Source organism: Arvicola amphibius, chromosome 1, assembly GCF_903992535.2.
Source record: "Arvicola amphibius chromosome 1, mArvAmp1.2, whole genome shotgun sequence".
Classification (NCBI taxonomy): Eukaryota; Metazoa; Chordata; class Mammalia; order Rodentia; family Cricetidae; genus Arvicola; species Arvicola amphibius.
In genome coordinates, this window is record NC_052047.1 from 47,980,376 (window position 1) to 48,041,323 (window position 60,948).

The 60,948-nt window shown below is 44.0% G+C and overlaps 1 protein-coding gene across 2 annotated transcripts; it reads right to left on the reverse strand.

Moving 5' to 3' along the window:
- Positions 1–29,586: 29,586 nt before the first annotated feature.
- On the reverse strand, positions 29,587–60,141 carry Anapc4 (anaphase promoting complex subunit 4). Of its 2 annotated transcripts, none has more exons than XM_038342020.1 (28): positions 59,835–60,141; positions 58,460–58,565; positions 56,413–56,545; positions 54,228–54,302; positions 54,086–54,112; positions 53,949–53,993; positions 53,313–53,397; positions 52,616–52,720; positions 51,274–51,357; positions 50,163–50,249; positions 48,421–48,485; positions 47,891–47,933; positions 47,697–47,773; positions 45,707–45,807; positions 45,572–45,623; positions 40,857–40,912; positions 40,608–40,654; positions 40,019–40,075; positions 39,490–39,546; positions 36,873–36,966; positions 34,932–35,029; positions 34,260–34,321; positions 34,141–34,179; positions 33,946–34,047; positions 32,595–32,669; positions 31,615–31,803; positions 30,318–30,441; positions 29,587–29,927 (listed from the first exon to the last, which is right to left on the reverse strand). In XM_038342020.1, exons 1-28 carry the CDS (start codon positions 59,961–59,963, stop codon positions 29,703–29,705), a joined length of 2,439 nt encoding a protein of 812 aa, XP_038197948.1. In that variant the 5' UTR covers positions 59,964–60,141; the 3' UTR covers positions 29,587–29,702. The 2 variants fall into 2 exon arrangements, with proteins under 2 accessions (XP_038197948.1, XP_038197957.1); XM_038342029.1 differs by having other exon boundaries at positions 31,615–31,788; positions 59,835–60,140.
- Positions 60,142–60,948: the final 807 nt, after the last annotated feature.

Below are 60,948 nucleotides of genomic sequence, written 5' to 3' on the forward strand. Positions count from 1 at the left end.
AAGCTGGGAGTGAAGTTCTTCCATGGGTCACATCGCACGCCTCAGTTCTGCTGGGAGTTAATCTGCTCTATAGTTGCCACTGGGCATCACCCGTCAGCTCTGGAAGGAGACAAAAAGATTTACCATCACTGTTTGTGCCCAAATGAGGGAGGGAAAGTGGAGAAGGGATAGGAAGGTTTCTAAGAACCTGAGCACCCACCCACCCACCCACCCACCACCTGCTTCCTCCACAGGTAGGCTTAGCAGCTAAACAGAACTTCCCACCTTCCCTGTGACCACAGACTGACTGACATTTCCCTCGAGAGTCCAGGCTATCAGTACAGCCTTTCTGCAGGGCCTAAGATGCTTTTCCCAGGAAACCCTCTCTCACCTGGTGACCCAGCAGGCTGGCTTGACCTGGCCCTGTATTCAGATCCCAGAGTCCCAAATGGCTCCTGCCACGCCCATTCCCTGCATTTGTGCATTAGCTCCAACCAAGTGAGAACTCCATTTTAGTCACGTATCATAGAGAAAAGAAGACATCGGGTCAAGTCACAAAAGATGCCTTGTCTGGGTCACAGCAGACAGAGCTGAAATGCCATGGCCAACTGAAAGTCAAGGTGTCAGGCAGAAGTAAGCTTGGTGAACAGCCCTTCCCTGAAGCCTCTGTACTCATACGACCTCTGTTTTTACAGTTGGTGGCTAGGCTTATACTTTACACTCTGAAACCCGGGGGGACTTTTCTGGACAAACCAAACTGAGAAAACAGATCAAGAGTAAATGCAGCTACTGTTTTTGGAGATTTCAGGAAGAAAGAAAGACTAGGCACAGCCCAGATGTCCTTAGTGATGTCTACCGCCTAAAAGCTCCACTCATCTGTATTTTTGTGCCTTGTTTCTAAAGATAAACAAACAGTCAATGAACTCCAGGCATTTAAGGACAGAGAACAAACAAATCTCACAAGGAAGTTCAACAGGAAGTAGGAAGAAAGCAGGAAGCAGAAGAAAACCTTGCACGTGCACACACAGCATCTCAGACACAAGAAAGAATAGAGGTTGCCCCTGACGCAAGACAGGACAGCTGCAAAAGGAGCACTCGGCGTGCAAAGGAAAGCTCTTACAAGCACGCTCAGTCATGGGAATGAACAACAGCACAGCAGCAAAGAGAGCATAAAGAAAACAAGGAGGAGAAAAGTGATGATATGAGAAAACAATTGCCAGGGGCTGGAGAGATGGCTCAGCGGTTAGGAGCACTGGCTGCTCCTCCAGAGGTCCTGAGTTCAATTCCCAGCAACCACATGGTAGCTCACAACCATCTTCAACATGATCTGGTGCCCTCTACTGGCCTGCAGGTATACATGCAGAGCACCCATACATGAAAACACATAAAGAGCTGGCAGGGTGGTACACACCTTTAATCCCAGCACACAGGAGGCGGAGGCAGGTGGATCTCTGTGAGTCCAAGGCCAGCCTGGTTTACAGAGTAAGTTCCAGGAGAGCCAGGGCTGTTGCACAGAGAAACCTTGTCTTGAAAAACAAAAACAAAAAATACAAAAACTAAACAAACAAAAACAAACAAAAAAAAGATTCCCAAACCGAAGAACCTTTTTCAGATTTTAAAAGTTCTCCAAATACATGACAAGCAGAACAAACCAAAAAAAAAAAAAAAAAAAAAAAAAAAAAAAAAAAAAAAAAAACAACTACAACAAAAACAAACTCACATACACTCTCACGGTCATGAAATGTCAAAACATTAGGGTTATGTGTAAAGCAAAAGTTCAGGGTAAGGGCTGGATGAGAAGGGCCAGGATGCCAGCATAGGCTCTGTAACAGGTACTTGGAGGGCAGCGTGTTGTTTGGTAAGCTAATAGGAACCACTATTAACCATTTGTCCTCGGTTTCTTTTGGACCTGACCTGTCACAAAGCACCCAGACTGAGAATGGGAACAGCATCAGTGCCCACAGAACACTGGAAACTTGACCACAGTGAGGCGCCATCTTCAACATTCTCACGGGAAGTTGGTTTTAACCTGGAAACTTTTATCTAGTCTGATAACCCAAAAAGTGGGAAGGAAGATGAAAGGCAATTTTTAAAATTACAGGCAGTGTAAGTCACCCAACATGGATGCTGGGAACCAAAGTCAGTCTTCTCAAAGAGCAGCAAACATTCTGACCCACTGAGCTACCCCTCCCCCGTCCAGCCCACAGAAGGCAATTTTAGATATTCGAGATGATTATCCATCCCTGTCCCCACTCCCCACTGACAGAGGGCCAGAAACTTGCCTGCTCATCCAAGCGATGTCCTGATTGCTTCCTGCCATGTATTCCTCACTGAGTCAGATCACCTCCAAACGGGAGGAAAATTGGTCCTTGGAAGACAAAAAGAATCATGAACTCTCTATGTAGAAAGCACAGTTACATAGAACATACAACCAAATACATAGTACATATCTATGTCAGGACAATTATATGAAAAAGAGGTCAGAAAGAGTTCCTTAGGGGACAATAATGAACCACTATTGAAACGTTGGCTTAGGTAGTGGAAGACATTGGTGGAGGACTGAGGGGAGAGAGTATTGCAAGAGGAAGCTTCCAGAGCTGAGGAGATAGCTCAGTTGGCAGGAAGCCCTGGGTTTGATCCCCCACACAGCCTGAGCTGAGCATGGTAGTACATGGTCACTTCCTGACAGCATCTTTGTCCAAGGTAAGACAGCAATCATTCCTTGTCCACTGTTTCAGTTACTCACCATTGATTGCAGTTCAAAATATTAAATGAAAAAGTACATAAGTAAATAATTATGCATTTTAATTTGATTTTATTTCTTTTTAAGATTCATTTATTTATTATGTATAGAGTTCTGTCTGCATGTGTGCCAACATGCCAGAAGAGAACATCAAATCTACTACAGATGGTTGTGAGACACCATGTGCTCGCTGGGAATTGAACTCAGGACCTCTGGAAGAGAGCAGCCAGTGCTCTTAACCTCTAAGCTATCTCTCGAGCTCTGGTTTGATTTCTTAAGACAGAGTCTTGCTATGTAGGCAAGGCTGGCCCAAAACTCACTACATAAACCAGGATGGCCTTGAACTCTTGTCTCTCCTTCTACTTCAGCCTCTCCCATACAGCTGCATGCTTCTGTGCCCAGCTATAGTAGTAAGTTTTCAACTAAGCTGAATTCTGAGCACCAGATGAAATCTCTTAATGTCCTACTTAGGGTGTAAATTATCCTTTGCTTCAAAGTATCCACTCGGTACCCACTGCCCTTTTGCTGGTCTTACTAGCCATCTCAGTTGTCAGACTGATGGGCATAGCGCCACTGTGATCGTAGCAAAGCAACGCTGGTCTTCTAACATTGATCTCCGAGTACTAGCGTAAGACGTAGGTGGTTGGAATATGCTGACAAGAAGCTGCGAATATTTTACATGAGAAGATGAAGGTACAAGATAATTTGAGATAAATTACTCTCATATAACTCTTATTTTAATACATTTTTATATTGTCTTATTTCATTTATAATTGCTGTCATGAATCACTCGTCTAATTTATAAATTGTGTTTTTAAATCGTAAGTATGGACATTTAAGAAAAAACATCTATAGAATTTGGTATTGTGTATTTGAGCATCCACTGTAAGCCTAATAAAGTCCCCATAGATAAGGGGGACCACAGCATGGTTCCCTAAGGTACCTGAGGATAAGGTAGATCACTGCCTATCTCCCGAAGGTTCCCATGGGAACGGGGACTAATGTGCATCTCCCTACCTTGGGTCCAGCATCCAGAGCATATGTCTGAGCCCCACTCTGGGCTCCAGGAAGACCATCTCTCCACTGGCTCCTTCTGGACAGAGCAGCACCCGTGCTTGCCAGCTTCATCTGGCTTGTAGTCCTTCCATCGCTGTTGGGACAATTCCCTTCGTATTCCATAGGAAAGGAGAAGAAATAATATGCCCTGTGCTTCACAAGCGATGAACTTTATAGTACCTTGAAAAGTGTTTTTAATTAAACTAATATATTTTTAAACTTGTAGAAAGCATGATAGTTTATTATATATTAAACTGAAATAAAAATAGTTGGCCCTACACAACGGAGGCAGGAGGGAATGAAGACAATAAACAAACCACACGTCTGACTCTGGAATCAGCTGCATCTTTCTTCCTCACACCCTGGAGTTCAGAGTGGTTTCAGCCTATGGCATAGTAGACGCTAGGTTTAGGGATGGGTGACACGGGTGGACCAGAGGTCTAGGACTTGGCAAAACAGGACAGGACCATAGCACCCCGCCTGGGAGCCCTTGAGTCTCTTGAAATGACCTGGAGCTTCTTCATGCAGTAAATCTAGAACCATCGTAAACTTGGCTGTCTGCCATTCATACATCCTTCTCAGCTTCTGTCTGTGTGAGGGCTCCAGGCTGCTTCAGAAACTGGAGGTGAGGTATTTAAGGTTAGGATGCCGTAGGGAGCTTCTCTCCCCGTCTTTGTCCATACAAAACCCCCTGGGAAACCTTGTGCTTCCTTGACACACGGGGCATCTTAGGAAGGGGACGGATGCTCTTTTCAGAATGTGTTCTCACTCGACAGGGAGCGACAGGTCACAGCTTGGTCCCATGCTCTCTCTTGGCCTCTCTTAGCCCAGCTAATTACAGGTCATCATCAAGGAAAATTAAGCAGCAAAATAGTAAGGATGACTATGTGCTATATTGACCTCCTCCCTGCTGACCAGACAGTGCTGTTTCTGTTTAAAGGAAAAGGAACAAAGAAAACAAACAAAAGCCAGCCAGACAGATGGGGGTGGAGGGGTGAAACTCAGAGTTTGTCCTATACATGGCCTACAAACTACATGCAGCCCAGGACAGCCATGAGTAAGATCTAACACAAAATCAGAGAGCTACTTAAAACATCGCAAGTTGTGCTCCTTGGTTTTAACATGTGACCCGAGACAATTTGCCTTGCTCTAGTGTGGCTCAGAGAACCCAAGCTTGGATGGCCTTCGTCTGCAGTAGGAGCTCCCACACTTGGCCGCCATGGCCTTGCTTTCCTTTCCATTTGCATCCACTCATGTGTCTGGTTCCCAGTTTGGTACAGACTGGGATGGGAGCGAAAGCAGCACAGCTTTTTGTGGCTGTTCTTGTTTCTTTATCGTTTTTTTTTTTTTTTTTTTTTTTTTTTTTTTTTTTGTGAAATGAGAAGAAGAGGGAAGTGTGAGACCCGAAGGAAGGGCACATTCAAACCGGGGAGTTCGCTCAGGGAGCCTGGGGGGGACTTTTTCTTCTCACGTCTTTTCCTCTTTCCACACTTTGTTTTTAAGCAAAACTCCGTAAATATAAAACAAAATGCTGCAATGGTTTTCTTGTTTGAAATAAGTGGAAAAGAGCCAGTCATGGTGGCTCAAACCTTTAATCCCAGCACTTGGGAGGCAGAAGCAGGCAGATCTCTGTGCATTTGAGGTCAGCCTAGTCTACATAGTGACATACATAGTCCAGGGCAGCCAGGGATACATGGAGACCCTGACTCAAAAAAAATTTATATATATATATATATATATATATATGAAATTAAGTTACCTAGACTATAAAGTCATTTTATCTCTGAATGAGTAACTTTGGCTGATTTTTCTGTTGTTGGTGGTGGTGGTGTTTTCTTTTATCCATCTCTGTGTTTGACGTGTCCACCATGAGAGGCTATTGCTCACGTAAGCAGGAAAATAAAGGCTCTTTGCTTCCCACCACCCACCCAGTCATGCCTGGCATATCTCAGGAGAATTCCCGAAGTCCAGCTGGAGCCAAGAGCCTAGAACTGTGTGAGTGAGCTTGGTGTTTTCTCAATTGCCTCTCCTTTTTATTGTCTGAGGAAGAGGAAGCAATAAAACAATCTTAAAATGAATTTGCATTTGTTCTCAGTTAGGTCCTAAATTACATTGGAGAAAACTTTTTATGTGTATGTATTTCAGTTTAATTTTAAAAGTGTGTGAGAGTGTGTGCGCATTCAGACACCTGTGAAAGTGGAAAGAAGGCTTTCGTGAGATTCCCTGGAGCTAGAGTTACAGGTAGCTGTGAGCCACCAAACGTGGGCACTGAGAACTGAACTCAGAACCTCTGCAAGAGCAGCCAGCGCTCTTAACTGCTGAGCCACCTCTCCAGGCCTGAGATAACCCTCTTCAGTGAGTTTTTCTATTCAAAGAGTTGTTCTCTTTAGTTTAAACCAACAAATGTGTTTTTTCCAGTAGACTGTAGCATCTTCAAAAGTGGTGCTTTTCTTAGTGATTTCGGTCCCTCGTCCTATCTATTAGTGCGCTGTGATTGCTGATAGGAGCTTCGTCATCCATTCTCCAAACCTATACTGGGGACCCACTGAGTGCCACCAGTTCACTCAGCTCCTGGGGCTTGAAGACCAGAGCATGGGCTCTGAGAAAAGACCCCCATTCCTCCTGTCTTTGAGGATAAACTGATCGGATGGGGTTGGTAGAGGACTTGCACAGAGCAGTGTGTGGTGACAGACACCTGCAGTCCCCGCACTAGAGAGGCAGAGACAGGAAGACTTGCCATGTTGCTGCAACGAAATATTTGATAAAAACAGTTTAAGAATGGAAGGGATTTTCCCCTAACAGTTCCAGGCATCAGTCCATCCTGGCAGGAAGATATGGTGGCAGGAACAGGAGGTGGTGATCATGTGAATTCACACCCAGACAACAGAGAGTGACTGATGAGCCTCAACTCCTCCTCAGCTCCTCCTCAGCTCCTCCTCAGCTTGCCCTCCCATTTCCAGTCAGTCCAGGCCTGATCCTGTGGAAAGGGACACCCATGTGCCTTCCTACTTCATAAAGTATCTTCTCACTAGACCATCCCTTACGGGCATGCTCAGAGGCGAATCTAGTCTAGAAACCCCCTCACACGCACACCAAGAGGCTATCTCCTGAATAAGTCTAGATCTTGTCAAGTCGAAAATATTAACTATCTCAAATCATTCCTGGTGATGGCCAGCCTGGGCTACATGAGACCCTGTCAAAAAAGAAGGAGGAGGAGGAGAAGGAGGAGAAAGAAGAGGAGGAGGAGGAGGAGGAGAAAGAGGAGGAGGAGGAAGAAGAAAGAAAGGAAGAAAGAAAGAAAGGAAGGAAGGAAGGAAGAAAGAAAGAAAGAAAGGAAGAAAGGAAGAAAGAAAGAAAGAAAGAAAGAAAAGGCCTGATTGAACAGATTCTAATCTGAGCCTACCCACTACCCTCACCATACTGCAGGGTGGGCCCTAACCTTCAATGACAACCATCAGGATAAGAGAGGAAACCTAGCGTCCTTTTTATTATTTTAGATTTTTTTAAAATTTGTTTTTATCTGGAGAGATGATTCTCTGTTTAGAGCACTCATTGACCTTCTAGAGGACCTGAGATTGAGCCCCAGCACCTACAGGATGGCTCATAAATGTCTGTAACCCCAGCCCCGGGGATCCAACGTCCTCTTCTGGCTCTCACAGGCATTGCATGTATATGGTGCACAGTCATACATGCAGGCTATTTAAAACAAAATAAAAATTCAAAAATAAAGAGAAGATAAAATTGTTAAGTTATTTTAATATATCTGTGTGCAGGTGCCAGAAGAGGGTGTCATATACCCTAGAGTTAGAACCACAAGTGAGTCTGAGCTGCCAGATGTAGGTGTGTGCCGGGAACCAAACTCGGGTCCTCTGGAAAAGCAGCAAGGACTATTAACCACAGAGACAACACTTCAGCACCAGAAATTGGGCGTTCTTGTAGAAAAGGCTCTCTGTGTGTCCTTGCTTGCTTTGAGGAATCAGTTAAGATCTTCGATGATGCGCATGGTAATTGCCTTGTGGGAAAGCCGCCAGGTAGCTTGCTCAGACACCCTAACCATGATTCTTAGAGGGACTCACCTGCAGGCTTACCCACTCGTCCTTTTTGACAATTAGCTGTTTACCATGGGCCAGAACGGGCCTGGCTTGGGGGCCCACCCACGAAAAGCTGTGGTCAGTGGGAAGAGTAAAATGAAAGCAAACACGCAATCTGGAAATCCCACGGGCAGGCGCAGACGTTGGACTCTAATAGAGGGGTGCAAAGCCCTCAGGGGCTGGCACGGAGGGCAACAGTAAACAGCCACGGAGAAGTGTGAGTAAGTGTCTAGGAAGGAAGAAGGGAAGAAAAAGCCCACAGAGGCAGCTAGGAGCAGGTATGCAAAGCAGGAGGGAGGGGCCCGAGAGCCACTGGAGAGGAAAGGATGCTTTGGCAGTGAGTGGAGGTGAGGTACCTCACGGGAGTCCAGAACGGGCTCTCCCAAGCCTGGTACACAGCACTGTATCCGCAGGTGCTGAAATCACTAAAGAACTTGAGGTAAGGGAGTGAGTCGGCCAAGCTGGGGAGACTGCCTCAGAGGAAGAACCTTGAGTCAGAATGGCCAAAACACGGAAATGAAGCCAGGTGTGTGGGCATGTGTTTGCAATCCCAGCACTCAGGAAGCTGAAGCAGGAGGATTGCTACAAGTTCGAGGTCACCCTGAGTTGCATAGTGAGCTCCAGGGCAGACAGTCTACAAAGTGAAACCCAGTCTCAAAAAACAAAACAAAACAAAACAAAAACAGGCCATAGATTGGTGGTAGAGCCCTTGCTTGGTTTTCCTGAGAAGCTAGTTGTCATGTCCAGCATGGCAAAAAAGACAGAAAGACTGGAATGAAAGCCAGACCCGATGGTTCAAGTGAAATAAAGAAAAGGCTTAAAAATCCCTGCATATCACATTTATAAAGTAGAGGCCACGGAGAAGGAAGAAGCTCTTGGGAAGGGGAAAGGCTACCACAGGGGGACAGAGACAGAAGGAAAGAGGGCCTGAAACACCAGCCAGTGTCAGGCAATGGTGATGGAGAAGAGGGGACAGATGAGAGAGAAAGAATGAAGGGGCAGAAAGGACAGGATTCGGTGGCTCATTGTACATGGGAGCAGCTATGGCCTGGACTGAGAAGTGGCCCTGAACCTGACCCCGTGAGCTCGGAAAGATGCGTCTCTAGGTAGTGACAGAAACAAAGGGGCGAGTTTCGCAGAGAGTTACAGCACAGGGAGGGAAAGAGAGGCAGAGTTTAGCTGGAGGCTACTGGAAACCCAGCTGGGGGAGGGAAGTCTTGGGTCTAAAGTGGGAGAGATCTACCCATTCTGTATGCTGATGGGAATAAGCCAAGGGAAGGGGGCACCTAGAGGTGCAGGAGGAAGAGGTGAAGGCTGAGCAGGGGCAAGCAGGGTAAAAAGACTAGAGCTACCTGGAGGAGCGTCACAAGGGAGCATGGTCACAAGGGCAAGAGTGTGTCTCCTGTTGGCAGCTGTCTCCTCCGTGACATAAGCTGCATCGTGGTCAGAGTGAGGATTGGGAAGTGAATGCTGGGGGCTTAAGGATGGCGGAGAAGCAGGGACAGCTCGCTGTCCAGCAGGTGAGGCGATGGGGCCCAGAGCAGAGAAGAAAATGGTGAGCCGGGCACTTGAAGTGTCCATGAGCGCAGACTGGAGTGACCAGGAGGTCAGCAAGCCACAGTGACAAAGACAGGGCAAAGTGGGGCATCGAGGAGGTGGAAAGACTCGCGACGGGGCTGAAAATTCCAGCACACGCCTGGGGAATACCCTCATTCCGAGCTGGCAGCGAGGTGCAGAGAAGCCAGCCTCTTCCTGTCAAAAACTTCAGGGAAAGTAGGGACCTGGTTTCCACTTGAGGGAGGAGGTCAGGAATGAGGGAGGGCATCAGTGACGTGGGGTTCCCCGGGAAGTGTCAGGAAGAAACTCAGCAGTCATGAGAAAGTTACTAGAAACTTCCATCCTGATTCATGGAGAGTATGCTCTCCTTCCCAGCCTTGCATCCAAAGCCAACAGACTTGCTGAGTGGATCGTCTGACTGCAGGAGCGAGCGATGCAATCACTGAAGGGGTGGAGCTGGCTTTTCCTGTGTCATAGAGTGCTATTTCGCTTTCTCAACCTAACCATGATTAATTAAGACCTTATCCCCAAGTAAACCACAACACCCATTTATGGCTTTGGTGTTTGTGTGAGTGCATGGTTGCATGTATGTGTGTGTTCTGAGGATCCCTGGGGGTGGCTTGGGTGTCGGGCTTGGCAGCAAGAGCCTTTGCCCACCAAACCACCTCACTGGCCCTTATGACCTCTGCTCTCTCCCTCCTCAGGAACATCAAGACATGGCTTCTGCATTCTTCTGAAAGGCAGAATGCCACCAAGGAGAAGGCTCCTCGCCTCCACCTCCATGCACACAGAGCAACAACACTCTCTGCACAGAAACATCTCAGCCAGACACATGCCAGAGAGTCTCTCCCTCAGGCTGGGACCTTCTAGCCCAGGTGACCAGAGAGCTGCCAGAACTGAGGATGAGCCGCACCAACTAGTGCCACTTACCCAGTTCTGTCCTGCATCAGGAAGGGACATGGCTCCATCTACTTCTTAGGTTTTCAATGCCCAGTGCCTCCCTCTGCCACACCTTACAGCTGAGGGTTTTCATTGTCAAATATTTGCAGCCTTTCTCTGGCCAGGCCCTGCCAAAGAAAACCCAGAAACACCCCCAAGAGAAAGACACCTGCAGGAAAAGCACCAAGTTCCTGGTTTTATCAGCAAAGCCCTGGTGTCTGTTTAACCGTTGCGTGGTGAGCTGGTGAGCTTGTGAGAGAGCAAAGGGAGGGTGTTCGCCCGGGTGGCGATCTCCTGGGGACTTTGGAGGGAAGAACTAGTATTGTGGGCATCTGATGATGGTAGCCTGCATCCAGTGCTTAAACAAGGCTCTGCTCTCACTGCTCGGCATGTTCTGCAGGACAAAGAGCCTCTCAGAGGAGCCAGGACAAGAAAGAAAGAGACCTGTCCTCACTACTGGGACACCAAGGCTCTGGAGTGAACGGCTTTGGTCCAGAAACTTCTCTACTACTGTACGATTTTGAGGAGTGTCCTAACCTGCCTGAGGGTCAGTGTTCCAGCCTCTAAAATGGGACAGCACTCACCATTCGGGGTATTTGTAGGGAGTCCATGGTTAATAGGAGCTGAGTGGGAGGCCACATGAGGGAGGCACTCGGTTCATCTCGGCCGCCATCTTCCTGCATAGTCTGCAGTGGCCTTGGGACCACTTAGCACAGTCCTGTGGGTAGTTCCGTCAGCAGGTTCATGTGCGCGAGACAGAACACCTGGCCGGGCAACTCAACAGAGGAATCCTATTTGGGGTCATGGCTGCAGACTCTCAGCTCTGGAAGGGGAAGGCACAGTCGTCTGTCTGTGGCAGGGGCAGTCTGAGGAAATTCGTGGTAGCAGAAAAGATGAAGGAGGCTCCTCCTAGTGGGCCTGGTATCAGGGGTGGGGAGGCAGGGGTGCCACATTATGATGGCTTCTTCTCTTCTCTCCCCTTTTTATTCTGTCTGGGCATCCAAACAATAGGATCATGCCACTACCTTCAGTTGGCTCCTTTAAGACACCTACAGAAATGCACCCTTGGTCTCCTGGGCAATTCTAAATCCAGACAAGTTGACAATGAAAACTGACCAACAGTGACCTCCTGGTTTGTTTATTTGGTTAGGGTGTGTCAACTCGGCCAATACTCTAGGGAAACTCTCACAAGCATGCGGCACACAACGCCTATCTGTGTGCCATGTGCTACCATACAGTTCGTGAACCAGGCAAGGGGCTGGAGATTGAAACACACAAAGACACAGGTCATCCTTGATGCCAAAATGCCCCCTTTATTGTGTACCAGAACCGCTTATATAGAGATCCTTAACTGATAGCCACGCCCCAGCCAAACCCACCAGAAACCACTCTCCTGCCATCAGAAACGTCTGAGGGTCTTGTGCTCAGAGCAGCTGCAAGCATTACAAGAAATTCAGGATCTGGGGGGTTCGCAGCTCCCAACACAAGGGATGGGCACAGAAAATGTTAACTGAAACATTATTTGTAGTGTCACAAACTTGCAATCCCTACATTCCCACTGGCAGAAGTCTGGACCAGGAACTTGTATAAGCTCACTGGAGGAACCTACCAATGCAGGTCGCAGGGACTGTGCTTGCTCCCTGTATCACCATGAGTAAAGCTCCCAAAGCAAACACTGACTCACATACATACACACACACACACACACACACACACACACACGTGCACACACATGCACACACGATAAGCTTCAGAAGGCTAGATAGTTGGAGTGACATAAAAGTTGACGAGTGTGCATTCTATAATGTAATCAGTGCTGTATTCATCTATGGCTTTAAAACACACATACATCTTATACATGCTACAGAGACAATACACACTTTCACAGTGTGAAAACATGCCTGGGAGCAGCTAACAATCACGTTCAGAGAGAAAGATAAAAGGAAAGGACTTGGAGCGGTTACCAAAGGAACTTCAACATGCCTGCAATCGTCTTTTTTTTTTACACATGTGTATAAGCATTTGCATGAACACACACTTTCCATGGCACGTGCTTGTAGAAATCAGGTGACAACTTTTGGGAGCTGGTTCTTTCCTTCTAGCACGTGGGCCCTGGGTTTGAACTCGGGTCGTCAGGCTGGGTTACAAGCACCTTCACTCTCTGAGCCATCACTGGCCTTTGTTACATCAGAAGATACAGCCCCGGTTCAAACCCAGTATCACCATGGAGCAGGCGTGCAGTAGCTCACAAGGGTGCTTACTCTACTCTTTCGTTAGCTGGAACCACACATAAAATTTTAAGGTCTCTGGTATTTCATGAACTTCGTCCTGGAGACCCTCGGGTTTAATGTTTTCAATCACAGTTTACTTAACCATCCTAGCTCGCTTGTCCTAATGGCCATAGACTTTCATTCCTCCAGCCCTGCTCTGCCAGCTCGGTGAGAGAGACACCCTAGGTGATGAGTTCACTAGCCTGGCGCCCTGCAGTGCCCACCCATGGCTACTCTGAGCGTCCCGCAGTGCCTACCTGTGGTTACTCTGAGCGTCCCGCAGTGCCCACCCATAGCTACTCTGAGTGCCCTGCTGTGCCCACCCGGGGCTATTCTGAGTTCTTCCTTCCTGCTGATCATCAAGAGCCCTTGACAGTCTCCTCCTGACTCCCTGGAAAGGGTTCAAGAGGTTTCAAGGACCAGGGCTAACACTGTTTTTCTCACCAGGTGACTGTTCTCAATGACAGGTACCAGGAAGCCTGAGGACACTTATGCAGAATCAAAGCTTCCCTGGGGGCTGTCACCAAGCCTCAGCCAGAGAGCCTGGGAAAATGCCCACTCCTACTTCCAGTCAGGACCACCTGCCCCAAACTACCTTTGCCACAACAAAAGCTACCCCTGGAGTTTTGGGGTGTCAGGAGGCCACAAATAGTGGCCCTGAAGGGATTGTCCAAATTATACTTTAAAAAACAATAAAAAACACTCCATCAGTTTAGCCTGGGGATCTCAAGAAAAACCCAAACTAGCTCTTGTTTTTCTCCATCAGAGCCTCCCCCTAGGCAGCTCACACCTGCCTCCTCAGTCTCTTCTGAAAGTGAGAGCCATGGACCAGTCTGTACGGGATACAGGGAAGACTGACCAGGAAGACGGAGAATGGACAGGTGGTCTGCCTGGTCTCCCTGCCCATCAGCATTGAATGCTCTTCCCCATCCACAAGGACACCACCAGCTGGGCTCCACACTGCCCACCAACCGGGACTGTTCCACAGGGAGCCAGGCAAGAAAGCCCTGGTCTCCCAGATCTTACACCGGCAGGCACAGGTAACTTCCACACGAACAGGTTACCCCGTCGCCTCTCTTAAAGAGAGTCTGTGTCAGACAAGCAAAGCAAGAGTGTGGGAGAGAGGTGGCCTGCGACAGAGGAGGCTGGGAGAGGTCATGGGGCTGTTTGGCCCCTACACACAGGAAGAGAGGTGGGCCTGGAGGCGTGTGAGGGAGACATGGTCTGTAAGGACATATGAAGAGGTGAGGGGCGATACAGACAGCAAGGGACAAACCGTGTCCTGGCACTGGGAGACAATGCCATAGCAACCTTTTCACAGAAGGAGAAACAGAAGAGCTGACGGGGCTCACTGCAATCGCACAGCTTAGTATGTGGTACCGGAAGCCAGGTCTGACGGCAGGAGCGTGATCTCACAGGTACCCTAATCCTTACTTTAATAACTCACAGTGTGCAGGTGACCATCCCTGGAATGCCTGGGGGACCTGGGATAGATGTCTCAATCAGGCATATTAATATTTCTGCACTGAAACCTACCGCCCTTCAGGAAGTCACTGCTGCACTGTGGATCATCTAAATCCAGGGTCTGCAGAGATGGCTCAGTGGTTAAGAGCATTTGCTACTCTCGCAAAGGACCCAGGCTCACATTTTAACATCACATTTAAATGGCAACTGCCAGTTAACTCTCAGAGTTCAGAGACTTCTATAGTCCCTCTAAAGGCTTTGAGGACACATGGCATAGAGATTCTGGAAGCAGAGGGTCTTAAAGGAAGCAACACACACACACACACACACACACACACACACCCCATACACAGATTTGCATCCTGGCACTATTCAGCCTACGCCAAGAACAGCTTAGGGGCTGGACCACACTGGTACACCCTTCCAGCTATGGGGAGTGTGAGCTGCAGTGCCCTGGGGCAAGGAAACAATAGGACTTGAGAGTCAGGATCCATGGCCCAGTTAGAAAACACACAAGGGAGGCCACTGGCTAGGTAGACAGCCTGTGGAATGGGGCTGGGGAGATAGTTCAGTCGAGAAAGAGTCTGCTGCGTAAGCATGAAGTCTTGACTTTATAGCCTGGTACCCGCTGAGGAGGCAGAGACGAGACAGGCAGGTCTGTAGCTCGTTACCCAGACAGCATGGCAGGACTAGGGAACCTCAGAGGACAAGGTGGACAGCTCCTAAGGGACAGCACCTGAGGCTGACCTTTGACCTCCACATGCACACACACACACATGCATATGTACCTGCACATACACATGCAACCAAAGCACTCACACATAGAAAATAAATAAGAAAATCTAAAAAAAAAAAAAAAGCGTTTTGTTGTTGTTTGATTTTTTGTTTGTTTTTTAAAGAGTTTTACTGCGAGGCTGTGTCCTCAGCCTCCCCAAGAGGTCACAGTGCGAGCACTGTGTGGCCGGGGGTTTGGGATCCTCAGTCAAGAAAACAACAAGAACTTGTTCTGGCACAGGACGGGATGGGAGCTCAAATCCAAAGCCTCCTCGCACAGAGAGACGCCTTGAGCAGAAGGCTGTGTGAAATGAAGAAGACAGGGAGCCTGGCGAAGGCATCAAAGGAAGCTGCCCCGAAGGGTTGCAGCAGGAAGGAGGAGGGAGCCTTGGTCGTGGGAGGGAGAGTGTCCCTGGAAGAGAACAGAGCCGGGGGGCAGAGCTGCAGCGGGCAGAGCTGCAGCGGGGACTGTGCTGGCCATGGTTGGAGCTGAATACAGAAAGAGCAGAAAGGGGCTTTATGGGCAGAGGGAGGTGGAAAGGCAGCAGATCACTTCAGGGAGGAAAGGCCTTTTGAGGACTCTGCCATTTATTACAGATGAAAAGAGGAATCGTTAGGGGCCTAAGCCGAGATGCTCTCAGGATTTGCAATGTGTTATGGGTTTGGAATGATTGTTGGGGTTCCCTATTAGGTTTGGGAATGAGGCTGAGCTATATGTTTCATTATTATTGTTGTTGTTGTTGTTGTTGTTGTTGTTGCGTTGTGAATGCTGGCATGCTATGGCATGCATTTCAGATCAGAAGGTAGCTATGAGCAATAGATTCTCATCTTCAACCATGGATTCCAGAGATCGAAACTCAGGCATCAGGCTTGTGGGGCAAATTCTCCTTGCTTCTAAGTGAGGAGCCACACTGTGACCCCAGGACTGTAGGGAGGTGGTCTGAGAGGCTCCTTCACTAGCATTTCCAAGTTGACATTAATCTCAGCATAGTGAATTTGTTGACTGCTCAGCCTTGGAGTTTTTGGTTTATTATTTGTGTATTGAGCTCCTCATAAAGGCCAAAACAAACAGACTCTTCCTGCAGCGGGCCCTCCCTGTGGCCTGGGTCTTCCCTCCTGAAGACACAGAGGTGGCAGCAGCAGTTGCTTTACTGCGGGTGAGTCGGTCCATGCTGGTCTCAGAACTGGGATCTCAGGGAGCTTCACTCTCAGGGAAAAGGACTTGGTCAGCAGACACAGGCTTCAAAATGTGGGGAATTCTCCTTGAAAACTGTGACTTATCTATTTATCCATTTACCTACCTAGCTAGTAGTGCTGGGGATTTAAGCAGGACCCATCCATGTTAGGCACTTTCATTTTAAAGACTTTTCCTTACTAATGACAGATGGCAAATGAAATAACAAAACTAACAAGTAGTTGACAAAAATCAAGACAAAGGATGATGGTGATGTTAAAAGAGGATTTTTGTTTAAGTAATAGAAGTGAAAAGAAGAAAGGAGAAGTCACGTCAGGCCTGCAAGTGTTCAGTCACATCCGCATCCACAAGCATCCTGAGGGACAGGCTGCACAGGCCAGAGTCCGCTACGCAGCTGAACTTATGTCGCCCTCTAGTGGCCAGATCCATTTCTGCACCCGCCCCTTGGTTAGGCACAAGGGCTCCGTTTGCCACAGGCCTCCCAGGAATTGCTGCTTTGACTTTTTCTCCCCCTTTTCCCTTGGCCTCTAATCCTCAGCCTACACCTTAGCAAGATCTTCTCCGTTAGATTTTGATGACCAGCTGTATCAAATCTAAATTTTAACATAGTCACGTGTTCAATAATCTCGAGTTTGCAGTTTGGTTCTGTGCCAGTTACCTGAGCCTATCGTTGGAAGGCAGCTCTACCCGAGTCGGGCATAATGGATCTCAGAGAGGTAAAGTGACTGATCCAAGACACAACAGTTGAATGTTTTCCTGGACTTAGACTTTGATACCCTTACTCCGAGTCACACTCCTTTCCATTGGCATGGCTGCCGCCGCTGAAGGAAGGGCATGGTTGGTGACTCTGAAATACAGACAGGTGTAAGAGAGGGGTCAAACTTTGCCGTCGTCCCAAATGTCCCACGAGTGAGTTGAGCTTGAGTGGCAGGCAGTTAAGTGGAGAAGGTCGTGCGGCCTCCATCTAGCTGGATGACTTGGTGAGGGCTGAGTCACACGGGGTCCGGGGTCCGCAGCGCCCTAGCGAGTGCTTTACAGAAAACTGTCAACGGAGGCTGTGCCACCACTGGAGGCTGGAGAGAAGGCGCCTTGCTAGAAACCAGGCTCGGACCCAGCCCCTAAGGAGTCTTTTACATTCTCCAACACACTAGAGAGGCCAACAGCCTCTGGCAGACAAAATGACAGAGGAATTTCTTAGTTATGAACAGCCCAGTGACCCCAGAGCTGATCTTTGAGAACTACATTTTTAATATCGTGGTGGCCCCTAAAGTTCCTGTCTTTGGTTTTAGAAACACTGCCAGAGGAAGTATAAATTTATACAACCACTTTAAAAAACTATTGATGTCTGTCTCGTGACCCACCCCTAGGTAGGTACCCAAGAGAAATGGTCAAAGATATTAACCAAAATACATCTACTAAGAATGCCATGGCTGTTTTATTCCTCACAGCCCCAATCTGGAATCAACCCAATGCCCAACAGTAAGGTGGAAGATAAAGTTGAGAGTAAGCATTTCAGAGAATAGAGCAAAAGCAATGAGATAGACAAACAAACAAACAAATGAACAAATAACTAGGTTGTCCCTGGCTAGTTTTGGTTTTTTGCCAACTTGACCCAAGTTAAGAGTTACTTGGGAGGAACTTCAGCTGAGTCTCCCTCGGCCTGGCTGTGGGCAGATCCATAGGGTAATCTTAGTCAATGCTCTGTTGCTGTGAGGAAACGCCATGACCACAGCAGCTCTTATAAAAGAAAACATTTAACTGGGACTGTTTGCATTCAGAGGTTTAGTCCATGGTTGTCATGGCGGGAAGCATGGCAGAACACAGGCAGACATGGTGCTAGGAGGTGGCTGAAAGCTCTGCAACCAGACCGGCAGGCAGCAGGAAGAAAGTGAGACACTGGGCTTGGCTTGAGCATTTGAAATTCCAAAGCCCACCCCTAGTGACACTCTTCCTCCAGCAAGGCCACACCTACTCCAGCAAGGCCAATTCCTGTGGAGTAGCAACACTCCCTAATGAACAAGCCTTCAAAAATATGAGCCTATGGGGGCCATTCCTATTCAAACCACCACACCATCTCATTAAACAAAACAAAAGCAGAAGTAACCGAGAGGCTGAAAAAAATTAAAGATTTTTAAAACAAAGAATTAATTCTTCAAAGGGATCAAATTGGCACACCTTTAGCCAGTCTAAAAGAAAAAAAATCATCTAAATCAGATATGAGGAAGCAAGATGACAATGGGCTTTAGAGAAACACAAAGGAGCATTTAAGGTTTTTTTGAATTGCAGTCAATAAATTTGATAACCTAGAAGAGATGGACAAATCCCTGGACACATATTTCACACCAAGATTCTGACATTAACCTTGTTTGCCAATTTGACTGGATCTAGAACCAACTCAGAGACAAGTTCCTGGGTTCACTTGGCAGGGGTTTCCATGATCAGATTATTTTCAGTGGGAAGACAACCTCAAATTTGGGTGGTACCTTTGGGCGGCAGGCTGGATAACAGGAATCCTAAGGGGAAAGCTTTGCTTTGTGCTCCAGCACCTTCACAACTGACACGGGACAGTGCCACTCCAAGCCCATGGGACATTACCGCTCTCAGCCCACCGCACAGTGCCACTACTAGCCCACGGACAGTGCCACTACCAGCCCACAGACAGTGCCACTACCAGCCCACGGACAGTGCCACTACCAGCCCACAGCACAGTGCCACTCTCAGCCCATGGGACAGTGCCACTACCAGCCCACGGACAGTGCCACTCACAGCCTATGGGATAGTGCCACTACCAGCCCATGGACAGTGCCACTCACAGCCCACGAGACAGTGTTGCTCCATGCAAAGTGAGTTTTTTTCTACTCAGTTAAACCTTTAGGAAAAGATTCACTCATGGGGTATCCATTTCTAAAGAGGCACAGACAGCATTCCATTTCTGACTCCCAAGACAGTCTTTCCCCACAAGTCTCTTTGTACATTGAATGGATAAATTCAAATGATAATTGACCTGTGATGTTTTATTTGGTGGAGAAATTCATTATATAAAACAGTTTAGGGCTGGTGAAATGGGTCAGCAGGTACTTGCCTTGAAAACATAAGGGCCAGAGTGTGGATCCCCTGCACCTACATTAACGCCAGGATAGCAGGCTGCCCATCTGGGGTCCTAGTGCCCAGGGAGTGGATGCAGGGGATCTGTGGAGCAAACCAGTTAGCTGGACTAGCCAAATCAAGGAGCTCTAGGTTCCAGAGAGAGGCTCTTCCTCAACATCTGAGGTAGAAAGCACTCACAGATATGGAAGCCCACCCATGCACCACCCATACACGTACAAACCAAACCAAAACCCAATTATTTCCCAGGTACTGCATTATCATACTTTGAAGTTTCCATCTAATGGGTCAAAAAAATAAAATATGAGCCTGTCTGGTCTGCATTTCACCAAGTCACACAGTTTAAGTTCCTGCTGCAAACACCAAGTCTGCCTTCGGCTTCACTTACTTATTCATTATATAGCATGCCCTTTCCTCTCCCTAAGGTCCCTGCCTTCCCTGGGGACTTGATACGCTCGAGTCTGGTGTGGGAGGTCCTTCTGTTTATGTGTTGCTTCTATTGGTTAGTGAATAAAGAACTACTTTGAGCCTATGGCAGGGAAGAACAGAACTAGGCAGGGAAAGGTAAACTGAATGCTGGGGGAAAGAAGGGCGGAGTCAGGGAGATGCCATGGCGCCGCCACCAGAGTCAGACATGCCTAAACTTTGCCGGTAAGCCATTGTCATGTGATGATACACAGATCAGTAGAAATGGGCTAAATTAATATGTAAGAGTTAATCAGTAAGAAACTAATGGGCCAAGCAGTGATTTAAATAATATAGTTTCTGTGTGATTATTTGGGGGCAGAGCAGCTGGGAACTAACAAGCAGCCTCCCACTACACAAGTATGCACACCAGCCAAATGCAAAATTTTCTTGGCAAACAGGAAATGGACTGGAGAGAAGACATGGTCCATTGCCCTTCTTTTGAGATCATGAGCTAGTTGCCTGTCTAGGGACGGAGCCTGTCTCTGTGAGACCTGACAGAACAGAATAGATCTCCACAGGGGACAAAGGTGATCCAGGGGACAGGCACAGTGGTGTCATGGAAGGAATTTACATTCAACTGAAGTCAAAAGTGGGACTTCTGTTCCCAGCTCTGCAAATTCTATTTCCAGTCTGCAGGGAACTAAAGCAAAAGTCCTTCATGGGCTGCTTTCCAGCAGGGCTGAGGGTAGAAGCACTGTGCATTGCAGACAATCAAGATCGGCCTTAGCTGCTACTGGTCCCATCACAGCTGTGTTCAGGGAGGATGGTGGCCAGGGTCCTGCAGTTAGCACAGGCTGTAGAGCACAGTGAAGGGAGGAACCCTGAGCCTGGGGACAACAGGTGCCTGCCAAAGCCAGCTGGATCAGCAGACTCTACAGCTGGACTGCCTGGCTGAGCATCCTGCCCCAGGGCCACAGAGTGCCCAAGGGCAAGTTACTCAGTGTCCCTGCATCTCGTTTCTTCATCTGTGAATGAGGCTAACAATAGCACTCATCTTGTGAGATGCAGGCAGGCGACTAGGATTGAATGAGTTATCACCGCTATCCATGAAAGGGCTCTTACTAAAGGTTCGGTTCGAGACAGCAATACTTGTCAGCTGAGGCCAGGACTATCTTCTTGGTTTGCTCTCTGTCCCTACTAGCTGTGCAGCTCGGGGCCAGTCAATCCAAACCTCTCTGAACTCCACCACGTTGTCGCTGAACTGTGAACAGTATCCCTTTGCTGTGGAGAAGACACGAGAACATGAGCTAGTTCTGCAGGACACCTGGAAGGCTTTCCCATGCTCCTCCTCTTCTATAACAGACTCCTACAGAGAACCTTAGTAAACCAACTCAACACAAGGAGCAGGAAGGTGACAGGTGCAGGTGGGGATCCTTAGCAGCACCATGTGCCTGAGGGCTGGATTGGCCCCAAGAGCCCAGGACTTTTGGTGCAATTTGGCAGATGCAGCGGTTCCCAGGTTTGGCAGGATTGGGGCACTTTCTGAGTCTTCTAAGCAGTCAGTTGAAGCCTGCATGATCTCCTAGGGCTCAGAAACCAGAACTGAACAGAAAAGCTAGTGCTGCCTATACTGGGCGCTTTCTCTGGAGATGGCCATTTGGTCCACAGTGACAGAGCTGGCGCAGCGGAGGGTCTCTCATTCTGCCATCTTGAGTCCCCAACCTCTAAGAAAAATGTCTAAAATGACTTTCAAACCTGTCCTCTCCACTGTGGCTGTGAGATCTTTTGCTCTGGAGGGGGTAGACTATGGGCCATCTATCTTTCCTCCTTCCAAGGAGGAAATTTGATTCTGCCCAAATTTCCTCTGGGGAAGCTGATGAGTTTCTTTAGCTTAATTACAGAGATGATAAGGGTGTGGGTGACCATCAAAACAGCCACTGGAAAATGTTGCCCAGCATTGACGACTTCCCCATAGCCGCAGACAGGGAACCCTCCTCACCTCTTCCTAGCCTGCATTCTCTAGCCCCTCCTCAAAACCACATATATGCTATTACAGCAGACATTTGTACAACTTGTAGAGGCATGGCTGGATTCTCAGGTGAAGGTCTCATGACCCTCACCACTGCCTTCTATGCAGGAACGTCAACAAGCTGGGATTCCTTTGCAAAGACACACAGCTCACCTTTCAGAATGTGGCAGCTGTTTGGCTCTAAGGACAGTGCTATACAGCAGCCTCCTAACGAGACCACAGTTTGTATTTCATAGAGAAACTGCACTTACCACTCCAGAACCACCTGCCAGCCCCATCCTGAGTCCTTCCTGCCAAGAAGAGACCTCATGGTTTGCCATGAGGCTGAACTCACTGTTTTTTAATCCTTCCTAGAAACAAGGATTTCCCGTTCTCAAGAGTGGCCACTCTCTACATTTGGAGAGTCTCTTCTACTGATGGACAAACATGCATTAACATCATCCATCTTTTAAGAAAAAAGCTCCCTAAGGCCACAGTCATGTCTGGCCACCATTGTGCTTCTCTGCCTACCCATGGTCCCACTCCCTAATCTCGCATCTATCCATAGCCCAACACTCCTGCAGACGTGTTATCCATGTCTCCACTTATGTGCAATGTTCCCAAGGTAAAGGTTCACTTGCTGGGGGAGCTCCTTCAGCCAATCGCCTTTAAGATACCCACCCACTTGGGCGTGGTCTCTTATATTATAAATACAGCTGTAAACCGCGTTCCTCTCTCACTTTCAGCTCTCACTTCTGGCTGCTAGATTTGTTCCTGTCCCCATTTGTGCAGAGGACTGTGATCTGTGAGTCTACCCCTATATAAATTATCCTTTATTATATGAGAGAGAGAGGGGGGAGAGAGAGAGAGAGAGAGAGAGAGAGAGAGAGAGAGAGAGAAGTTGGGTGTGGTGGCACACATCTTTAATCCCAGCACTTGGGAGGCAGAGGCAGGCAGATCTCTGAGTTCAAGGACAGCCTGGTCTACTACAGAGTAAGTTCCAGGACAGCCAAAGATACACAGAGAAACCCTGTTCTCAAAAACTCAAGAATCAAAAATAAAAAAGAAATAAATTTAAAATAAAGCCACATAAAGATGGAAACTACACAGAGAATCTGGATAGTGTATGTTACTGTGTTGTCTTTGAATTGTTTGATGGCTGAGGAAGGAACAACAGGTGCTAAAAGGCATTTAATTATAAATGCTCCTGGATTAACCCAACATACATATTTTGAAAATGCCTTGACTTCAAAATTTAACTCAAAAGATATGTTACTTTGGAGAAAAGGTTTTGCTTTTGTTCCCACAGGAAATGAGGGGCTGTAGATTCATTCTGAGCTAAGAAAAAAATCAGGTTTTATCAAGGAAGACCCCCTGAAGAACCTCTGATAAGAGCGATGGTCCAGATGATCCAACATTTCAGAGGACCTCTGTTGGAGTTTCCTCTGAGTTCTACATCCAGAACAGTTTCAAGGCTGTGGGCTGAGATGATCAAGCCTCACAGAATACTCCAGTCAGGACTTGATCATAATTCTAAATTTTCTTTAGGTCCCCATAAGATTATCAGTGCCCCCAATCAGCAGAAAGTAGCCTAGAAAACCACATCCACCCAAAAAATGGATTACAAATGTTTGCCTTTGTTTAGAGTGTTGGTTACAGTTGTTATGAATAAAGGTCAGGAAAAAAGCTAAACAAAGGAGTTTTGATTCAGAGTTCTTGTTTTGAAAAAAACAGGGAGGGGAGTGCTGTGGGACAATACTCTTGTACACTGTCACTTGTATTGTGTTAATAAAATGCTGATTGGCCAGTAGCCAGGCAGGAAGTATAGGCAAGGTGACCAGGTAGGAAGTAGAGGCTGAGCAATGAGAACAGAATTCTGGGAAGAGGAAAGATACAGTGTGCAGTTGTCACCTAGACACAGAAGACGCAAATGTGAATGCATTGCTGATAAAAGGTACAAGAATTATGGGTTAATGTAGGTTGTAAGAGTTAATAAGTAGCCTGAGCTAATAGGCCAACCAGTTTATAATTAATGTCGACCTCTGTGTATTTCTTTGGGACTGAATGGCTGCAGGCCTGGGCGGGACAGAAATATCAGGCAACAGGCACTGATCTTTCCTTTCTCCACATCCCAGCAGCATTTAGCATGCCTGACTCCCCTAGCCTGACAGAATCTATCAAGCAGTCACTTGGGTCCCATCCCAGCTCTGATGGCACCTTCAATTCTTGCAGAGGAGAAAATGATCCTGCATGGTATAGGGCCACAGAGCAGCAGTCTCAGCCCTTGGCTACCCATAGACGTGTGGAGGTGCTGACCTTAACCCCATTAGAAGAGGCTGCTGCAGATACACACCTGACCCCTCGCCCCCTTCCTGTCACAAGAAAAGCAAGCAGAGAAAGGGAGGAGGCACCTGAGTTGTTACAAGTTTTACAGACTCCATGAAATGTGTGCAGGGAGGACTATGGTTTATAGCCACTTCCCATTCATCTCCTTTCACTCCCAAGTACCCAGCTTTACCATCTAAACTGTGGAAAGAAATACAACTTAATGTAACAGTAATGTTTATTCACTAGCAGGAGTCAGGAATGCAGAAATGAAGAAAAATTGTCCCTAAAGTTTTTAGTCTTGGACAATAGGTGAACCTTGTAAATTTGATGGCAAACAATAGGCCCGCTTCCTTGTTTTAGCGTTGAAAACATAACAAGCCAGTAAACACTCGTCTCATCTCAAGTCTTGTCATGGGGCAGATTTATCATCCATACGACAATAAGTACACATTACACTTTGCGTCTTGAGGCACCAAGTTCAGTCTGACTGCACACACCAGAGGAAAGGTGACATTTATGAACTGTAATGGCTTATTACCAGCAAGACCATACATATCCAACTCGGCATCCACTGCTCAGCGGACATAATCTTATTAGGACTGAAATGGGGCCCTAAGGGGTTCATTTCTACATGCTGCAATGCATAAAGAGAGTTGAGGTACAATTATGCCTCCGTCATTTAAACAGATTTATAGATGTGTGAGCATCTTGCATGTGTAATTAACTTCCAGTTAGGATCATTTAAGAACAAAAAATAACTTCCAAAGTCTATAAGTGAACCGTTTATGCTCCTATAACTACAAAATTTAATTTCTAAAAAACAACTTTCAAAGAAAGTAGTTCTCAACCTTAAAAGACAGACTTTACCATGGATGCAGCCCTGGGCTCTACCCTCATATGCTCAGTGCATGGAATCAGAGGAGAAACCCTGAATTTGCAGCTGTATTCACGAACTGGGGCAATTCTGATGTGAGAAGTACGTGCTTGGGAAATCTTGGTCTAGAAAGAAATTTTAAACTGCAATGTAAACATCTATGATATCCCTACCGTATTAGCAATGCATCTCCTAGAATTAACTACTTGACAAACTTCTAGACAGGTGTTAGAGTCTGATGTGAAGCATCCTTCCTGACAACATGGGTGTTTCAGCCCTTAGTCCCCAGCTAATGATGCTGTTGAGTGAGGTTGTGGAACCCTTACGGCAGGAAAATGTCAAGAGGTGGGCCACTGGAGATGGGTCTCTAGGGCTTTTAGTCTGGCTCACTGAGGGTCAACTGTCTGCACACTGCTTGCCACTGTCATCAGGAATGGGTCCCGTTACCACGCCTCCCCTACCATGACATGAACTATTTTACGAACTGTGAGTCAAAATAAACCTGTCCTTCAGCAAGGTGTTTCTTTTGGGTATGATGTCACAAGGACCAGGAAGCAACCAATACTGGGTATGGTGATATGTGCCATATTGTTTTAAATGGGTATTTTATGTGTATGAGTGTTTTGCCTGTATGTATTTATGTGCACCACATGCAAGCCTAGTGCCTGCAGAAGCCAGAAGAGGGCATCAGATCTTCTGAAACTGAGCCTGGACCCTCTGCAAGAACAGCCAGTGCTCTTAACTGCTGAGCTATCTCTGGTCCTGATGCTGGTGTATACATACATTGGTGAGGCTATAGCTGGAACACAGTGAACTTTAAGGTCTGACTGGCTATACAGTGAGACCTTATCTCAAAAAAACCAAAAAGACAGTCCTGTACTACTTATGTCTGTGTTTAATATTCTTTGCTATCACAGTGTAAGATTTTCATGACCTTGGAAGTGTAGTTGTATTAGGTCTTGATTCTCTACTAGAACTAAAAAAAAAAATGACAGGGCAGACAGTCAGGAGGTTTGTTGTCAATGCTATAGTTGTCTATCATAACTTCGACATATGCCATCAACACTGACTAGCTCCTAGTGAAATCAAAAAATCTAATTTCAGTTACAGCCACCATTTAGCAATATGTTGACTAGCTGAATGTCCCCCAAGGTACAAAACTATTAACTCACTTATTAACTACTTATATGTTGCCATAAGCCCAAGGTGATACTGCTTGGCTTCCCTTTGTATTTAGACCCAACTATTTTGATTTTAAAAGACGGGGTGCTTTAGCATTTGATGAGTGTAAGATTCCCATTGTGGAAAAACCAAACAAACCAAGAATGTAATGGGAAGGAAACAAAAACTGCAAAGTCAGAGAATTAGAAAGGATTTGCCACAGTTAATATTAAGTCTGGTATAAAGTAACCAAATAGCTAAATATTGGGAGGAGAGACAAGGGTATTATGCTATTTAAATTTCTAAAGCTTCCACATGATTCGCCCTGGAAAGGGGCAGCACAGAACACCTTAGATGAGAAGTGTTAATCTAGCCAGGCATGGGGGTACACACCTTTAATCCCAGCACTCTGGAAGCAGAAGCAAACCGGTCTCTGCATTTGAGACCTTCCAGGACTATATAGAGACCCTGTCTCAAAAAGAAAAGAAACGAAATTTAAAGTGTTAATCTGAGCTGGGCATGGGGTACTCTACTTATTCTCAGCATCTAGCATCTGGTAGGCCAACCTGGTTTACATACCGAGTTCAAGGACAGCCAGAGCTATGTAGATTCTGTTTTACCACCGCCACCCCTAATGTCAATCTTGTCAGATATCACACATGTACTACCAGCAACATTCCATGAGCCCCTCATTTCCTCCTCCAAAGCCCCACTGACAGGGAGCTTTCCCTAATGTTCCTTCAACACAGCCAGGAACGGCAGTACTGTACTGCCAGGCCCTACCCTACCTCTCACACTACTTTCATTCATTAAGTGCTATATGTAAATTCAGCATTGTAGCTCTATATACTAAAGAAGCATCTGTCTGAAGTGATTAAGTTATTATAGACATTAAAAGCCAAAATACTTGGACTGGTGATGTAGCCCAGTGGTCAAGTATTTGCTCCAGTTCTGATCTTCAGTACCAATAAAAATTTAAAAAGCAAATTAATGGTAAAAACAATCAAAGTATACATAGTGAAAGACCAGGATAAATCCAGACCCCCTAGCAGGAAGAGTAGAGTCAAAAATCTAGGTTAGCCGGTTCAGTGACTTTGTTCCAGGAACTGGCTGACCACAAAGTTAGATTATAATCTTGAGAAATGGGGAGTTACCCCCCCCCCCGTGATTATCGCTGGTATTTTCAGAATCTTCCAATGACATCCTCCCTACCCCCTTTGGGTTGTGGTTTCTTCCCTTAAATACCCCTTCTCCCAGCTACTTGGGATCAAACTCCTCTACCCCTGCGTGGGATATGAGTTATGGCCCCAGCGTGCTGGTTCCTGTCAATAAACCTCGTGTGATTACAGCAAGGACAGTTCTTTGTGCGTACTTGGGGGGTTGTGTTATCCCGAGACTTGAGTGAGAGTCTCCCAACTCTGGGGGTCTTCCAATAGATACAATATAATACAATAATATAATTCAATACAATATAATTCAATAATACAAGTACTGTACATCTCATTAAAGTTTGGTTATCAGTTTAAAATTTTTATTTGGATACACTAGGAATCCAGTTAATATTTGTTATACATAGGAAAAGCATTAACCACAAACTATTTTCCCCAAATTAGGAAGTCAGCTTCAAAGGGTACCTGGTATACTCACAGACATGCACTGATCCTAGCTCTAGTCAAGTCTGGGAATTTCAACTTCAACTTAATGGAATCACAGGAAGTCACCGTGCATGTCCCAAAAAGCCTTTATGAACCTAACATTGAAGTCACCTGGAAAGATTCCTGGCTAATAAGGGACCAACTGCTTATTCATTCTAAAAATAATCTGCTTATCTGCCCCCTTGATCCTTCCAAGTTAGGTAAATGTATGCAATGCAGTCATTCCAAAATGCCTCGCATACCTGCAGCCTGCTGTGTCTCCACACTGTCTGACAGGTACCTTCACTGCTAATAAAATCTACTGTAAAACATTTGACACCATACTAGAAACCCTGGCCAACTCTCAGGACATTTATGTAGAGGCCGGCCAGTTTCAAGACTATCTTGTGTGCCACAGCAGGGCATCTCCTGAAACCAGAACGCCCTGAGCTGCGCAGAAGAGGGGCTTTCACTCAGTTTTCCTTCCAAAGCCCACAGATCAGGTGCATGAAGGCACCCAGGCAGACATAACAAATAAAGATTGTAACTGTCTCTACTTTGTGATTCCAGAACTGGACAAAACCTAACCCCATAAAAGAGTAAGTGTTCTGATGAACTCAGACGAGGAGGTTGATGACAACAGAGACAAACAACAAATAGTTAATCTTGTTAATAGTTAAACTTGTAAGTGGGAGACAGAACACAGGAAAAAAGGGGTTGACACCCATCCCTTCTGTGAGGATTAAGGCAGAGGGAAGGAACTTCACTGTCATACTGACTGAGAAGGGACTGTTTGGGGAACGACCTCTGTTCTAATTTCTCTCAAGGTTAGACTGAAGGACTTGGCTTCTTTCGGATGACACTGACTTCAGCACAGGTTAACTCCTTTGTTCAGGGGGCATCCAATACAGAAGCCTGAAAACAAAGAGCTGCTGTTCTATTTAGTACTCTACACTCAATGGTGAGCCATCTACCTATTAAACCACATAGCAACCCTACAGTTACCCACTCACTCAGTTATTAATATGCCTTCTTGTCTACAGATATTTAAAGCTTTCAAAAGCAGCCCTTTGTTTATCAGTGACCTATATACTACCATTCACATATGCACGAAATCTCTCTATTGGTGGCATGAGCATTGGGAAGTTCACACTGCCCGCATCTTTTCCAAAGCCAGGTTATGTGTAGTTGGTCTGCACAGCTCAAGTTCCAGTGGCCAACAGTTAGCTTGTGTGTCCCTAGCCGGCTCTACACAGAGAGAAGGACCCGTCTAAACACCAAAGCATACATAAACAGGAACAGAGCCAAGAAAGATAATCACATGGCCATGAAGCAGAGTGCTGTTATTTAAATCATAAGACAGGATATATCTTCTGGCTTAGCATTAGAGTAAATCAACATAATCTACTTTAAATTTTTCCAAGTATCCTAGAAACCTAAATAGCAAGGGAAAATAAAGATTAGGCCTGATTTGAAAATATAAAATGTAGGTGCAGAAGAGGTGACTCAGCAATTAAAAGTGCCCTCTACTCTTCCAGAGGACCTGGGTTCAGTTCTTAGCAGCCATGCTGGGAGGCTTACAACTGCCCTTAATTCCAGCTCCAGGGGATCCAACACCTCTGGCTTCTGAGGACTCCCACACACACGTCTGTATAACCACACACACACACACACACACACAAGCAAAAATAATAAAAAGAAATGTTTAAATAACATACACGAAATGCACCAAAATATAGGGATAAATGGCTATTTACATTTAGTTCAGCCTCCCGCCTCAGCCTAAGTGCTGAGGTTACAGGAATATGTGCCCTGACTATTCGAATGTAAGGCTCCCTCACACAGGAATAATCAGGCTACCTTTTGACAGAAATGACTTGCCTTTTCTTCATTTCAAATCAGTGTTTTCTTTAAACACTATTTCTGCACAGTATGAAAGAGAAATCTCAGCAAGAAAGAAATATACTACAGTGACTCACCTCCAAAAGGATAAAACAGTATGAAAAAATAAAATTTGCCATTTATTTTTGTTACACAGATAATTCAATGTGACCCACACCATCTTAGTCCACCCCCTATGTTTTTTTGCCACAGTAACACATGCTGTTAAACTGGGTCATGAGTTCAGCTCAGGGTCGAGTTTCTCCACTTTGATGACTATGTCTGGGTCTAGGGCAGCAGCATCCTGGTGCTCCTCTGTGTCCGACTCCGACAGCACTTCCTCCTTGATCTTCACGGGCTTCCCCCCGGCCTCATCGTCTTCGTCTGAAGAATCGTCGAGCTCCCACTCGTCATCAATGTCCATCTCAAACACCCGCACATGTCGGAGGTTTGAGCTTAACTAATGCAAACAAGGCCAGATAAACACTGCTTAAATGAACAGCTTGACAAATACATTATGTGTAGGAATTAAAATCAGAAACTTAAATCAAAGGACAGCTTTATGCGAGTTATATTCCTAATCATTTTCTATAATGTCACTCAACTCAGCTTTCACCTTATGTAAAACAGCCTCTACATAAAACAATTCATAAGATTAGCAAAATCCAGAGATTTTTACCTATTTAGAAAGCTTTCTTAGAACAAGAAATGAACAGTCAAGGCTACTACATGTGTATAGTTAATAGAAACTATGACTCATAAAATGACAGAGAAAGGGCCTTGTATACCATTCATCTAATGAAGGATCCGCAGAGACAAGGTCAGACCCCAAGTTGCCTGGAGTACTCACCACACAGGATACTTTCCGGAGGCCATTCCCAGCAACATACTGTGCTTTCATGCTTTCCAGCAGCCTCCAGTGCTTCTCCAAGTGCAGGGTGCGTGTGGGGATAATGCTGCCCTGCTCATCCAGCCTACAGAAAACAACAAGTCAAAGGGACTGTCAGGGGAAGCTCTTCCACCCCCATCCTCAATGGAATTCTAGCAGCCACCACAAAACAGTCGTGATAAGGTAGGCTGTAAAAACACTGCAATGCCAAACATACAGAATAGCACGCCAGTTAAGGTTTGATTTTCTTTCAGAGAGAGAAAATAAATGCACTTCAAAATTTGAGAGAATCTAGTTACTTAACAGTCAGACTCAACTAAACTCACCTCTTAGAACAGATCATATACTCTTAAAATGAATAACAAAGTCCTAATTCTGGAAAACACTAAGTATAAATCTAAACAGTTTCACTACAAATTATGGCTAACAGTGCCCTTGGAAATGGAACAAAGCCACCCCATTCTCAGGAATTCCTCTTCATTAACTGTTAAACCAAAAGAACAGGAAAGTTAGTAAAGTTTGTGCACACACACATGCGCGCACACATGCACAAAACATGAGCTGAGCTTAGCATGCAGGTCTATAATCCCAGCAAGTTGGAAATCCGAGACAAGAGGATCACAAGTTACTGAGAAACAGAGTGAGTTCAAGACCAGCCTGGGCTACATAGTGAGTTCCAGGCTAGCCAAAAGTACACATTGAGACTTTTGTCAGCTCTCAAAAAGTTTTTTAAAAAAAGGTTGGAATATGGAATATAGTAGCGTGGTAGAGAACTTTCTTGGCATATGGAAAACCTAGGGCTCAATTTCCAGTACAACAACACAGAAAATCACAGACAAAAAATATAAGGTAGTATTTCCATTCAGCTGCCTCAATAGTTATCCCTACCAACTAAAAATCTATTATTTGGCATGCCTAAAGAAGAAGAATCTTGTGTGTGTGTGTGTGTGTGTGTGTGTGTGTAATTGCTAAGCATGGTAGTGCACACCTTTAAACCTCGAGTTTATGAGTTCAAGACCAGCCTGGTCTACATATCAAGACTTTGTCTCAAAACAAAATGAAAAACCTAAGCAAACAATAAAAACACAAAACACCAGTTAGTTGCTAGCTAGAAGGGTGACAGACACCATTAGTTCTAGCACTGGGAGGTCAGCTAAGGTAAGGCTGTCTGGAAGAAGGCAAGGGAGGAGTGGGGCAGCACAAGAGAAAAGTTTCTTGTCCTATGAGGCTGACGCTCTCCTACGAGTCAGTTAGTTACCTTGTTGAATAAGTCCCAGTGAACTGATACTCTTCAGAATCTTCACTGTTATACACTAAGGACAACGGCAACTGAACCAAGATCCTGTCTCTTCCTTCGCGTCCCATGGAGTCTTTAAGGATGAGCGTTACAGTGTCGTCATCATAAAACTGGGCGTCTAGACAACTGTAAGTGCTAGGAGAGAACGCTCTGTTAAAGCAAAATGATCACAGCTGCTAAGAAAACGTTGCATGGGTCACTTCTTGCTCACACTGAGGTCAAAAACTTAAGACATTGACATTCTCTATAAGACAATTACATTATCCCATTCGTTTCTATTAAAAATTTCAAAATTACCTTCTGTACTATTTTTCCCAATATAACTAAGTCTTAAAAATAGTTAATCATGAGAAAAAAAAAATCTGTTAAGTTAGCTCACAGTTACACCTGACATCAATGGCCAGGCCTTATGTCTACCAAGATTTTGTGAGTGGCACTCATGTTATATTCTGAATGTAAAAATAAGACTTCACACTTGAAAAACAGACCTATCTCCAAAGAATCACTAAAAATTCTGGGAAAGGAAAATCGAGTAAAAAGACCAGCCAGTGGTCAGAGTGGTCTTCCCCCACAAAGCATCAGGGCTGGCTTGGTTGTTACTGTGCTTCTGAACCCCGAGAAAACTCAAGAGATGGACATTCATTCTGTTGTGCTTTAGTCTCACTGAACATCTGCTTCCTGAACCACATCACTTCTTGGCTTAGAAGAACTGCAGGGAAGCACAGCACAAAGAGCACACAAATTCCTGTGGGGTTGTAAGTTCTCATCAGGTCTAAGTAAATTAGCCTTATGCATATATTATAAGGAGCCCTACTCCTCTGCAGGAGAACACTTGCCCTTACCACTGCTGAGTCTGACGCCCTCCTACCCAATAACTAGAGTACACAGAAACCCCCACCCCAGGACCTGTGCTTGTCATCTAAACCAGTGTCAAAACTTACCTTCTTCTGACTTTTTCAGTTGTGGAATATGTGAAGCTCCCAAAGTTAATACCAATTAGTCCATTACTTACAGATCTTGAGGAAAGAAAGGGAATAAAGAAGAATTTATGGAATAAACTGGATAGTCAGCAACCTAAACACTTGAAAGAATGCAGTTGGCAGACGGAAAATTCTACACTTTTGCTACAGAATGCTGCTATTGAGCTAAACATCCTGGGACAAATCACCTTGGTTTAACAATCTTATAGTCACCAAAGTATTTAAGACATTAGTTGGGCAAGTTGGCACATACCTTTAATCCCAGCACTGGGGAAGCAGAGGCAGGTGGATCTCTTGATTTCTAGACCAATTTGGTCAACATAAGTGTGTTACAGGATAGCCAGAGCTACACAGTAAGACTCTGTCTCAAAACAAACACCACCAACAAAAAGTAGTTAGATGCTTTACTAAGGGTGTCTGGAGAGGATAAACTGTTTCTCTACGGCTATCTCAGCCTGAAAACTTCCCTTTAAAACCCTTAAGTGGTGCTAGTGGAGCTGTGAACTTGATCTCTCTTCAGAACTAAGTGCGTTTCTGTGGACACAGCCTCCCATTTACTGACAGACATCACTGGCCCCAGATGAAAGGCCTTCCATAATGTACCCAGAAATATGGCTGCAAATGTCAGAAAGTTCTTCTGATAGAAACCTGATTTAATTGTCAGGTTGTTCTTCTGATCCTAAAAAAGAGTCACCATACAATACCTATGTATCATTATAATCTAGAAGGGATCACACAACCTTAAGGATGTGAAAAACACAACTGAGAACAGTTAAGACACAAATGGAAAGTCATAAGGTAACTTCACTAGAACATGAGAGGCTGAAGAGATGGCTCGGCAGTTAAGAGAGCTTACTGCTCTTCCAGAGGAGCCAACACCCACAAGGGTCAGTTTAAAACTGCCTGTAACTCCAGTTTCGGGAGATCCAAAGCCCTCTTCTGGCTTCTGCATACACATGTACATAAACACACACACACACACAAGGAGGGGGGGGCTAATAAATAAATATTTTTAGAATCAAAAACAATGGCAGAAAAGCTGTGTGTTAACTGTTAAAATATAATAAAATCTTGCCGGGCGGTGGTGGCGCTCGCCTTTAACCTCAGCACTAGGGAGGCAGAGGCAGGTGGATCTCTGTGAATTTGAAGGCAGCCTGGTCTACAGAGCGAGTTCCAGGACAGGCTCCAAAGCTGCACAGAGAAACCCTGTCTCAAAAAAAAAAAAAAAAAAAACCAAGCAAAACAACAACAAATAGTAATAATGATGATAAAATCTTATCTCTGCAATTTCAAACTTCAGATCCATACTTACTGGGCAATATCAGTATGTCTCCTTAAGATGCACATTTTATAAACCGAATCTTCTAAAATAGTAAAAAGAAGATAATGTAGACTTGAATTTTTATTATTCCACCTACGGAACAAAATTTAATGTCAGGATATGGTATCAAGCTGCCTAAGGTTAAAACACAATTATATTTCTCAGACAGGATGGGAAGAGACTTACAGAAATGGGAATTTTAGCAATCTACGGGCAGAGTCCATACTAAAACAACAAGAAAACAAAATGAGAAAAACGTAGACTCATTGCTAAAAGTACAGCACACAATAGGTAAAGAGAATTACCTCCTAGCATCTCTATATAATGGAATGCAAATTGCTTGATTCATCGATCTTCCAATTACATCCTATATAGAGTAAGATTTAAAAACAAATTATCAAGGGTGGGGATGCAGTTATTGGTAAAGATGTCTAGCCAGAATGCTCAAATGCTGGGTTTGACCCCCACCCCACTCCCAATATAAAACAAAAAGGGAAAAGGAAAAAGACATAATTAGTGCAATTACATTCGGAGACACTCTACAGAAAATGGGAACATCACTATTAAAGTTTGGTTTTTAAAAATCCCTATCATCAAACCTTGGTGTGAGAAAGCTCAATGACAGGTGGGAAGGAAGAGTTTAAAAAGGAGCCGGCAATGGCGCACAGGCGAATGAAAGCCCCACCTCTCTAGTTTCCCAACGTCCACCACTCAGCAGTGAAAACATCATGCGAGCTCTGAAACTAAAACTTCAAAAAAAATACTAAGCCGCTTTCTGGGAACAAATTCCTAAAGATGCCAACACTTTCACTAGTCCAATTTTAAAATTCATGTAAGGAGTTAGCAAGATGGACCGTAAGAACCTGCCCATTTTAACAATGAAAAGCAGTTATATGTTATGGTCATTTCCATAAGCGGGCCAGACACTGCAGCTTTTCTCACTCCCACACAAAGACATACAATTCTTTCAGACTTACTGCTGGCTTTTGCAAACACTGATCAATAATGTTCTCCATCCGCCTTTTCACAAAATGCAATGATTTTCGAGGATAATAAGGAAACAGCAAAGGACTTTCTGGTTTCAAACAAAAACAGAAACAAAACCCAAAACAAGCTATAGTAAAGCACTAATTAGGAGAAAACAGAACCAGCCCAATGTATCTCATGGTGGACTTATTATCGTTAATGTATACACCTCGTTAAGAACATCCCAGCACCTGCATCCCAGCACCCCTGACTGCTAAACCAGCCACTTCTCTTCTCACCACGTCCACCTGCATTTCTGCTGGTTTAATAAGGAAGGAGCACAGCTCACTCTGCTCTGTGGTGACAAGGGGCAGCTGGTGTTATCTTGGAAAGAATGATATTAAAACAGAAACATGAAATAAGAAACTACTCTGCACAAATACCTTTTTTTTTAAACTTTTTTTAAGACTACTTTATCAGTAGAAAGTGATATATGGCTCAGTGGTGGTGGTGCACACCTTTAATCCCAGCACTCAGGAGGCAGAGTCAGGCAGATCTCTGAGTTTGAGTCCAGCCTGGTCTACAAAGAGAGCTCCAGAACAGCCAGGACTGATACACAGAACACTGTGTCTCAACAAACAAAACAAAACCAAAGTGCTGTGCTATAGCATTTTCTCCTTCCTGCTCTGCAAAATTGTTTGGCTTTGTTATTTATTTTTAATTATATCCACATGTATGGGTCTGTACATGTGAGTGCCAGTGTCTGCATCATCAGATTCCCCTAGAGCTTGAGTTATAGGCCATTGTGAGCGCCTGGTGTGGGTGCTGGGAGCCAAACTGGGGGCCTCTGCAAGAGGATAGTGGTTCTTAACTGCTGAGCTCAGCCCTGTGAGATTCTTTTTCTGGTGTTAATGTTGCTTACAATAACTGTATGAAGTAATTTACAGATTAAACAAAACAGTTAGCAGACTTCCTGGGGCTCTAAACGGAGCCTGGCTCTGAAGACCCGTTCTTCTGCGGCTCTGCAGGTGTCCCCTACACAGCACCTTACACTCTTACTATGCTGGTAAATGTATTTTAAACATTAGTCTGTTAAGCTCTCAACAGAAAATGATATGAGAAAAAGGCTGCGATCATTGTCTCCCACCCCTAGAACAATTCCACCAAAGGTTTCTGCCTTACTGAGGCCACTACGGAAGGTTCCTCAACTGCCTCAGAATAGGGCACCTTGGTCAGAAGCTATACTTTCAACTCTATCTGCCAACCCCAGTGGAGGGAAATGGGGTGGAGGTTGAGTTTAATCACCAGTGGCCAATGACATCATCAATCACATCTATGTAATGAAATCTCTGTTAAAGAAATCCATATGCTAGGGCTTTGCAGAGACTCCGGGCTGATGAACACTGAATGCTGGGAGGATGTAGACTCTGGCCTCTCCTCCACACCTACTCCATACACGTCTTGCTTAGCTACTCCTGAGCTGCATTTTTTTTTTTTTTTTAAGTAAGCAAGCTAGGAAACCTGAGCATTTCCACCCTGAAGAGAGGAAGGCATGAACACTCCCTGTAGCCTGTTAGGCAGAGACACAGGCAACCTGGGAACTGACCTTTTTGGAGCAGCCTGGTAAGAATACTAAGCTCTGAATCCTACAGACTTTGACACTCACTCGAGGTTTGTAGTGTCATACTGAAGTGAGCATCAGAACCCTCAATTGGAATTGGGACTGGCTGATATCATGTAAAGAGAAAACACGTCAGTGGTGTCAAAGAGTTTTCTACCCATCATGAAAGTATAACAACCTATTTGTTGTTTTGCTCTCTCTCCAAACAAACATGACGGGCATAAAAAACTAGCCCTAGGAAGTCAGGAACATTCATCAGGTCTCCACTCCATTATCAACTGGTGCCCTAAGGACCTGGCCTTGGGTGACTGTCAGCAAGCTTGTGAGGTACCTTTCAGGTGGCTGCTGCCTTGGAGGAAGTCGTACCACTGGTTTCCTTCCGTGTTAGGGGGTGACACGAGGTCGTCGTCTTCATCCTTCAAGTACTGTAAGTAAAGTTGACCACTGACTTTCAGTAAAGAACGAAGCCACCCAAATTGCTTGTTTCCTATTTAGTACAATGCTGTGCTTGACTACCAAATCCTCTGCAAGTCTATTGTTAAAAAGCAAGGGGAAGCCAGGAGGTGGTGGCACATGCCTTTAAGCCCAGCACTAGGGAGGCAAGGGCAGGTGGATCTCTGTGAGTTGGAGGGCCAGCCTGGTTTACTGATGGAGTTTCAGGACAGTCAGAGCTATACAGAAAAGCCCTATCTTGGGGGAGGGGGAGTAAGAAGAGAAAAGTCTGCTAAATGCCAAGTAAACAAACTGTAAATGATTAGAAAGGTCAGAATGAAGTCAGCGTAGAGATCACAAGTGAGTCAAGTGTGTGCTTCATTTCCACAAGCATATTTTAAGCTGTTATGAATTAGGTACCAACAATCAGTGTACTCTAGAGTGTAGCCACAGACCCCTGGGAGTTCTCAAGACACAAGGGATCCAACAGATCGACAGCAGCTTGGTAACAACCCCAAGATCACACGCCCTTTTCACTGTCCCAGCGTTTCTTACTGTGGTGGGGACGTGGCTGGTATCTACACCAAGAATCAGGACAGTTGCCCGCTCAGAAAGGCACTCACTACAGCCCTCCCCCATCCCCAGCCTCACATATTTGTACTTTTAAAAGTATTGATTTTATTAAATCTCAACCCCTGAGTACAGATCTTTAATATTCTGTGTGACAGATCTGGGAAGAAGGCACACAACACTTCTGCTACACATGAAAGTTACCCTACCGAGAGGCACTTGTGGAACTCTTTTGGTTTTAAGTTAGACAAAACACTTTTTAAGACACAGAATTGCATCTTTACTTAAGAAAGTGGCTGGAGGAAAAACTATTTATCTTGGGTATGAGGAAGATACCTTCTGGAAAATAAAGTAAGCTGATCTCTCTGAGCCAAACAACCAGAAGGCATTCCATGCCAATGTAACATTTAAACTCCCAGCTGGGTGCGATGACACAGACATAAGCCCAGCAGGAAAACTGTAGGCTCACAGCAAGACGAAGATTCTTCATAAGATCTTGTCTCAATAAAGAAGCAAACTTCTAAGCAAGAATTAAAAGTTAAGAACATGCACCTGCCACTGCTACACTGCTACAGTTTCACAGTATTAAAGAGTTCTCTGCCCAGGCTGTGACCGATGATGCCACTTCTGGAGACTTACTAACCGTAAGATGATGTCAGCACCTCTGAGATCCATGACCTCACAGAACCAAGATTTGCAAAAATACTAAGACATGATTTTACAAAGCCACGCATGGATAAAAGAGTATTCCCCGTTAAAGAAGATGAACAGATTCAGTGATCAAGCAATGGACAGTTCAGACAGAATCTCAGATTCCACACGAAAACTAACCTCTGAGAAGCCACCATTTATTGTGTTTGGTGTTATTGTATCAAAAGACACAGACAAAGCTGTTACACTGCTGTCCCTCCCGAGAACAGGCGGGCAGAAGTCCAGAGATCCTTGAACCATTAACCAAATCAGCACATCCAGCAGAGACTGGACACAGAAGTGAACAGGGCACCTAAACTGTTTGCTACTGGCTAGGCAGAGATGAGAATTGCTAATACATAAAGCAATGTCAGGCCACTAAAAGTTTCCATTAAAATATTAATGACACGTGGATTATTTTTAATTAATAAATGAATAAATAATTTCTATACTAACAATAGCATCCACATGTGGCAGTTAACACTTGACTTAAAAGTGCTTGGGGTCCTCAATAATTGTTCAGAATATAAAAGGGTTCTGAGTCAAATATTTTAGTAATATTTATCTTTGGTCATTTTACTAAAAAGGCAGACCTGCGGGCAGTAGTGGCGCATGCCTTTAATCCCAGCACTCGAGAGACAGAGGCAGGTGAATCTCTGTGAGTTCGAGGCCAGCCTGGTCTACAAGAGCTAGTTCCAGGACAGCTAGAACTGTTACACAGAGAAACCCTGTCTCGAAAAGAAAAAAAAAAAAGGCAGACCTGTAAAAAAATATATATATATAATATATATATTATATTATATATACACACACATATACATACATATATGTATATATATATATATATAATTACCATAAACTTTGGATAATACAGAGAGTAACACTAAGTTTTTTAATTTTTATTTTAATTAAAATATAATATCATTTCATTCCTTTCCTTTTCTCCCTCCAAACCATCCTAAGTCCCCTCCCTTCAGCCCTTCCTATGCCAGCGACTCTATCTCAAATTAACACTATTCAGTTTAAAGTTAGGTTTTTTTTTTTTTTTTATGTATACAATGTTCTGTCTGTGTGTATGCCTGCAGGCCAGAAGAGGGCACCAGACCTCATTACAGATGGTTGTGAGCCACCATGTGGTTGCTGGGAATTGAACTCAGGACCTTTGGAAGAACAGGCAATGCTCTTAACCTCTGAGCCATCTCTCCAGCCCTAAAGTTAGTTCTTAAAATCAAACAAGTTTAAGCCAGTGTCCATACCTGACCAACTCTTTCAACATTGAAGTATTTTCCTTTCCGATTATAAAGGTCTGGGGCCTGGAGGATAAATAAACAAAAAGAAAGCAATCTTAAATTGAAGCAAAGACACATATTTTACAGGAAAGCTGCAGTTACAGTTACTCTTTTAAAGACAGTGAGACACACACAAAAAGAAGCAGATTAAGTGTGCTAATAAGTAAGTACGGTCAATGATTAGCTCAATAGTTTTTAAAAAGTAATCGCTAAGGTCTTTAACTAAATTGGACTAAATGCAATTACTTCTTATCACTGCTGAGGGTTAGCAAAATTATTCTCAAAAACCACAGAAATAGGGCTGGAGAGATGGCTCAGCGGTTAAGAGCACTGACTGTTCTTCCAGAGGTCCTGAGTTCAATTCCCAGCAACCACATGGTGGCTCAAAACCACCTATAATGAGATCTGCTGCCCTCTTCTGGCCTACAGGCAGGATACTGTATAAATAAATAAATAAATCTTTAAAAAAAAACCCACAGAAATATAAATTTCTTACCTCATTGAAATGCTCAGTGAGAAATTCTGCAACAAACGTTATATCCTTCTGAGTCATCTATAACAAAATGAGACAAAGCAAATCAAGACCAAGAAAGCATCCCAATCAAAGACTCCACAGAACATAGAGTTCTGACCAGGTGGGCGTGCAAGCCTCACACAGGCTTATTCCTACTCCATACACCCACACACACCACAGGAGAGACCACGGGTACCTGCCACAATCTTGATAACTAGAAACTATTTCATGCCAAGCACTGACTTGGGTGCTATAGTCTTTTAAAGGAAAATGAACAAGCATTTAAGGTTTAAGGAAGTTAATGTAGGGATTTTAAGAATGCTTTCTCACAGGTCACAGAACTTTACGAAAACATTGGTATCATAGTGGTAGGTGGCCATAATAATGTGATGTGAGATTTAAAAAAAAGCTGGGTGGTGGTGGCGTACACTTTTAGTCCCAGTGCTCAGGGGTAGAGACAGGTGGATCTCTGAGTTAGAGGCCAGCCTGACAGCCAGGGCTACACAGGGACCCTGCTGCAAATGCTGTGTAAACACACTTGCTGATGTGGACACGCAGCCCTATCCACTACCTTGTTCAGCTCAGGAAGCACATGATCTTCTGTCATTCGCAGCATTGCTAGAAAGAAAAAGGTTTGAAAGATGATCTGTAACAGTCACCAGAAACACAGTTTAACTACAGGTACATCCAAGGCTATGTGCTCTACTGCACGTAACCTCTTATTTTAAAGAGCTTCTTTTCACTAAGGAAGCATATTTCTCACAAAAAAAAAATAAACTATAAAGAATTTAAATCTGATTTATATTTGTACTCAACTTACCTACATACAGCCACCGAAAAAATGCCTTGAAGTTTTTCATACTACTATCTATAACTCTAAAAAGGGAAAAATAAAACAGAACAAAGATTATCACGTGCAGTTCACACATCATTGTCCAACTGTCATCAAACACAACACTGTTGTATTGTATCCTGTCTGGATGACGTCTAAGCACCTGCAACAGCATTTTACACATCAAACACATCCCTAAAATATTGTTTAAATGGCAAAGTGGTTTTTTTAAAAAATAAAGTAAGGAACTTAGATTGTAACTGGTTCTGAGCGCTGTGCTATAAGTTGCGTAACAGTCTTTCTCAGTATTCAGAAACAATCAGGAAGAAATAGTTTTCAACATTATTTTCAGTTAAAAAACAATATTTACCAGTCAGTAAAAAGAAAAATATTAACTCCAAAAGTAAATCATCACTACAGGTTTGTATGATGTCACCACTTCTAACATCAATAGACATGCTAAGCTGATTTTGGATTCTGACAATAAATGAGATCTCTTAAAAATTGAATTACCCTGGGCATTACACACATGTATCACCAAATTTACTACTGTAAATCTTTATCTTAAAGAAACCATTTCTGAACTCCTTAAGATTACATCTATAAGGTAATTACCCTAAGCAAGTAACACTGGGACTTTTCTTTCAAACCTGTCTTTCAAACCCTCACTCAGTACTGCACTGCAGATCAGCTCTGAAAAGTGAATTGGCATCTGTGATGGTTGTGCTAACAACCAACAAGACATGAAGCAGAGTCACAGGAGCATAGATGAGGTTAGACTGCGAGGGAGTGCCTTGGCTGTGTTAGCTGATGGGTTTGAGTTCTGAGTTCACAGGACTGCAAGCTGAGTAGAAAGCACTCAGAGTAACTAGCTGTTTTAGGTTCCTGCTGCCTTGACTACTCTGTTACAATGGACTGTACCATAAGCCCTTTCTCCCGCCAAGCTGCTTTTTGCAAGGGTATTATCACATGAAGAATTAAACGAAGCCAGTCTCTTACTTTCTGTATAAAGATACTTGACAGAAGACTATAACATCTTTTACAAGTTACCAAGTGATGTAAAAAAAAAAAAAAACTTTTGCAACAACAATGAAAACAGAAAGCTTCTTTGTGTATTTTCCAAAAGCTAAGTTCTGCCCCAGACAATCAGCCTAACAACAAAATGCTCATTGCCTCAGTTTCTCCATCTGTAATTATAATAATGCTGCAATTCACTTACTTGAAACAAACAAACAATTTACCTGTCCTTCAACTTATATTGCAAGGCAATCACAGAAATTTGAATATTTTATATGTGCTTTCAGCTAATGTGGTAAAGCACAAAGTACTTTATGGAAGAAACAAGCAATGCCGTTTCTCCATTTGTTCTCTGAGTATTAGCATCTGTACCCTATCTTTTCATGCCACATTAAAGAGACAGTGAGTGAGGAGGGTATAAGATTATAAATTCAAAAATAAAAAGAAGAAATGAAAACAAACTTAGAAATGCCAAGGACTGGTGAGTACTAAGCTCCAGAGCAGATGGGGCACAGAGCTGGAGCCAGTAGAGACCAAGAGAAACCATAAGGAGTGAGAAGCAGCTCAGGATTGGAAACGCAGTACTGCAGCAACCTAACCCTCAACTGCACCTGCCGCATAAAGCGTTCTTAGGACACCACAAACTCAATCCGATTCTTACTTAATAACTGCTTTATTGCACGTATTTTACTATGCTAAAGTTAAAACCTTCCTTTTTGATTAAACAGAAAGGGGGAAATGCTATAAGATAGCCCTTTTGTATGCTGTGAATATATTTTATTCCCACTGGTTAATAAAATATCTGACTTGGCCTATAGTAAGGCAGGATAGAGCCAGGTGAGAAAGACAAACTGAAAACACAGGAAAAGAGCAGCCAGGAAGTGCAAGTGCAGCTTCCATTTACACTGAAGTTCTGGTAAATGTATTCCAGTGTGCAGGAAGTTAACTATATTCTTAGGAAATACATGCACCATTTCTATTCAGAAAAAGGCACAAAATATACACAATACACTCAAGTGTCTACAAAGAATAAGTATTAGGTAGGATATAAAACTGTAGTAAAATAACTAAAGATGATAAACTAGTCAGACCAGTCAGTGTCTCCCTTGACTAACAATACATTTTCAACACTATGTAGAAAAGGATCTTTATAAAACCCACATATTACTCTGTGGCTCCCAACTTCCCAAAGGCCTCTCACACACCCAGAAAAAAAGTCTGCCTTCTACACTACCTGTGGGTTCTACATACACAGCCCACCCTCTCTTGCTCCTCTCAATCCATTCCACCTCTTGTTCTTTTCAATTCACTTCAGCTACACTGCCCCTTGAAGTTCCTTGACCATGCCAAAGGCACTGCAAACGTCAACAGGACTCCCTTCCTACCTCCCCCTAAGTTCATCTTCTCTGAGGCCTCTCTGACCCCACAGCTGTCTTCATACTGAAGGGGGCTAGTTGCAGGACTACCACACCAGCTGTAGGTGTTCCGATGAGAATGGCCCCCACAGACTCACGTTTGAATACTTGGTCACTGTGTGGTGGAACTGCTTTGGAAGGATTAGAAAGTATGGCCTTGTTGAGGTTTGACACTGAGGGCAGGCTTTGAGGTTTCAAAAGACTCCTGCCAGTCCTAATGTGCTCTCTGCCTCCTGCTTTCAGATCAAGATGTGAGCTCTCAGTTGTTCCTGCCATCATGCATTTATTCTCCCATCACGGGCTCTAACTATTTGAGACCTTAAGCCCAATTAAACACGTTCTTTCTTAAGTTTCTTTGGTCATGATGTTTTATCACAGCAACAGAAAAGCAACAAAAAAACCAGGATACCCACACCCAAGGATGTGTAGTGTTTGCATATAAGTCATCATCTCTAGACTAGTTACAATGTCTATTATAATGTAAACAATGCTGTGTAAATATATTCAGAGAGTAATGGCAAGGGAAAAGTCTGTATATATAATAAAGATGCAATGACCTTTCCTGAACATTTTTGACCTGCAGTTGGTTGGATCTGTGAATACAGAATCCATGTTTATGAGGGGCTCTCCGTATAACCACACCTTACACTCTTTGCCTTATTTATATAACTACTGATCTATATTCATTTCAAGTATCTATTGGTTTATTGTCTGTCTTACCACATTATAATCTAAGCCTCATTATAATCTAAGGTTTTATAATCAAAACAGGGCAGAAGTTTTTTTTTTAATCAATTTTGTTCAAGGCTGTATACTTAGTTTCAAGAACTTCTTTAAAACACAGATAAGAATTCAAAGTGGAGTGGAAGAACGCATCTATCATCATGGTACTCAGGAGGCAGAGGCAGGAGCATCATGAGTTCAAGGCCATCCTGGGCTATATAGGTTGTTCAAACCAATCCAGGCTATATAACACTCTGTCCAAAAAATAAAAAAATAAATAAAAAATAAAATATAATTAAGTGTTCAATAAACAGCATTTAAATGAGTGGCAATATTGGACAATTAAGCCAAAAAATTTTCTCAGAAAATAAACTACAAAGTTAAAAATTACAAGGAAAAAATTAGAGACATGGAGGAGAGGGAAAAAAAAAAACAACCCATCAAGTTCACTATTTCTAGACGACAACTTCAGTTAAGGAGAGAAAAATAAATCACTAGAATAAGTTAGTAGGATTAAAATTTCGACAGCTCTTTCATATCAGCACCACAAACAGAAAGACCCACATCTAGAAATGCTACTGTGAAACCTTAAGATGTCAGGGATTAAGACTTCTGATGTAAGATGAAATAAAAAAAAATCCTTCAAAGCCATGAGAAAGCAAGAAATTGCCGCCTACCAGCAATAAAAAGCCCTAAAAGCAATGGAGCAATGCTGTGAAAATTCTAGGAGAAATTATTTCACCTTCAGATTCTAATTCCCACCAAAATGATCAATTTTGCATAAGGGTAGGAAAAATAAAGGAAAAGTGTACCTTCTATGTCTACTTTCTGAGTAAGTTACTAAATTTAGGATGTGCTTTGGTGAAGAGTAATTCAGGAAAGGATCAGATGTGATCCTGAAAGCCCTGGCTACTGAGGAAAGCAAAAGAGGCCGTGTCTCTGCAAACAGTTGGGCAGGGAGCAAAGCAGGAAGCACAGAACTAACGATGCAGGGTGAGAGGGCACCTGTAGGGCAGAGGATGCCAGAATGGGGCAGACCCCTTCAGAGACACCAAGGAGGCTGTGCTAGAGACAGAAAGTACAGAAAACAAGAAAGCCTGCAGCGGGTGAGAGAACACTGGGACTGAAGCCCTTGAAAGGCTGAGAGGAGGGCTCTAAGTTTCAGGTCAGCCTGGGAACACAGGAAGACCCAGCCACAATACAACAAAACAAGACAAGATGAGAAGGTCAGCGAGGTTCATAAAAATGAAGATAAACAAAAAGAATGAAAATTGGTAGGCACAGGAAATAAAATACAACTGTGTTTAGGAGAAAGAAGTAAAGGAAGTAGAGGCAGAAAGAGACACAGCAGTCAGAATGTTTGTTTCCCTCTGCAAAGACAACTCGGAATGATGGAATGGCAATAGTTTTTCTTTAAATGATCTCTGTGTTACTGGCATCATTCTCACTAAAAATCAACTTAAGAGACTCTGGTCAACTTGGTAGGCTCTTATCTAAGAAAGAAGTAAATATTCTCACACCCAGGCTCCTAGGTAACCCATTACTTACTGGAGAAGTTCGTTTGCCTTGAGGATGAAAGAGCCCACAGCAGTAATAGCATCTAAAGAAAACAAACAAACAAATGTCACTTGGTGAATAAGCAAAGTGTATCTAATGCAGACTACTGAGAAACGCAGACAGTACCTTCAATGCATGTAGCATCCAGTCCTAGAGGTTCGTACTTTTGTTTCCATGAAGCCATTCCTTTAAGTTCACTCAAATGATACAGTAAAGACTCGGACCCACTACAAGAGCAGAGATAAGCAGCACTGCTATCACCAAGGTCAGTAATCCCCTGCTGAACACTATTTTATCTCAGAAATAAAACCAAACACAACAATCTTTCTACAGCAAAGAATTGTTTCCCAGAACTAATTCTAAGAACTATAAGGATCATTTGCCCATCATGACAACTGAAATGAAAACACAAACCCACCGGATTAGGTTCTCTGATATGATCAGATTATGTCCCGTGCCGGTTAAGCTCTTACCAACTGATCTGCACCCCTAGTCCCAATTCTGGCACTTTACCATACGGACATTTGTTCAACAATAGACACTTCTGTTTAAAGAACAGGCTCTTAATAAGTAGGCCTGACCAGCCTGGAACTTTACAAACCAGGCTGGCCTCCAACGCACAGAAATCCACCTGCTTCTACCTCCTGAGTGCTGGGACTAAAGGCGTATGGCACCAGGCTAACCTCACAAGTATTTTTTTTTAATTTTTATTTATTATGCATACAATATTATGTCTGCGTGTATGCCTGCAGGCCAGACCAGAAGAGGGCACCAGATCTCATTACAGATAGTTGTGAGCCACCACGTGGTTGCTGGGAATTGAACTCAGGATCTTTGGAAGAGCAGGCAATGCTCTTAACCGCTGAGCCATCTCTCCAGCCCCCTCACAAGTATTTTTAAGCTGACTTCATATCAGAGTTTAGATGCTGGCGGCACAGTGGAGAACAACGGTAAAGTCACAGCCGGTCATACAGCACATCTTCCTGAAGGCCTTAGGGAAATGCACAGGTGAAATGAAGACCCTGATCTACTCCAGAAACCGAGGGCTTTTCTGATGGCACGAACGGAGCCAAGAGCTGAAGAACTCAAGGGAAAGGCAGGTGAAAGTGCTCCAAAAAGAATGGAGATGAGATAAAAGTCCTTATATGGAGGGAGCTGTACTTCAATGAGATAAAAGTCCTTATATGGAGGGAGCTGTACTTCAATGAGATAAAAGTCCTTATATGGAGGGAGCTGTACTTCAATGGCAGTGTTTACCAAACATGCCTAAGACCCTGGGCTCCATTCCCAGCACCATTATAAATAAGTTAACCAACAAATCAAGGAAAGGGTATTTATTTAAAAAGAGAGAGAGATTTAAAAAAAGAAAGAGAAAAGCCTTGGGTGGAAGACATTATCGAGTGTGGAAACCAAGTGACTCCTAGTACGGGTAAAGCAGAGAGGCAGGCATGCTCAAGGCCCGAAAAGACCTTGCTTCTAAGAGCAAAGCAAATGTAGTGCAAGCTTTTAAGGTGCAACATTAGACTCATTAGGGAAAGTGAAGTCAATAGACAGTATGGTCTAGAACAGACCAATGCAGAAAGTACTCAGGGACCTCCGAGGACTGAGGCTTGTCTAGGTACCCATGATGAAAACTGTCAAAATGCAAATCAAACACTCAGCAGCAGTCAGTTACAAACTACTTTACTCAAGTTGCTATGCACAGAAATAGCAGTAGGCCTGGTGAATCCAGGAGCAAGCCTTGGCCTAATATTGAGGAACACTGGGTCAGTCACATTACTAACTCTTGAGGGAAATGAAGATGACAAGAACAAATTGCCAATATATTAAATGAAAAAAATATAACATATTGGAGGCCACGAGGCCTATTTCATTGTTAAATGAGAAAAAAAGCCCAAATGGAGTTCAGCCTGGTTAAAAAATGTTGGAAAACTATTTCACAAAAAAGAATTGTCATTACTGACTTTAATCTTGGGTATGCTGAGCTCCCTAAAATGCCAGTGCATAGCTAGAAACGGCTTGAAAAGAGAATGTCAGACAATGGAGAGAAGGAAGCAGAAAGATGACCAACATATGTATAAATGCAGTATCAAAAAATTCTGTATCACTTCCATACCTCTGTAAGTGACTTATAACCAATTTTTGTATACTGGAATATGATGACTCTATAGACTGGCCAAGCTTTTTTAAGCCCTAGTTAAGAGAAGAAAATACATTAGCATATAACTAGGATACTATATGTCATTCCCAAAAAGAAAAAAAGCTAAGACTGTGTTAACAACCATTTAAACAAATACACTCTAACAGTACCTTCACTGTTAACTGGTTCATCAGGAGAGTCTGAAGTTCAGCACTAGAACAAAAAAAATGTTAAGAAAAAGTATTTTAGTAACTTCTCCATTCAAACTCTGGATGTACCATTTAAAACCTACATTTCTAAGTACAAATTCGATGCTGGAACAAAATAAGCATGAAGAACACCCATCAAAAGACAGAGCTGACACAGTAGAACCCAGAGATGAATGAACTATACATTTCCAAGCATCCAGAAGGTTATGGTAATTGTCACCCTGGGCAGATCTACCCAAGGTACAAGGAAGGAAAGGGTTAGCATGGATAAAGGTTCTGAGACATTTATACATCCAATATACATACATATAAACAAAATTATTACATTTATATAAAAAGTTCACGAAAAACTCTAAAAACTCACACGTGGGGGGGTCTTATAGCAGAGCTTTGCATTTTGTTTTTACAGAGAAAATAATTACTTATGAAACAATTACTGTCAGAAGAAGGTAGCAGAGAGAGTCAGATCAGAAGCCCCCGTGTGCACGCACCTGGCTTTCCCCCACAGCAGTAAGTGCATGAACTCGTCCTGCACTGACGTCGCTGTAGTTTTCTCCTAGACAAAATGAAAAAAGGGGTGATACATATTTTATGAATAATCAGCATATTTATTCGAAATAACAGGATCACAACTTCTTCCTTGGTTTCAACCTTTCCTCAGACACTGAACCCCTCATGTGGGCGTCAGTGACTAGAGACGGCCAGTCCCCTATTTCAAGACCTGCCCTTCCTCCCCACCCCACCAGCTCCATCTCACAGTCCTGCCCCACCCAACCAAAGGGGAGAGGGTCTCCCATGGTTTGGGTGTGATTTGTCCCCCAGGAGTTCATCTGCTGGAGGCCTGTCCTCGGTGTGATGACATCTAAACTGGGGACTCTTTAAGAAGTAGGTGAGGATGGAAGGTGGGTGAGTCGTTGGGAAGAAGCGAAGGTAACACTCGGAGGACCCTGGCTACCGCTTCCAAGAGTGACTGCTGAAGAGACTACCCAACCACACTGCCTGGCTTCCTTTGCTAATATGCTCCTGCCAAGATGCCACTGAAGGGACTTTAGGCAGCCCGAGCATGGCAAACATGGCTCTGGTAGGCCTTGCCCTTCTCCCTCAGTCCACCTGCCTTGCTAAAGAACCATTACATTACATTCCTAAAGCTAGCCACCAAGGCCTAGTCTCTTATTTGGTCACTTCTCCAGAAGCCGACTGCCAAGGTCCAGCTATCAGAGTATTAAAGTCTAGTAATCAAAAGCCCCCTTTGGCTCCCCTAATTAACATGCCCAATTAAAATTAAGCACCTCATCCTAACACGGGCTTTCCCCTTTAACCTTTATAAACCACCATTTTCCTATGTGCCACATCTGTCTCCTCTCTCTCCAGATGCAGTCCTTTGTCCCCCTACAGGACAAATACCCCTTCCCCTCTCTCTTGTTCCCTTCCCCTTCTCCCTCCTTCTCTATCTCCTGTCTTTGTCCCTTAGCCCCTTGCCCTCCGCCCCTTTGGAGCAAATAAATCTCCTTTGTGTTGAGAGCTAGGTCTTGGGGGTCCTGAGCCAATACCAATCCTTTCAGCCCCCGGAATGAACCTCCTCAGTGTCTGGAGAACAGGTGATGCCACGCGACCCTGAACTTCAGAATCTGAAACTAGGAGTTGAGTAAACATCTTTTCTTGATAGATTATCCAGCCTCAGTACTTCGTTACCACAACAGAAAACTGACTAGCTCAATTCTTTTTGCATACCCCCAAAATACTGAGGTTTTATCAACCCATCTGAAACAAATAATGATCTTAGCCTTTTACAAACCAAACTAATCTTTCTCTTTTTTTAAAGATTTTATTTTAAATCACGTGTGTGTGTGCGTGCGCACGTGCATGTGTGTATATATGTACACACACACATAAGTATAGGTACCCACAGAGGCTAAAGACATCAGAGTTCTCTGAAGCTGGAGTTACATTTGGATGTGAGCCAAACCAATGTGAACTTGGGCCTGCTAGGAGAGGAACAAATGCTTTCAACTACTGAGGGATCTCTCCAGACTGCCACCTGTGAGGCCGGGTCTCACTCTGTAGCTCTCATCAACCTTGAACTCATGGCAAACTTTCTAGCTTGTCTTTTTGAGTGTTGGAATTATAGCATGAACCACCCTGCCCAGTTCTGACCCTCATATATCTCATAAAACAAACACAGAGAGAATGTACTCAGTGTCTCCACAGGAAAGTTCAGTTACTAGTGCATTACCTGCACGAACTTAGTGAGACGAGAGTCCATCTGCATCAGTATTTCTTCCCATGCTTCACACATACAAGTCAGCGACAAATTTATATACTATTAACAAAAAAAAGATAGTAAAAAAAATCAAAACAACATGTTATTTCATTCTTCTTTGGCTGTCAGAGAAATCCAGAGTTTACTTTCAACTACTCTTCTAACTCACTAAAGCTGTGGGAAAAAAGACCATGGCTACGCTTTGGTAATCACTTAGCTAGGAAACTAAATTATCCAGTGATTCTTATAAATTTACAACAACACACTCCCAAGATTGTCTGGGAAAACAAGTATCCTTGTGCTTTTTACATTTTATGCATTCCATAGCATGCCAGACAGGTCCCCTGAGAAAACACCAACCTCTAGAAACTGTAACATCAAGCAAAGTAAGAACCGTAGTAAAGCAAACAAAAGATCAGTAAATCTTTGTAGGGGCTCCATCCGGGTACACTGTCTAGCCCAGCCTGTGTCTTGTTCTAACAACACATCAGAAACAGCGTGACTGAGCCCAAGGTCTCAGAAGTCTTTGCCTCCTTAGACTCACACTGCTGAGACTTCTGCGGCCATCACCATGTGAATGAGCATGGTCAAGCTCCTAGAGGAGGAGGATGCAGAGCAGAGACAAAGCCATTCCAGCACCGGGACGCACATCTGTCTGCAGATCAGTTTCTTTAAAGTGAGCTACACCAGCTATACGTCTATAAAACCATCTGGATCAGTCTAGTCCAAACTGCTCACCTACAAAACTATGAGCTGTTTTAGGATGGATTTATTATTAACAAAAGCTGAGTTATATGAACTCTTTTTCCACAATTTATCTATAATTTGTTTTAAGTTGCATTTTCATTATGAATAGCTTAGAAGATTTACAGGATTTTCCCCTTTTCTTCTGGAGGCAATTAACAGGATTGGTCAGAAGACTGTCAATTAAATTTCAACATCTGCTTTAACAAATATTGTAAGATTAGCTTATAGCACTTCTATTGCAGGTAGCTTTACAACATAAACTTTTGGTGGTTTTTCTTTATGGAAAATTAGAAACTTCCAGTAAAATGCTAACATGAAGCAAGTTATGGATTCATACCTGTAAGAGAGCTGAGATGTGAGTAAACTTTCTGGCCATCCGAGTTACTTCGGGTAAGCAGGAATACAGCAGATTGGTTTCAAGCTACAAAGTAAAACAATAAATAAAATGGGTCACAGGAGCATTTGCTTCTTTTGAAGATAAATCATTCTCAACCAGCTCAAAAACAAGCAAGTCCTTAGCACAGAGAAGGGTCTGTATCTAACTACATGCCAGAGAGCCTCTTACCAGAATTCTCCCCATTAAGCACAATGGATTTTGGAAACCAGTAAGTGACTACCTCGGGATTTCCACCTGGGGCTCAGCTCTGAGTCACCCCTCCCTTTTGTGCAGATACAGATGCAATAACCTATAACATCATTATGAGAATATTTAAAATATCCACAGATTAATGTAAAATTTTAATACAAGTAAAAATAATTAAAGGATATGAATTAAAACATGACTATCAGGAGTATGAGTCATTTTTCAATGAGGCTGTCATTATCCATTGTGTCTGGGCGTGGAGGCATAAATCTGTGACCAGTGTTTGGGAGGTACTGGCGGGAGGAGGAAGTCAAGGTCATCTTCAGCTGTGTGCAGTGAGTTGGGGGCAAGCCTAGGGTACACACACCTCACAGGAAAAAAACCTCTTCATTAGAGCTCAGATACAAACGTGATAACAGTTTCTCAGCCTCACAAAGAAGGGAAATGCAAACAGCTACAGTCCGGGCTCTTTGATGTTCTGAACAGAGACTGTAGGAAGGACGGCAAACACAACATCTCTTATTCTTTTCTTCCTACTTCTGAGAGTTCACACATACTGAGGTTAAAACACTGGGACAGCTCAGAAGAAATACTTGGGAAGACTTCTTGACAAAGCATGGCTATGATCTAAATATAGAAGCCCAGTCAGTATCCTAGTCTATAACATAAACCACAGTTTAAAAGATGTCCCCTCAAGCCGGGCGGCGGTGGCGCACGCCTTTAATCCCAGCACTTGGGAGGCAGAGGCAGGTGGATCTCTGTGAGTTCGAGACCAGCCTGGTCTACAAGAGCTAGCTCCAGGACAGGCTCCAAAGCTACAGAGAAACCCTGTCTCGAAAAACAAACAAACAAACAAACAAACAAAAAAAAAAAAAAAACCCATGTACCTAGCCAAGCAATGGTAGCACACCTTTAACCCCAGCAGAGGTTAAAGCAGAGGCAGGCAGATCCCTGTGATTTGGAGGCCAGTCTGGCTTACAAAGTGAGTTCCAAGACAGGCTCCAAAGCTACACAGAAAAACCCTGTCTTGAAAAACAAACAACAGCACAACAAAAACCCCATGTACCTGCTACTGCTATAAGGTTCTAATACTCACCTGAAAATATGAAACCTCTGCTTCGCCACTGCTGGAAACCTCTGTGACCACTGATAATGACTTCAAATCGCTTGATAAACACAGAGCAAGACAAGTACCGGCAATCTGCAAAAACAGTTATCGCCACGCCCGATACATTTGCTATACTGACAGGCTGCATCTGCTTACAACAATGGAAGCAAAAATTCACACAAACTTTAAAAAGTAGAAATGCATAACCCTGGCTCCTGACATAGCTATGGGGTGGCCCAAGGACACACCAAAACCCTGTCTGTCCTCCTCCCATGAAGGGGCCCACACCAAATACTGGAGAGCCAACACAATCCATAGAATCTGAGATACTCTCCCCCTTCATGAGTGAGAAGACTTCACAACACAGGGAGAGCTGGTACTGAGCTGAAGGCTGCTTTTGTGACTGCTTTCACATGCCAATCACCCACTGTCACTCCTGCCCACTGCAGACCTAAAAATCAACCAATCATAATCAAGTGGACCATGCCAGTCTGTAAAAGGGAAAAACTTGACTAGTTCTATCAGCAGCTCTCGACTGCTGCAAACACAGGAACACTAAATTCTATCTTACTAAAATTAACCTCTAGACATTTCAGCGGGAACAAAGTTAACCTTCTCTCTCCTTGTTCTGTAAGTAAACCAGCTGCTGTTTTCTAAGAGAAACAGAAAATTTTGAAGAACTTACCCCTGTTACTCGGGCAATTTTGAACATCCCATAAGCATAAAGCTCAATAAATCCAGAGCTGCCTCCAAGGACAAGGATGTTCAGCCTAATTGAGAACAAGGCAACACGCTGAGGCCAACCGACAGCAGAGCTGAGACAGCAGCTGCCAGCCTCAGCCTACAGCACACAGCAAGCCCTGCTACTAAGGCCTGTTACCTTTTTTTTTTTTTTTTTCAAAATGAACAACAGACTTCCCTATAGCTTCCCAAAAGATTTCTGTTTACAGTAAAATTCCATGGCACCAACTGTATTTCACACAATCAGTAATGAAATGATCCACCTGCCAACTAACACACAGTGCCATCAGTTCTTATGACGGCAATAAAAAATACATTATATAGGCTTTAAAAACTTGGAAAATTCAAATTAAATCTAGAAACCCTAGCACTTCTATCCTGCTAAGATGCTCTACAACATTACTAAAATTTAGAAAAATCAATGGCCACACAATAGACACTGCTATCTGTGTGCTGTTCAGAGATTTCAATGTCAACAGTGAAGTAACAAGATGAAGAATCCGCTGCTCACGTTCTGAAAACTGCCACAGATACAAAACATCAACCTCAAGAAATAAAATAAGACATCTGTAAAATTTACCTGACATCTCCTAAGAGCTTAATAATTTCATCAGAATTTTCTTCACTAAAACAAAAACATAAATTGGGTCATCCTTCAATATTATCTTTCAAATAATAAAAGAGCGCGTCATTTGAAAATAAGAAAGGTATACTTACCTAAATATTTTTGAGGTGTTGCTGTAACTAGAAGAAAATAGAGATAAGGTTTACTCTTGAGAAATGCATGGGAAACTGGTAACATGTTAAAAGCAGAAGAGAAATGGCAGGTTCATTCTAGAGAAATAAAACCGATACATACTTTTTCGGCAGTGTGGGCAGCTTAGGCAAGAGAAGGTTGGATTCATCCTCAGCATTATAAAATGATGTTAAGACACTAAAGGGGAGGGAAACCAAGTATCACACAACAGCAAAGATTTGACTTCTCTTTCCATTAAAAATAAATGCAGTAAAAAAAAGGTTCCTAGTTTTATAATTTTACCACAGAGATACATATAAAACAAACACTGTTAGCAATCCTGTGTGATAAGACAAAGGGGGAATTGGGGTTTTTGTTTTGTTTCAAAACAAACTGACAAGCCGGGCGGTGGTGGCTCACGCCTTTAATCCCAGCACTCGGGAGGCAGAGGCAGGCGGATCTCTGTGAGTTCAAGGCCAGCCTGGTCTACAAGAGCTAGTTCCAGGACAGGCTCTAAAAAAGCTGCAGAGAAACCCTGTCTCGAAAAACCAAAATTAAAAAAAAAAAAAAAAACTGACAAACACCTACTCACTGTACATATAGAGGAATATCAAGAAATGATTTTTTGTCAGCATATCAGCATATGAAATATATTTATATGTATTCAATATTCAGATAAACTGTGAGCTTATGATTTCTGAATTTGATCTAAGAAACCACAGTAAACAAAGTGCTAAGAATAATTTAAAGCGACTTAGAGTAATTATTGTATCATTTAATAACTGGTTCTATGGCTTATACCGACTTGGGGATGTGGCAGTCTGGTGGGTATATAAAACTATGCCATTTGCCATTATTTCTGAATAGTCTATATTTTTTATTCTTTTTTGGATTTTTATGTGTATGTGTGTTCTGCCTGCAAGGATGTGTATACACCACATATGTGCCTGCTGCCTGAGGTCAGAAGAGAGCAGCAGATGCCTGGAACTGGGGTTGTGGATGGTTGTGAGCCATCGTGTGGATGCTGGAAACCAAACCCAGGTCCTCTGCAAGAGCAGGAAGTGTTCTTAACTGCTGAGGCATCCTCCAGGTGGGATTATAGGTGTGCACCACCATGGATGGCTCAGGAATATTTTTATTGCCTTTTCTTTTTCAATTCTACTTCCAAATACAATTGGAAGTAAATGGCTGAGGAAGTGAAAAGGTAGAGACCTGATGACGGAGGGGTCATCTGCCTACGTGTTACTTTCATTGGTTAATAAAGAAACTGCCTTGACCCTTTGATAGGACAGAAAATTAGGTGGGTGGAGTAGACAGAACAGAATGCTGGGAAGAAGGGAAGTGAGGCAGTCGCCATGCCTCTCCTCTCTGAGACAGATGCAGGTTAAGATCTCTCCTGGTAAGCCACCACCTCGTGGTGCTACAGACCTGAAATCATGGTTTTCCGCCCTAGAACACACAGTGCTAGAACCTCCCTTTGGAGATGGGCTGGGACACAACTCACAGGACATGTTCTGTTTCCCTCACCTTCTAGAAACTCATGTAACTGTTATCCTTGAGCATCTGAAGATGATCACTCTGGCTTATCTTTAATGAATTTCAAACTCAGGCTAGATCCTTGTCCCCTGTTTCTTATGTACCACTTAAGAAAGCTGTCAATTAACATTCAGGATTTATAATTTCATTTGATAGTAATTTAGTGAAAATCAGTAAGAAAAAAAAAAAAAACTCCTGGAAAAAAGGACTCAATTTTCAAAAATCCTTCTGTCCCCAACATGAGCCAATGTCACTGATGCCTTAGAAGTTCCTCGCTACAACCCAGGCATTCCCTTGTCTACACAGACTAGGGAAGAACTGTTCCAGGGAACAAGAAAAAGACCCAGGCCAAGAACACAGAAGGAACCTAGCAGGCTGTCTGCTCCATCCAGCACTGTTCATGCTCTAAGAATATCCATTTAAAAAAAAAAAAAAAAAAAAGAATATCCATTAACACAGGACAAAGCTCCTCGCAAAACAAATGGCACACACACAAATAAATAAAAGTAATAAACACAACCACTCTATCTAGATAATTTCAACTAAAAGCCGCAGTGAATACACACTCACAGCGCTGACAGTCATTTCCACTCTAAACGAACATTTCAGCTGCCGGTGCCTGTAAAATGTCCACGATCACCCTACATTTGGGAGGCAGAGAGGCAAGAGGATCTCAAGCTTGAGGATGGCCTAGCCATAGAGCAAGGACACGTCTCAGAAATAACATGACAAGCTCGGAAAACCTCCCAAGTCTTCCCCCGTGGTATTCTACCTGCTTTCCACAGTCACCTCCATCCAATGCATACAGGAAACCGGAGCCTCCACGGAGAAGGAGTGTAAGCTTTCAGGCTTTTCTACATCACATAAAATAATCTTCTTGGTATCAGCGAGAGCAAAGGCCAAAACTAAAAACATGTAAGAAAATAATCAGACTAAATTAGCATGATTATTTCAGAAAAATAAACGAGCATTTCACTTACTGTCCAATTTTACTATTTCAAACACATTCTAATTACCTAAAAATTCTTTTTTGAGGGCCAGCAAGACGGCTCAGCAGAAGAGAACTTTTGTTACTGGCCTGACTGCGTTCCCCACCCCCATGCCACGGGCGGAAGAATGGAAACGATTTCCACAGGCTGTCCTGTCTCAGCACGGGCTACAGCATAAACATCCCACACATCACAGCAAATGTAACTAAAACAATTTTTTAGTTTACCAGCTTTTATTTTTTGAGACTATAATACAATTACATCATTTCCTTTTCCCTTTCCTCCCTCCAAATCATCCCATATGCCTCTCCTTGCTCTCTTCCAAACTTATGCCTCCCTGCCCCCTTTTTTATTGTTCTTTGTTTTCAGTTTTTGAGACAGGATTTCTGTGTAGCCCTAGCTGTCCTGGTTGGCCTGAAACTCAGAGATCCACCTGCCTCTGCCTCCCGAGTGCTGGGATTAAAGGTGTGCACCACCACTGCCTGGCTCCTCTTTTCCTTTAATTAACTGTTGTTACGTATGCACATATATACATATTCCTAAATACATATAAACGATCTGCTCAGTTTGTATGTCACTTGCACGTTTTCAGGGCTGCCCACTTGTAATGGACAGACGATTGTGTACTCTTCTCTGAGGAAGACCATTTCTCCTGCTCTCACATTTCTTAGTAGCCTGTAGTTCTTTGTGCAGGGTGAGGCCTCCTGGGCTTTCTCCTGTTCACATTAACATTTCCATGTTTCTTTGTTCAGCTCCTGTTTCAAGAGCCACGTTGGTGAGACTTTTACGGGTTTATCTATTCTTTTAGGTAATATTTTAGAAACCAAAGAGATCCTTTCATATAGTTATGCCTATTACTTAAGCTCATTGTCACATGTTCAAACTACATCACCTGTCTACTAGCTTCCCACATATTCTATTTATTAACTTACACAACAAAGTCTCCAGACTGGGACCTGCTTTCAACAAGAAAATATCTAACAGGTGCCGGGTGATTATTCACAAGAGACATATACCATCCTTGTTGTCTCCCCCAGCCCTGTTCACAAGTCTACAAGACAGAAAGCGGCTCCATTTGCTGTTTTCTTAAATTCTTTTTATTCTCTTTATTCCACCCCCATGCTAAGAAACAAGATGAACAGATGCCAGGAATCTCTGTCCTCTGACTGTGTCCTCTTAACTGCTCAAGAAACTACCAGGGTAAAACACACACACACACACACACACACACACACACACCAAACGATCAGACCTTGTGGAAATGGAGGCATGGTCACAGTGGGCAGGCCCTTAGGTGTAGCAAGCTGCCTGCACACAGGGTATTGATGAACCTCACATTCAGTGCTAAATGAACTGGGTGGAAAAGAAGGCTCTGATGGCACCGAATGGACTGGTGAGTGGTGACCGACGCTTGTCAAATGGTGTGGGACAAAAGAGCAGCGAGAACAGAAGCCGAGTACTTTGTGGATGTGTCAGGCTTCAATCCCATGTGCCACAAAGCTCATTAAAGAGTCATCTTTGCCAACAACAGACTTACATGAAAAAAAAATTTTAAACATTCTAAAAAAAAATCTCAAACTAGTATTTATAATTCTAATATAAGGTCAGGTATGGTAACACATCTTTAGTCCCAACACTTGAAGGCAGAGGCAGGTGGAGCTCTCTAAGTTCTAGTCCCAGGCCAGTCAGGCCTCTCCAGTAAGACCTGTATAACAGAAACAAAATCATAACTAAAATATACCCAGAAAAAATATATTCTTTTATAAAACAGGCTTCCTTTTAGAATATACTTTATGAAAATGAAGAGTATGTTTATAACATTATCATTACGTTTGCCATCTGGTCTCCAGGCCAAACAGGTCACTTCTTTTCCTGTATTTTCATTTGGTGGAAAACTCCAAACTCGATGAAAACTTGCAAGCCGATGAAGTAAAACCTAAGACGAAAAGATATAATAGCAGAAACTTGCAAACTCATTTTCAGAAATAAAAGGGACCTAGATCCACAGAGTAAAATTTTTTAATTATTATTTGAGTACTTAACTATCCAAAGAACAAAAGAGAACAGTGTCTGAATGAATATAAGATATTTTCAAAGACACGGGTGAACTGAGAAGGCCCAACTTAGCCCTGTACATACTTGTATGAGTATCTTGCCTACATGAATGCATTTGTACCACAACCGGGCAGTCAGTGCCTGAGGAGGCCATCAGAGCTCCCCAGAACTGGTGTTACAGTTACACCGGCGCTATGGGCCAAACCCAGGTCATCTCTGAGAACACCAAGCGCTCGTGGTTGCTGAGCCATGTCTCCAGGCCCTTTGAAACTTTTTAAAAAGTTTTTAGAAAAGGTTAAGGCTATCCAAGCTGACAACAAAAGAAGTCACACAAACAGCACCAAAAGGTAGCTGTGGCAAAATAAAATAACAACGCCTGCGACTTTAGCCCATGCTTTCAGCTATGTCACGCTCTGGCCATGGATCTCAGGGCAAAGGCATGGCAGCCACCATGATGATGAAACTGGGCACACTAAGATTCCTGAGATCGCCTTACCATCTAGTTTCCCATACTTGGCTGCATACACACCAATTACCTGGCTACTGTCAGGGGAAAACTGCCAAAAGGTGAGGAGAAAATAGGCATAGGTGAAGGTTTCCTTTCAAGATGGCAGCCAAGTAAACAGTAATTCTCGACAGAAAGTTGGAGTATGCTTTGGTTATATACCCGATAAAGCATGTTCGACTGGCAACGCTCGCACACATTCTGCCAGGAATCCTGTGAGACACCAGCCTGTAAACTTAATGATCTTTTAAATAGTTAGCTAGATGTCACCAAGATATAAAAACTCTGAAGCATCCTCCGGAGCAACGTCACACATGCATTTCCAGCTAGACGTGACAACAGTTCATCTTCATTCTTCTGCTAATCTGAAAGCCATCTCTGGATGGAGTATGTGGAGTCTGCTCGGATGGTGCATCCCTGGCCAAATCAATTCATGGCGACCTGGGCGTGCACAACTTTGTGGACATTTGTTCTTTTAACCACAAAGGAAATAGAACTATAAACCATGTTTAGCAGAGACGGTCCTTTACACTTCCATGTGAGGTCAACTGCCACGATGAGATAAGGCAGACAGCTGATCCGCCATGTCTGCAAAAGGGGAAACTGAGGCTCGAGGCATGCCTGGCTCCTCGCCGGCTCACTTACCTCGCCTGTAGTGTTGGCCAAAGCAATGAGGTCCCGCTTGGGAGACCAGACCAGGAAAACAATCTCCTGTGGCAGCTGCTTCTCTCCCACCACCCGGAAGGATGGGAAACACGTCGGAAAGCGCAGCATGGGGCCGGTCCTGCAACGATGCTCAGGGAAAGGCCGCAGGAGCACCGGGCCACTAGCCTTGGTGCAGAGTCCTGCCTGCAGCGGTACCTGCCAGAGTCACAAGCCTAACCAGCGGCCTTCCCCGCCCTCTCCCTCCGCCCTCGGCGCTCAGAGGAAGCTTCCGGCGCCGACGCCGACGCCAGGACGTCCTCGCGAGAGGAAGTGAGTGGCTCGGCGGCGGCGGGGCGAGGCGGGGCGAGGCGGGGCGAGGCGGGGCGGGGCGGGGCGGGGCGGGGCGGGGCGGGGCGGGGCGGGCGAGTGCGGCGGGCAAAGCTGTAAGCGCCGGGGCGGAGTGTACTCTGAGGTCCTTGGGGTTCGCTATTTCTGCTAACCGGGTGTCCAGCAAGCACCGAGAGCAATCCTTAGTGTGTATGTGCAGATCTATGGGAACCCTTCCGAGTCTTTTCCTTTTGCTCAGAAATTCTCTGCTGTGGAGAAAGGGATTGCCACAGGTTTATGCTCTGATCAAAACTCCCGATCCACACACTGGGCCGTCTTGGTAGTTTTCAGCCCTGGCTGCACAGCATAACTGGAGAGAGAGGAAAACAACAACAAACAAACAAACCTCCCTATCGGGCAGCGTGTTAGCAAATTAAAAGTTAATTAACCATTAAAAAACACTAAAAGATTCCGACTTACAACCAAATGTTAAAGAGCTTTCACCCTCCGTGACACGGAACAAATAATAGTTTGATTTCCCACACTATTTAAATGAGCACTTCACAAATCCAACACAGTTACGAGGAACCAAAATTTATTCTACAGCTATCCGGACAGACACCGCCCAGGCAAAGTCAGTAGTCGGCATACTGATAACAACTGTGCTAAGGGGCAGTTTCAAGTATAAAGCCCATACTACAAGATGGGAGAGCACTCTTCTGGGCAGAGTGAGCCACGGTTTATCATCTGAAGTACTCTTTTTTCTTTCTTTTTAAAACTGTCTCCC

Coding starts and splice junctions, on each gene's coding strand:
- Anapc4 (XM_038342020.1), bottom strand. CDS start 59,963: ATGCTGCGCTTTCCGACGTGTTTCCCATCCTTCCGGGTGGTGGGAGAG. Junction 53,398..53,948: donor AAGCTCTTAGGAGATGTCAG/GTAAATTTTACA, acceptor GTTCTCAATTAG/GCTGAACATCCTTGTCCTTG. Junction 52,721..53,312: donor AAATTGCCCGAGTAACAGGG/GTAAGTTCTTCA, acceptor CTGTTTTTGCAG/ATTGCCGGTACTTGTCTTGC.